General features: G+C 41.2%; 2 protein-coding genes and 2 long non-coding RNA genes across 5 annotated transcripts in view; 2 read left to right on the top strand and 2 right to left on the bottom strand.

The window, feature by feature from the left end:
- Nucleotides 1-579, top strand: part of LOC144710241 (CEN-like protein 4) — a 1,625-nt gene extending 1,046 nt beyond the window's left edge. The window contains exon 4 of the mRNA XM_078583950.1: nt 173-579. Within this exon, the coding sequence (XP_078440076.1) occupies nt 173-393 (221 nt within the window). The 3' untranslated portion in view covers nt 394-579. The remainder of the gene's footprint in view (nt 1-172) is intronic.
- Nucleotides 580-4,121: 3,542 nt separating this feature from the next.
- Nucleotides 4,122-6,785, bottom strand: LOC144710606 (uncharacterized). 2 transcript variants are annotated; one of them, XR_013583351.1, is made up of 4 exons: nt 5,859-6,785; nt 5,694-5,767; nt 4,352-4,441; nt 4,122-4,258 (listed from the first exon to the last, which is right to left on the bottom strand). It is a non-coding gene; the product is annotated as an uncharacterized LOC144710606 (long non-coding RNA). The 2 variants fall into 2 exon arrangements; XR_013583350.1 differs by lacking the exons at nt 4,122-4,258; nt 4,352-4,441 and having other exon boundaries at nt 5,177-5,767.
- Nucleotides 6,786-37,731: 30,946 nt separating this feature from the next.
- LOC144710452 (cytochrome P450 78A9-like) lies at nt 37,732-39,749 on the bottom strand. Its single transcript, XM_078584225.1, has 2 exons — nt 38,705-39,749; nt 37,732-38,565 (listed from the first exon to the last, which is right to left on the bottom strand). Exons 1-2 carry the CDS (start codon nt 39,686-39,688, stop codon nt 37,930-37,932), a joined length of 1,620 nt encoding a protein of 539 aa, XP_078440351.1. The 5' UTR covers nt 39,689-39,749; the 3' UTR covers nt 37,732-37,929.
- An 11,946-nt stretch (nt 39,750-51,695) lies between these two features.
- Nucleotides 51,696-53,508, top strand: LOC144710690 (uncharacterized). The gene is made up of 2 exons (XR_013583372.1): nt 51,696-52,718; nt 52,790-53,508. It is a non-coding gene; the product is annotated as an uncharacterized LOC144710690 (long non-coding RNA).
- The last annotated feature ends 18,581 nt before the right edge of the window (nt 53,509-72,089 follow it).

Here is a 72,089-nt window from a genome sequence, read left to right as displayed (position 1 = left end):
GTCTTAGTTTTTCCAAGAGTAGGAGCCCGCTGGGCATAAGAATCATTCTAAACTGTTTCAAAATCATTTGAGATGCTATTTTGTCCTCTCATCGACATTGTTATTACTTCGTCTGGAAACGTAAAATTTAAGACTATGATTCATCCTCTCCTTGTCTTCATCCTTGGAGCAGGAACAGAGATAGTAAGCTACGAGGCTCCTCGGCCTAACATTGGCATCCACAGGTTTGTCTTTGTTTTGTTCATGCAAAGGGGTCGACAAACCATCATTCCACCGGACTCCAGGGACCGCTTCAGCACAAGGAAGTTTTCCCAGGAGAATGACCTTGGATCGCCAGTAGCCGTTCTTTATTTCAATGCCCGCCGCGAAAACGCCCCAAGAAGAAGAAGATAAAATGCAACTGGAACGTGATTCAGGTGCAGTACTTGATGGAGATAATGGGGTTACGTTTGTGGCGAATGTAATGGTTACCACTCCTTGGATAATTACGAACCAGAAGTTACTTCCATGTCGACGCCCTGTAAAAGTATTCATTTCCTAGTGCGTATAATGTGTAGTGTTGCAGATTATTCGGTATCATTTGATCCGTATGAAGTGGGTCACCAATCAAACGTTGGAAGTAAGGCAGGTTATTAATGTACATAGGCTGTATATCCTAGTTAAACAGGTTTAAGAAACGGATGTCGCATATAATTGGAGCCCAAGGAATCATGGAAGGTGGAACTTGTCTATGAGCCCCCATTACGCTTGAAGACTCGTTCAAGATCCTTATTGTCGAATGAAAAAAAGACAATTTCTCAAAATCAATATTATTCAACCGATTCAGCCATGTCCCCTATCTTCTGTCACTTAACGAATTCATTCTTACAAATAACTATCACACAGTAATGACAGATAAATCCGTCCGCGTAATGCAATCGAAATGGAAGTGATAAGGTAGTCCGAGGTTGAGTATGGGCTGAGTTTCATAGTAATCAGCAAAAGTTAGAAGACTGCAAACGATAACGTTATTTCGGAAAACACAGCCAGAGACTGTTACATCCCTAACTATGATGTCAGATTTCACTCCTTCCAAATGCTTTGGAACAACCTGAAAACGTCAGGGTATCTTCTCGAATAATCTGCCTACTCATCACAAAAATTTGAACTTGGCACAAGTGCCGATGAGTCCTGCAGATTATCTTTTTTAACAATCGTTTGGATGATGTACCTGTTATATGGAGCAGCTTCTTGTTCACCAACAGTTCGAGCCTGAAGATGACGTCAACCCTACGGTACAAGAGTCGCTCCCCTTGTATGATAAAAAACGACATTTACTCTTATCTTTTCCAAGTCAGCTTTTGTCGTTTGTGGCTAATCGTTTTTCACAGAAGTATAAATAATTATCGTTGACACCGACGACAAGGAGAACCGCAACCTACGTACTATCAATGATTATCAACCTATTTGGCTTCTCCGCCAGAAAATCTAATACGCATGAGTTACAGTGACGCAAGAAGCAGACGGAATGAGCGGATAGTATTCAATACTTAACAAGTGTAGACACATTATTCAACACTTAACGAGTGTAAACGCATTATTCCACACTTAAGAAGTGTAAACACATTATTCAACACTGAACGAGCGTAAACTCATTATTCAAGACTTAACAAGTGCACCACAAATCTTGACCTTATTTTCCCCAAAGTAGGAAGGTGGAGGCACTATTTTTAATCCGGTTGCTCCTTTTATCATTACATTTTTTGCTAAAAATGGATGGCTACAGTTTCTGTTTGATCTTATTAGACAGGGATGTCTAATGCAAGTGGGGCAGATAAGACAAACACGTTTAGCATTGCAGTATCTGCGCCGTAAGAAAAGACGGTAACAATGACCCTTCAAGACGCTGTGGGCTCAGTTTCTTAGCTGCTCGCTGCGTCGGCAGAGTCGCAAGATCACCTCCTCCTCGCCGTCGAAGTCCACATTGCAACCTCCGTCTTGGCCTTAGAAACGCACATCGCCAGCTTCCCATTGGCCGTGAAAACACAAACTGACACTCTTTAATGGCGATCCCCCAAGGAAACTTCGCTTTCAAACACACGCCACTTCTCAGCTGGCAGCTCTGCCGACCGTCAGTGCTACCTCTCTTTAGATTCATGTACTACAGGCAACGTGATGTACTATCGCTGCTCCTCGCTCTTTCCCTTTTGCGGACCCGCTTCAGAAAACAATACAAGATATTTGTTCGTGTGTTGTTTTGTCAGTTTCGTCGAAGCCCACGGCAATGAGTGATGAAAATTCGGCATTTTACTAAGTTTTCTAGTGGTTATGTGGATCTAACTTGTCAGTTTTGTCGTCCCATCGCTCAATAGGTCTTCTTTCTTCATCTCATTTTCCTCATCTAGATCACTTTAACGCTTGTTTAATGGCTTCACCTTCCAATCTGTACAAGTCCTGCTGCGTGTCATATTTGTTTGTGATTTTATCTTTTACTCTCGCATTGTAACCGCCAGATATTTGGCTCTTTTGAGAACGTCGGTCAGCCATCCAATAAAAGACACCTTTAACTACTCAGAGTTACGATGAAAGAGTGAAACAACTGTCTGAGAGAACGTAGAAGGAGACACCCATTATGGTAGGGAAATGCTGGACCACGGGTTGGAATGTTAAAACGTAGAAGACATGTACAAAAGGATTAGTGGATTCAGCATGGAGATTTGTCAGAGCAACTGTTGTAAGACCTTGCATGTGGGTAATATCTGTTCTTTGTGAAGGAAGTTGAATTCGACATCTTCGGAATCTGAAAGGGGATTGCTTGGTTCTACGCCTGTTAGATTAAAGCTCTCAATCCTCCAATTATTGCAAAACACCAGTCGTTACCTCACAGGGCACCCTTGTTTATTATTGAGAAAAAAACAAGGTGTTTCAATTCCGAACTCACACTCATTTTCCGTTGGCGATATTTTAGTGTCCCCCATCTGATCGTACTCTCATGATCAGCATTTAACCGTACAAATAAATTTTAAAAATAATGCGGTGAACCTGAAGAAAGCATAAGGATCTCTTGCATTGTTTTCTGAAGGATGCATTAATTGAATAATAGAAGAGCTTGGACACAACTTATATTTTAAGCGATGTACAAATCAAATTAAGAGAACATAGCTAAGTTCATTGTAATCTTGCTCTCGGGGGACATCGTTTTGAGTGAACAAGTAGTTATTTTAGTGTATCGGGGTATCTCATAGAAAACCATACATCTGACTCCGGCACTGGCTCCTATCGTCTTTAGTCTATCATGAATTTCCATAGCATTGTATTTAAGATAGACTTAGTTACTTCACATATTAATTAATCCCCAAACATAATGAAGTACTTATTCCCCATGTTGGCACAATGGTCGCTTTATTTAGGAATGAAATGCTAACTCGAATGTATAAAAATACATAGCTTTGTCCATGTTGGAAATTGCAACTAAAAATGACCCATATTTAAAAGTGACATACAACTAATGAAAGAGATGAAAGTCACAGTTTTAAACAATTTAACGCGTATACACAATAAAGATTATTGCATGTAAATAACACAGTAAAATGAATTTGGGAACCTAGGAGGAAAAGAAAAAAATATTGTATAGTTCATATCTTCAACTCGTACAGTATATCTTTCTTTTCTTTCGTTGTTATTCTATTTGCCCTAAATTAAGTAAACTTAATTAATCAACTGAATAGTCAAAAGGTGCGTGATGGGCCCTGCAAATTCAAAATTGTTAACCAATATTTATCCAAAGGACACAGCAAATAATGACGCTTGGGTAAACAAAAATACAGTCGAAAGGTCAATTCTTCTCTAGAGAATAACAGATAATGCTCGGAAGTTTCATTCATTTCAGACTTAGAGCAGCTTTTCATCTCCCTGAGTGCACTCGATAAAATATCAAGGATTGATCGGGAAATTATGAATAGCAACATTATTTAGCATCTGGCTCACTCCATAATAAACTCTCATGGTCTGTAAATCTTACTCTACGTAATATATCCAAGGCAATTAATCAGTGTAAAGCTTTTGTCTTGGTATCGCATTATGCTAAAGTCTGAAAGTCATTGAGTTGAGATTCCATATCATTACAAGAGGATAAACATTCCTGCATAAATGGACAAAATAACTCTTATGAATCGACTCCCAGAATTCATGGAGAAAGTTCTCAGCAGTGGCGCAGATTTTTTTCTCTTGATTCCCATTGTTAGCGACGTTATAGAGATCCGAATGGAGGCAGCATTTACTAAAAATAACACAATGGTAAAACCATAGAGTGCATGTGAGAGCTATAGAGAAACGTAGAGTGGACATAACGAGGCAGTCATAATTAAGGTACCGTGTATTTTAGAGGTTGACGGTCCCAATTTTTAACAAGAACCCAAAGCTTGTATTTAAGTATTGTCCAGTCCCCGTCCAGTCATGTTGACTAGTCAATATCAGGGTCAAAGAAGAAAAGTAAAAAACTGGCATGGACGAGGAAGAAAAAAATGAACAGTAATATAAGATGAAAGGAAGAACAAAAGAAGAAGAAAGGAAGAAAAAAATGAGTAAAAAATTTAAAAATAAAATAAAAGAATAATAACAGAAAAAGATGAAGGGAAGATGACAATAATAAGAAGAAACCACTAATAAAGGAAAACGACAACAAAAAATAGAAGAATACAAAAAGAAAAAGATAAGAATAAGACAATAATAAGATAATAATAAGATATAAATGAGAGAAGAAGATAATAAATATAAAATAATAAGAAAATAATAGGAGACGATAAAAAGAGTAGAAAAGAGAAAAGAATGAAGAAGAAAAGAAAAGCAGAAGAAGGAAGATCAAAAGAAAAATAGAAGAAGACAAAACGGAAGACCATGAAGGAGTGTGGGAGTGGGAGTACAGCAAGAGAGGAGGGGTGGCAAGCAAGAAACGGGAAAGGGGGGGATCGGCTGTTAGTGAGTACGAGAGGGATCAATCTGTCTCTATGTATAATAAAAATAAAGGTAGCATTAGGAAACCCCAAGTAGTAATCATTATTTGAGTTATGATAGTTCCATAGGCTTTAATATGTAACAAAGCTAAAAATTACAATGCCACCACCTTCACTTATCTCGAACTTTTTATTAGTCAAACTGTATTTCTTGGTCAATATTCTATTTTGGCTGAATAATGATATTATAGAAAATGAAACCTTTTTTATTACAAATAACAAACTTCACTAATACTTGTTGATGTCAGACGTCGTCTAGGACATCATCCGGTCGACACCGAGTATGATGGCTCGGTGCCGATAAGTGATGATGGTATCGAACATTGACCGCTTTGTTGTCCGATGGATGCAACCCTAATGGGTCGATGTAACTACGATGCAAATATGAATGTCCAACGTGTCATATGTGCAGGCTCTGACCCGAGGGAGGCGCCAAGCTCTGAGCTTGAACGGGGTCACCAGGTGACGGCAACGGTGGCCTCTTGAACCTCGTCGGCGCGACATAGGCATCTACAACTAAACGGAATTTATCCGTTGGGCTCGCACGTAACGGACATACTCGTCTGTCCAGATAAGACACTCACAGAGTCGGAATTTTCTCTCAATTTGCCTCTCTCACCTATCTAGCCCGAGCGCGGTGGAGTCGAGATGAGAATATACTGCAAACGGTGATTAAACGAGCGTCGGGAGAGGATAGCATACCTCATCGGCATGGCTCACGGTGCAAAATTTCATCGACGTCGGCGGCAATTCGGAGCGAGTGGAGCAGAGAGATACTGAAGAGAAGACGACAGCTCAACAATGAGCACGGGTAATGATGCCGGAGCTATAGGTAAAAGATGCAGAAGAAAGGTCGACATGCAGGACCTCGTCGAGCACTAGGTCGTCTCCAGCACCCAGGCTCGGATTGGGGCCGGCTCGGGCAGATCCTGGGGTAGGCACCACATTGCCGAGGGACAGGCCAAGTTAGCGTAACACCAGAGAATTGCACCACGCAGGGGGCAACCAAGTGTTCGTGGCGGCTCGGCAACTCGATGACAGCTTTTGGAGCACTCGAGATGATCAGCTTGTCCCACGAAGGCGGGCCGGTAGCAAACAGATCTTACGGCCACTCGACGACCGGCTCGAATCGGTTTGGGAGATCTGTCACCAGGACTCCACGCAGGCGTGACGGTCGTTGCTTGTGAAAGAGAATGGCGTTAGGTCACGCGGCCGGTGAGTTGATCGCGACAACCAAGTTGACCCCGTTGTTCTCTGACTTGGAGCGAGAGAAATCCGTTATTTCGTCTACCAGACCATAGAGTGAGCAATCTGTGGCACCGGGGATCTGAATGGAGGGATCAAGCACCAACAAACGCCGGGATTTTGTGGCAATTTTCAACGCCCAAATTTAGCGGCACGGGCGGCTTATTGCCGAGATCATCGCCACAAATTTGGGGGAATGTCACCAAGTTTGATTCCTCGCGGAGTATCACCGAGTTGAGGAAATTTAGCAGTCAGAGTAGTCACCTATTCCGCCGGAGTCGGTCGCGATTGTGCCTTGGCGGCGAATTTCACCGTCGGCCGCCAGCACCAATCCAATGGCAGACAGGCGTTTCTGAGGCAATAAGTGTAGTCTGGGGAGGGAGTGGCAAACCATGCAATTCAGGAAGGGCAAATGCCTCCTCGTTGCCCCTCTCACCTCGGATTCTCCCTGTCTTCTACTCTGTCGATCCTCTCCTCCCTCTTCTGTTTTCTTCTTTAAATGAGGAAGGGAGACCAGAAAATAACAACGACGATGTCTTTCTTTCTTGTTCTTCTTGGTCCGTGGGGCTAGGGCGTCCCCCTCTTCCCTTATAACGGGGGAAGAGGTCAAACGATGCCGCCCCCCCCCTTAGTGGATCAAAGGGGAGAGAAGAAAGGGTCCATTAAGGGGACCTTTATATAATAGGCCCCCTCATTACAAAATAAAAAGGAAAAATAAAGAGATAAAAAAGAAGAAAAGAAAATAGAAAGGACTTGGGCACAAGGGAGGGGTTCCAAATTGGCTATGGATCCCTCCTCGTGATGATGATGAAGGACGTAGGCACGCGTTGTGGATGCAACTAAAACACAACGACGAGACGAGGAAAGCACAAAACACGAGAAAGAACGAAGGAAACAAAATGTGATAAAGCGAGCAATTTCACCCGTTCTTCAAGGATGGTAGCATGCGACGCAGACAACGTCGTCGACGATCTTTGATGGCGTGCGCCATCAATCCTCCCGGGGCAGAAGAACTCGGCTCTGTCGAGTTCGGGTAGCTGGCGGCGGCGTTTGACGAGGGCCTGGTCATTGCTGGCGTAGGTCGCGCTTCGTGGTGAGCGGGCTTCCGCACCTGCACATAAGAGCCTTCCCGGTACCTTGTTCTGTGCATTGTTAATTATCCCAAGCAGTATATGATCGACTGACTTGTGCCAATTGGGCGAGAGCACCGGGGAAGTGGTCGCAGCAAACTCGCTCACATTGATGGGGCTTAGAAAGGTTAGGGTGGAGGAGAGAGAAGGGGCTCGGTACGGGATCTGGCCCGCCACGTTAGACGTGGAGCAGGTCCCCCACGAAGGAGGGACTTCGGCGACGTAGGCGTATCCGCCAACTCGTCGGAGGGTCGAGAATGGGCCGCCACTACAAACATGTAGCGTTGTGGCCGGCTCGGGAGAATAGCTCTCCGACCCTCAATGACACTCAGTTTCCCACGTCGGACACCTGGAGTTGGCTCACGAGTCGACAGCCTACTTGTACTGTGCATGCCTATATGAAGATCTATAATGATGTTCATGATGCAGCGACAAAACATGCTAGGCAAATGAATAATGATGACCTACTAAGGGTGGTAGGGTATGGAGTCGTTGAGAGACTTGGCCGTTAGCAATCTCGGGTGTGCTCAACTTGGTGGCGTGGGCCTCCGGGGAGACAAGCACATGCTTGGCGCGTGGGGTAGGGCATCGACAATTGGCCGTTACCTTACCGATTGTACGGTGGTCGCAACGCCTCCGCCGCTCACAATCCTGGCCGTGGAAGAGCGGGTGGTCGGCACCGGGTCGAGGAAAATCCTCAACAAAGCCGACAAGGATGCTGCGTGTCTGCGCTGGGAAAATGGCACGGGTAGCCGGGCTGGCGACGTGGCTGGTCAGACGACTAGCGCGAGCGGCTCTAGTAGCTGGACGAGCAGCTCTGGTGGTGCTATACGTAGTGCGGGTCTCCTGACTGGTGGCGCAGGCTGTCCGGCAAGCGGCGCGATCGATCAGGCACGAGGACACGTCGTCGTCTTCGTATCTTGGTTCTCTAGGGGCGTGGGATAGCGGACAATCGTTAGCCCGACCGTCTTGGTCGGGGCACTCTTCGCTACGGGCTTTGTGGTGCAAGGATACCACGTGACCCGTCGTCCCTTATGCAAGAACAAACACGTGTTCACTCTGCTGGCTATGGCGACGTCATGATCATTGATCTAGGGACAACCCAAGATGATACTTCCTACTTTCATAGGAAGGACGTCACATCGAATGGTTTCATCGTACATCCTCATGTTCAACGAGACGTGGCATTCTTGCTTCACCAGTAGTGGCGAAGCGTCAACCCATAGCACATCGAATGGCATATGATGAGGCATGGTCGCTAACCCTAGTCGGGATACCATCGCGTCCGATATGGCATTGACACAACTTCCATTATCCACCGTCAACTTACACGCTTTGTCGTTGATCCAGAAAAATGTGCAAAAGACTGATGTTTGTAGCGTCGTGTCGGCCATCGGGGCTGTCCTCTGCGGGACAAGCACAGGATTAACCTGCTAGGTAGCGCCAGGTGGGACAGACGTCCCACTAGTGCTTGGGCAGTCAGCGACGATGCCAGCAAGTCGCTGAGCGCTAGGGCGTGGAGCGGGTGCCGGTGTCGTACCGACATCCACTATCTGGATGTACCCGACCCGATGATTGGGCAATTCGTACCCGTTCGCGGTCTCCTCGTCTACACGATAGTCATCATCGGGTAACGGATCCAGTTCTCCATTCGGGTCTCGCTGGGCCTCTCTCGTATCGATTAGGAGAGCCAAGGATGAACATTAGCTAGCTTAGTGCCCTTTCCCTTGGCACTTGAAGCACGTAAGTGGTGCTTGACCGACGGTGGTGTTGTGGGCTAGAGTGTCGCTCGTGACGGCCCGAGCATGTGGGGTAGAACCCACTGAGGTGGTGGGGGCGATTCCTTGGCCCATGGTGGTCTTGGAAGCCCGAATGGTAGCGGGCGGTGCGGTGTGAGCGGGGGTAGCTCGAGGCGCAGCGTGAGTGGCGAAGGCCTCGTCACCCGGATGCTCCATATGCTCCACCAAGTGGTATGCTTGGTCGACCTCGGCAGGATTACACTTAAGAACCTCACTGCGTACGATCCGCCAAAGCCCGTAGGCAAACAAACTAATGATGATTCGCGGGTCCTCCATGAATCGACACTGCATCCGGCACTCTTTGAATGCGTTGATATATTCTGTCACGGAGAGTCGACCTTGTCTAAGGTTGAGACACGTGAGGAAAAACAACATCTGCTATTACCACGGCACGTACTTACTCCTAAAATTCAGCGCCATTTCTGCCCAAGACATGATGGGCCATCCTCGTCTCTCGGCGGTGACATGCTCATTCTCCTAGAAGATCTTGGCATGTCCGCCAAGTCTTGTCTCCGCATATTCGACGCACAAGTCATCATCCATGTTGTACCACCGGAAGTAGGAGTTCATGATGGAAATATATGTGGACGGCAAGCCAATCACACATTCCACATCTCGTTCCATGTTCATTAATAGAACATATTCATTATAGTACACATGCGATGCGTATAATGAAGTCCATGAATACATGATCAGACTTAGTGAATTATGGTGAGATCGTAATATGGAGATCACTAGTCTTTAAGCAAGTGTTCTAAACATTCCTATTCGAAGGATACGCGAGAAGGACATCGAAGTATCCGGATAGAATAGCACTATCTCGCCTCACTCATATGATGAGTATGGCCGGTCCTGTAGCCATTAGTGTGGCCACACTAAATATAGATAGTGGGTGCTCTTTAGTGGAAAGAGTTCACTGAATTGATCCGTATGAATCCCTGAATGGTATTATACCGAACTGTCAATCAGGTTGATTCACGTCACGGTTGTGTAAGTGGTCCTTAGACCTAAGACACCAAAGACGTCTTGTGGATGGACGGTTGTACTTTGGCTATGGCCGACGAGTCTCTAATCATGGGATTCTAAACGCTCTTAGTTCGGGTACATCAAGAAGTTCACGAAGACGATTGAGTGGTCAACATGGGATCGTCCACCCTCGGTATAAGAGGTGACAGTTTAAGGAAGATGATGCGATGAAGTCCTTGGCCAAGGTAGTAAAATATCGGAGAAGAGTTCATCGATTATTTCCGAATGCATCAGTACTAACTCGGATGATCGATTAGGGTTTGACAGTTGACCGTACCCTAAGTCATCCAAGGAGCATCTAGTGGATGAGGGATTATACATAAACGGTAACCGATGACGAACAGGTTTCATGAGTGAGTCGATGCACACTCCTTTGTATCCTCTAGGACACGAGGTGTAGCTTGGCATCCCACGTGTCGGAGTCTCGACCTATCGATTGGGTTAAATCGATCCGACATTAATTAATCTATGTGATGATATAGTTAATTAATTTGGAAGGCTAATAAAGGTTATTAGGCCGCCGGAGTTGTTAACTAGACTGATACATGGGCCTAGAGGGTCACACGCAAATGGTCTTTTGGACGTCGGAAGATATACTTAAGTTTTGGGGGTTTTTATGAAAAATACCCACTTAGTATAAATTGGGGAAGGCCCTGAAAAAAATTCACCCACGCCAGAATTGTTCAGGGGCCTTTCCCCTTCTTCTCCACTCTCCCCACACCCGCTCTCCATCCCTGATGTGATTGGGACGACGTAAGGACATCGACGGAGAAAGAATGGGGCTCGTCAACGAAAAGGAGGAGATCTGACATGCCGAGGACTGCGTGGATACGTCTAGAGGCTGCACACTTGAGCAGCTTAACTCGTCTCGCTCTAAGATCGAAGAAATCACAGATGAGATTCATGCAAAGGTACCTCGTTTCAATGATTTTGTTGATGTCGTTACAATTTTGCAAAAGTCTTCCATTGCATATCGTTTTGTTTTGTTTTCCATGTCAAGGCCTATACAACCTAACAGTTCATGGTCGACTCCCAGTCGATGAACTCCTTGGGTTTTCTCGACCCCTCAAAGATGGCGATGTCGGCACGCACGCTCTTCTGAATCTGAGCGCGGTGCTCCTCTCGTCGGCGTTCATCATTGTTCGGGCACCATTCGAGCGTCGGGTGATCCTTGTGACACGGGTCGACGCATCATTGAGGCGGGGTTGGGTCACGGTCGTGGTCATCCCAGTGTCGGGGATGACCATCGCGTGGTGTGCGGATGTCGGGCATTGTGCGTGGCGGGTACCAGGGAACCTCGTTAGGTTATTGGTACCGGCGGTGGTGGGCCCGGACGTAATCGTCTTAGCGGGCTAGTGGATCAACATCATGTCTACGATCGTGGGGCTTGACGTTATCGTCACGGCAGGTCGGTAGCTTAGTGTCATACTCAGGATCAAAGTGCTGGACGTACTCGTCCAGGTGGGCCAGTCGGTCGGCCTCATATCCTCGACCGTGGCGCCGGACATGTTTGTCTTGACGGGCTGGTGGGTCGTCTCAGCGGGCCAGTAGGTCGGCCTCAGGTCTTCAGTCAAATGGCCGGACATATTTGTCTCGGCAGACCGGTAAGTCAGACTTGTACCAATGGTCAGAGTCGTCACATGGGTATCATCTATTCCCGTCACGGACATCCTGTGGATCGCGTGGGGGGTGTCGGGCGGGGCGCCGATCTCGAAGCTCCTCGTCTGACCTCCGGCCGTGCTCCTCATACTCGTCATCGTCGTAGGGTCTCCTTGGACGATCCAGGTGTTGTGCGACCTACGGCGGGTCGCGGGCTCGATCTTGAACCACGGACGCCGATACGGCGTCAGGTACTGGAGGTGGTGGGTGCGCGAGCATGTGCTCCATGCACTCGACGAAGGCCGCCATGGTGTGGAGATATGCCCCTCGCTCCTCGGACGGGTCCTCCCGGGGTCGGGCTGTCGGCGCGGTCTTCTTCGTCCGCATGCGCCTGCTGCGGCGGCCCGCTGTGAAGCCTCATTGGCGGGAGCTTTCTCGTGCGGGCGACGACTCATCATTGCCCCATCCTCGTTGTCACTAGGTGACGAGAGACCTAGTGACCGCGTGGAACTATGTGGGGATCGCCGGTGTCCCTGGTGGGCTCGGGTCTGCCCACGAGGGCCGAGCGATCCGGCAGCACCCACATCGGTGGATGTAGTCTGTGCGGGCTCCGTAGGTAGCTGTGTTGGGCCGCCTAAAGGCGTCGTTGAACGGGATTTTGAGAGGGCCGTGGGGTGCCCTCTCTCATCGGATGACGATTCCATTTGTCGCAGGGAGGTCGAACCTCTGTGTTGCGCCCTCGTGCTCGATTGTGTCTCGATGGCCATGTCCCTAAGGTACCTAGATGGTTTCCGAAAAGATGATGCGATGCAAAAATGATGGCTAAGCAGAGTTGGAGATGTGCTGTGAGCGTCCACAACCTGGCTCTAATACCAATTTGATGTCAGACGTCATCTTAGGACGTCGTCCGGTCAACACCGAGTATGATGGCTCAGTGCTGATAAAGGGTAGTGGTATCGAATGCTGACAGTGTCATCGTCAGATTGAGAAACCCTAACAGGTTGATGTAACTACGATGTGAAGATGAGTGAATGCCCTATGTGTCGTACGTGCAGGCTCTAACTCAAGGGGCACCAAGCTCTAAGCTTGGATGGGATCGCCTAGTGGATTCAGTCGGGTCGGTTGACCGGGTCAAGTGGATCAACGGTTACAGCACGACCGGTCAGTTCGCGAGTCTGACGAACTGGTCGGGCGGTCACGACGGAGTTCCACCGACGGATGGCCAAATCAACAGGCCGATGTGAACTCGTGCAAAGTCAAAGGCGGGGAAAAAGTCTCCAAAGGCTGCTCTGGTTGTCGTCCTCTGGTCCGTAATGGAGGCAAGGGTTTTCAGCCTCCGCCAATCAGAACATGAGCAGTCGGCGGTGAGTCGCTGCCAATTTTGGCCAATAGAGGTGCTTCCGGTTGATCAAGGCCCGAACCACGGCGTTGTTCTCCATAGGGTCGATTGGGGAAGGGAGAGAGCTCCTAGATCCGTCATCGCAGTCCTTCACTGTTGCTTGAAATGGCCGGTTCTTGCAGCAGTAGCACCCGCCGTGCGCAATATCTCTCCCACAGTCACCTTGAACAGAAGGCAAAGAATCTCACCAGAGTGAGAATTCAGCTCCCTGCCTGGCTCGATCGTCCTCCTCTCCCCTTCCTCTCTCAAATCTCTTCGCTATGGAAGGGAGACCCGAAATGCAACATGAATTCCTTTCTTTATGTACTTCCTGGTCTGCCTTGTTTAGGGCGCCCCCTCTTCCCTTATAAAGGGGGGAGGTCAAATGGGCCCTAAACGGGTCAACAGGGGGGGAGGGGGGGGGAGAAGGGGTCCATTAGGGGGCCCTTATATAAATGGGCCCCTAAGAACATATTAAGGGGAAATAAAAATGAAAAGAAAAGAAAAAGAAGAAGCAAGGGCACAAGGGAGGGGGTCCAAAAATGACTAAGAGTCCGTCCCCGTGTTGACGACGAAGAATGTACAGACACGTCACGAATGCGACGAAAACACAACGACGAGACGGGAAAACACAAAACACGAGAGAAAGAACAATGAAAACGAAAAGCAATAAGCGAGCATTTATCACCCAATCTTCGACGATCATTGATGGCGTGCACCATCAGTTATGGATACTTATTATATATAAATATACTTTCTTTTTTATTTTAAGTAAAAATAAATTGAAGTAAGATATTGGGCCAAATACACTTTTACATAAATAAATTGATGCTACAAACTTACCAAGAAATTTCCTAAGTCATTAAATATTTATTTTTAATGATTTTTTTTTTAACTCCCTTGAACTTTTATTTTATAAAATAAAACTCATGTCTCTAGATTTCAAATTTTAAATATTTCTTGATTTTGTGGGCTTATTGGATCAATGACTAAGGTTATGGATTGAGATCAGTTTATCCGAATATAGAAGTAAGATATTGGGCCAAAGACCTTTGACTTGTTTAGTAGATTGACATATGAGTGAGCTGGTCAGCATAGGTGGAATCAACAAAGCCGACCACCTGCTCACTCCTGCTCTGCAACACAAAAAGTTACACTGTTTTCACACTTAGGCATATATTCTGGTACAATGCCACAAGTTTGCAAGCTGATCCTAAGTAATCATTGTTGTTCATTGGAAAACCTGATTTGGTACCTTGGACCACCTGCTCACTCCTGCCAATAGTAATAAACTATCTCATCTAAATCACTTCATTTTAAATCTTAAGCCTGAAATACCAAGACCATGTGAAAATAAGGCTTTAAATTATACATCACACCTCACATGTGAGATGAATGCCAAAAAAATCAGTAGAAACTGTGGGAATGGGAAAAAATGTTACCAGATTATGTTGCTGACACGATTTCTAGGACAAATTGCAACCAAGCCATTTGATCATACTTGGAGAGCAGTTCCACTTCATTTAAAAGTAAACATAGTTTGCATCTCTTTTAACACTTAACATAATCAAATTTATTTATAAGCACTGAAAAAATATATTTGCAGTCAGTGCGTGATATTATTTCTCATAACGTTTAGATCCATATCAATTGCCTAAATGAAGAATAGAGGAAGAAACCAGAGCATGTAGTAAAGTGTTTTATAACTACAATAATTTAAACAAAATTTAGTATCAAATGATGATTTCGATGACTTCTCAATCATTAAGGTTACTATCTGGCTCAAAAGAACCTAATTAGTAATTTTTAGATAAGCAACATAATAATTTACTTCTTGTCATTCCTAGCTTATTCGCTTCCCAGATTGAAATAGGTTTATTTGGTTTGTTAGGCACTCATGAATTATTACGTTCTTGATTTATCCAACATATCTGCATTAAAAATACAACGTTGCCTTATTCACAAATAACATTGTATTGAAAGTAAAGTTTCATTAAGCTATTAAACACTCATAAACTAGTGCTACGATAAAAGCTTGAAGCCAATTGCTGAGTCTGGAATCACAATAATCTGGGGGGGGGGGGAGGGTTTCACACAAGTAGGTGCACAAAAGTACTTTGTAGCACAATAATCTCCATTTTATAGGTTCTATAGACCAATGACCTCTGATTCATTTGGAAGAAAAGAAGGACAGAAATATCGGAAATTAAAAGGAAGAACTGCTATTGGAGCTGACTAACATGTGTATATGTACGTACCATCCCATTATGGACTGGAAAACCACTTCCAAAATCATTGTCAAGATTTTAGGCAGATCAGCTAACTTGCCTAAACTTCCTATGCTATTAGCATCATATTTTTGGAAGTCCTCACACATGTTTCTCTCTCTTTCTTGAGAATGTTTTACTCCATACATTATTCCTTCTGAATCTTTAACTCCATTAAATTACTAAAGTTTTTTTTCTCTGTCGCCTTAGCTCCTACATTTTGCCTGAATCTTCAGATGAATTGAATATGTAACATTTACACTCAGATGAATTTCTTCTCTTATGTGCTTCTTTACTTCAGGTATCAAGCCATGGCTTATCTACCAAGCTTTAAAAGGGACACTGCCTTTTGATAATATGATGGATAAGCTTGGTTATTCCATCCAAATTTTTCTACTTCATCATCCAGACTTTGAATTATCTGTTCCGCGTGTTAATCTTAAATGAGAAAGCGTCATAGAGCTGGAATTTCTTTGATGAGTTTTAAAGATTCAGCTTGACTGGGTTTGTTAACTTCATTTCATTATTTATGAACCTATCTTCTTCCAATCTAATCTATTATGTTGGTAACTAATCTAATCTAGTCTTTTTATTGATTTTTTAAATCTCAAGGGTTCAGCATGAGTGGAAATTTATGATAGGAAAGGCATAACAATTTCAGTTATTGACTTGGATTTATGTTATTTGTTTTTATTTAATTTATGAATGATTTTCTTTCTTGTTTGATCTCTTGCAAATGAACTTTCTTATGTGGGTGATTCCTTTCTTGTTTTATTTTTTGATCCTTTGCTAAGGGACGCTTGCGTGTTCTATAATTACCCCTAACCATTAAAGCTTCCAACTCTCATCCCAATCCCTATTCATGATAATAGGGTAATATATGCATCTATTGGCCTCAGATATTGGTCAGCTGGGTATCCAATGTGAGGCATGAGACATGGAATGTCGCCTTATTGGCTAACCGAGTAGATGGCTCATTTAAAAGTTAGTACTTAAGTATCAGAATCATGTTCATTGACTTATTTTGCTCCCTTTTTCTTTGCACTTAAAGCATGCCAGAAGTCACATGTTTTTTTCCATTTTCTCCCAAGCATCACCACCTCTTTGTTTGTATATTGATATGTCACACCATCTACACATAAACTCTCACTTGAAGCTGTGCATCAGACCTCCTTAAGTCAGTCTTTCAGAATGTTTTCAATTTTTCCCATAAAACCTGAAATGTCAAGATGGTCTGAAAATGGGATATCTAACAATTTCAATTGAAATTCTACTTTAGGAGTAATTGGAAGATAAAGGATGTGCTTTACGGAGTTAGAAAAGTTTAATCATTTAGTTCTAGAATAACTCTTGCTCCTTGATTCACGCCTCAGAACATTGTTTTTAGAGGGATGAGGGCCCCTTCTTTCTTTAATATCTCCGATTCCCCATTGAAAGGGCCAAGGTTCAGTTTTGTTCCGCAATAAAGAGCAAAAGATGAGATTTGTAGTTGGTTCATTCCTTCCAAATGCAAGAAAGAGACATGGATTTCATGCACAATATTTTCGTGGGTCACGTGAATAGATTAATTTGGAACACAAAATGAACCAGCCATGAAAAATCCTAAATTTGTCAATGAGTCACCTTCTTACCATCAATCTCTTTGAACTTAAATAAATGCGCTCCTATTTTCCTATCTTTGAAAGGAAAATATACAAATTAACTAATTAATTTTTTAAATATTAAATTCCATATAAAAATGAAAATTCTTTTTATTAAAATTAACATAATATTTGTATAAAAATGATTATAATTTAAGAATTACATGAAGAGATGGAAACAAAACATTCTAATTATATTTAAAAATTGTTAAGTTATTCTTAAATGAGTGACACCAATCTAAAAGCATTCTATGCATAATCATAGTGTGTCACATATAGTGAAATATATTCTCAGGTCGTAAGAGTTAAGTATTAATATAAGTATGAGATTAGTTTAATTTTCTATTTTATCACATCAGTTGTAAGAGTTGAATACATAGAAATACAATTTATATATATTATGCATTAACTTATATAAAATTTAAGCATATCTTCTTCAAGCATTATAAAACTTAAAATATCACATATATTTCATAATGTAGGTTTGTTTCTATTTTATATCATCATAATTCACTAATATATATATATATATATATATATATATATATATATATATATATATATATATATATATATATATATATATATATATATATATATATATATGCATGAATAAAACTTATTCGTCTCAACATAAATGGTATTCATATAAAGATTGTGACCCATTTCTTCATGTTATTTTACATTAATGTCCCGTCAATAATTATAGTCTCTAAATTGTGAGTCCTACAACTTGAGAAAATAAATCAATATAGTATTATAATTGCATTATCATTTACATTTGATCTCCTGATTGATAAAATAAGTTATATATGAAAACAATAAAATTACAAATCACGAAAAAATTGAAATAAAAAACTATTTTTGATCTCAGTCATCTTTTGTACCTTTTCTAATGCATGGATTGGAGGTGTTTGCCTTACTACCCTTTTGCATAATCACCAATCAATAGTTTTGTTTTGATACAAATTTTATGAAGGACAGCTATGTGGATATGGACAGGATGTCATAAAAATAGACCATTATGATATCACCAATGATTAGTTTTTCTCTTATGCCACTTAAAATTAAGGACAATTATGTTGACATGGTGACCTATGGTAGGCCAAAAAAATCTACTGTTATTAAATACCCTTATGATTATCTGAATCTCAGGATATTAGTAATGGAAAAGTCCCTCCCATTAGTCGAGCATGCGGGTATTGTCTGTAAGTAACATAGTGCTTACTATGCCCCAGATTCAATGAATGGTGAGTCTGATTTGGCTAGGATATGCTGATATCTCAAGTTTTGATATCAGTCCATGAAACAAGTGAAACTCATGAGGAACTAGATCCCATGCCACCCTTCCATCAAGAATCTTACTATATATATTACTGTTGTGAGCTCTAACATGGAATGACCTCTCTACTGCATCCCAACTACATTTTGTGTTCCAACTAGATTATGAACCACACAGTTTCCAAGTGCCTGGCCACAATCGACAAGCCACCTATGCACTTTCTATGCAATTTTTCTCACCCACGTCATGCACAAGCTTCTGTTGGTCTCTGTCACTCATTAAATTGGGGTATGTGATATTTTTTAAATTGAATTAGAATTAATATGACCCAATAAGCAGGGGCTCTATGCAATTATATATCTGGATGAGATTGGTTCAAATGTCTTAATAAAACTAATGTAATTTTTACGCTCATAAATGTAATGATATTCATTGAAGATATAAACACATCATACTAGTTTATTAATCTATGGACATGCATATGAATATAATTGTACGTTATTAAGCTATCATTTATGGAGGCCAATTGCATATGTTATTAATTGTATGTGAATTTGTTTTTTTAATTTATGGGATCAAGACATTTCTAAATATGTATGGTTATTAATGTAATATGTATATCTTATGTCTATCTTATTTTTAATGTTGGGATCTGTCAAAATACACTAAATATTATCTAGTTTGTTCTACTCCTTTAGATAGAGGCCAGGTCCTTGGGCCATAACATTATTGGCTTTTCTTCCTGGAATCCCATCACCCAAAGAGACTTTAGATAGTCATACCAGGGTGATTTAAAAGACTTTTATTTTCTTGATTGTGTTACTCCAAGACACTATAGGCTGAGATATGTTTAACATTCATGTGTATTATGTTCATCGTTAAGAAATTGTGCAAAGGTTCTCCAAATCAAACAAAATGTCCTTGCCCTGGTTTGTGCCAACATTCTTCATGTGTTGATGTACAAGATGAGACAGAAATGAGGCTTAAATATGTTTTCTAAGGCTTTTGGTTTATGCAACAAAATTTCTAATTTTCTATACGAGCATAGGATGAGTAAGGGTCGAACCCGCAGGGAGCACACATTCAATAAGTCAATTTTAGGTTTAATTTCTACGCTTTTGTATTTTTAATATTCATTTTATTGATTTAAACTTAATTCATTATACAAAACTGGTGAAAATTAAATTAAAATAGTCGTATAATTATTTTAATATAGGTTTCCTAATTAATCTAATTTATTGAATAGTTTTGAGAACTTCAACATAACTTATAATAAAAACCTAATGAATTCCAATTCAAGCATCTTAGCCGGTACTTTCGGAGTGTTGGGTGATGGTGGAGGCATATTGATGTGAGTAAAGTTGAACCGGTGAAAGATGTACTGTGCTTGTTGCAATGAATATGGGGTCAAAGACAAATTGATGCACGATGGAATTGGGGCAAACAATGCTTTTTAACCGTCGCCAAAAGTAACAGAGATGAAGGCTGATTGATACACATTGACTAGTGGCGCTGTCTGAGGTAGTGTGCAGGATAGGAGTGTGCCGGTTAGGAGTGTGCGGGATAGGGAAAAAATAGGCTATTGGTGACAATAACCATGGAAAAAGATGAAGACATGAATGGGAAAAAGACGAAGGTCACGCTTACTTCGTCGTCATGTGCCTAACGGGCCGAGTGATGTTTTTTCTTCATGTATCTCACCCCTTTAACCCTACACTATTGGAGTACAAGAATAGAAAAAAAAGATATGGATGAAAAAATCATTACACTATATCTAATTTGGAACAAAATCTGACAGTGCGTTATTTATAGGGACCAGGGGTTATATTTACTAATAAAATATAGTGGATGTATAGAGGATAGAAAGATAAAACTACACTCAAAATGTGAGCTAAGAACTCCTTCCAGATTGGAAGATATCATAGCTAGAATTTGGTGTAATACAAGCCATCTGACTTCCTCTTTCCTCTTATTGTTCCAAAGGATTGCAGTGTAGGAGGCACTACGATGAGCAGAAAGTTGGCTAATTGATTAAATTTATATAAAATAAATTCCAAATTATATTTAATAACTTATAAATTTATTTTTGTATGAATATAGCATAAGAAATTTCACACAAATACTAGAAAATTTAGAGAAGTTAAAATATCATTTTCAAAACATAATTGATAATCATAAAATTAAGGTTTGTAACTTGTGGTTGGTATTATTAATAAAAATATAAACGTCTACTCACTTTGTAATATTAGCTAGTGATGAGTATGGATTGTCGGCACATGGAACAATGACCAGCTATTTAATATCCTTAATATGGTGCTTTTTAAGATGAGAAGAGATACTTACTAATCATGAAATCCAGAGAAAATATGATGAGAGATAGTGATATTAAGTTGGGGAAAGTAATTAGTATACAGTGGTAATTTGGGTTTGAGAAGATCAAGCGAATGCGTAAATGAAATAACGATGATGCGAAGAGTGATAGAAACAAGATAGAGAACAAGTCAAAAATGAAAATTGACGATTAACTTAAGACAATGAAATGAAGGTGGTAAAATGTGATTTGGAGAATGTATGGAGGTGCTGTCAAGGAGACATATGGTAGAGAAAGATACCGTAGATCCTTACGTTTTGCCAGGATGATGATAATTTGTGAATGCAGGTAAGCTCCTCCTCTTCTGTGTTGCTTCTTCCCACTCACCTAGGACACCAAGAACACATGTGATGGATCTAAAAGACTCACTATCTTTCAATCATCCCACATGAGTAGAAATAAAATTTAAGGATGATTTTGACAGTGATCCACGCCTCTATTTATAAATCAGAGGGTATGGATGGAAAGATGGGGTGACGATGAATTATCCCAGAAAATTTCAAATTAATTGAGCCTTCGGATCTTCAGATATTTGGCTTACAAGTTGCAGCAATCCTAGCCATCCATTTTTTCTCTCTCCTTATCATCAGCGGTGATGTCTCCTCTGTTTCCATTTTCACTTAAGTAGTCCAATTTTTAGATAATTAATAACTGGCTTCATCAACTCGTCTGCACGGTTCTATGCTTCGAGAACCCCATGTGTAACTGCATGAGAAAAATACAAAAATTGACTTTAAATTTTTTAAAAAAATATTTGGGACTTGGCGGCGCATCGCCATGTCTCGACGTCATAATATTCCCCTTTTTCCTTGAAAGTCATGTGCCAGCCTGCCACTCTTGTCAGAAAAAGGGGATTCCCTCATTATTGCTTATCATGACATGCATTTTGCATGCTACGCCAGCATTTCCTTCCTTTTTTAACCATATGCGACTGCACACATGCTCACCACTGGGCAACTTTTGACTTCACTTTTCCCTTATTTTATTATTTCTTTTTCTTGGTTCACAAATCGTATTAAATACTATTTATATCTTGCCTTCTCTTTAATGGTTAATGTTAGCTCCTGCGTAAAAGTAAACATTGTGTCAGACGATGATTGATGCTTTATGTCATCATGATACACGATGGTGTAATTTTGCCTTTCGTAATGATTATCACAATTGGTCATCAGGGATACTCGTGATTGGTTTCCATTTGATGAATTGAATGGTGACATGTGGCAGGTGCATATTCAAGCCAAAAAATAGATTAGTATATAATTATCAAATAAAGAATAATTCTTAAAAGTATATTTAAACTTAGAAAATTCATATTCCTCTGAATATTAGTTCACAAGTTTTTCAAAAAATATATTACAAATCCTAAATTTAAGTTCTTTAAGAATGTGATGTCAGAAAAATCCATAAAAATACAGTGAAATCCGCAGAAATCTGAACATCATTCTAAAAATATGTTTAATCATTTAAAGATTGATATCACACATTTGACGTTTTTTAGGTGTAAACAAGTGTAAACATACCATAAATAACTCAATAACTTGTGCGTGATCAATGACAACCTTTTTAAACAATGTAAATAAATATAAAATATATAAATAAAATATTTTATCCACGAAGTTAATCTCAGAAAATTATGCTAAAATACCATAAAAACAAGATGAAATGGAAAATCATTCAAATAGCGCAATAATCCCATTTAATCAGTAATAACATGCATTTCTGATCATTAATTAAAAATGTACACAAAAGATACATCAAACTATTACGAAAAATAACATAATATTTATGATTATCAGTATGACATTGCACACTTAATGTTTTGAATATGGATCACCCTTAGAAGATATTAGTATACGGAAAACAAATTACGCGAATGAAAATAAATCCCTAAGGGCCACTGTTCCCCATCAACGACGCTAGTTCATAATATCACGTTTCTCACTGTAGTGATTCTCGGTATGAGAAGAGATAAATATGAGAATAGAATATGCGAGATAGTGATATTGAGCAAATATAAGTAGAATTACGTGAAGTGTTACGAGATTAAGGTGGATGGTAAAACAGATACTATAGTGATTGAATGCGCGAATGGTATGATGATAAAGATAGAGACGAGATAATGGGGACGTAAGTTAGTGAAATGATAAATGAAAAGTCGATAAAAAAACTATAATTATGATAATGATGATGTCGGGAGAGAAACAGCATAAGGCAAAGACACTTACCTTAGATCATTAAGTTTCACCATGATCACGGTGATTTGCGGGTGCCGGTAAGCTCCCCCTCTTTCTTATGCTTCTTCCCACACACCCAAGACACCAAAAACACACTTGATAGATCTCAAAACTCACTATCTTTCAATTTTCCCACACAAGTAGGAAGCAAGTTCAAGATGAATTTCACAATGATCCACTAAATCAAAGGGTATGCATGGAAAGAAGAGGAGAAGATGAAGCAATGCTGAAATTTTCATCTCAGTCGGAGTTTTACATCAAAAGTTATGGCCGTGTGAAGTTGTGTCTATCCTAGCCCTTGATTTCCTTGTCTCCCCTCGTCGGCCTCTTCATTTTCTGTGCCCATTAAGAAGTCAAAGCGCTTGAGATTCTGCGGTTTTCATATTCCACGCGGGTGCTTTTCATATTCCGTGCCAGTGTACCTGGAAAAAGGACAAAGAAAAAGAAAGGAAAAAATTAAAATAAACTGTTTTTTTGAGGATGATGTGGCGGTGTGTCAACGAAACCAAAATACATTAAAAATCATATAAAATAAAATAAAATCCCAAAAATATGTATAAATATATATTTTGACTTAGAAAATTCATATCTTTAAAAATTTATCGTCAAAGAATTCCAGAAAATCATATACCGTCTCAAAAATTATATTATTTTAAAATCTATCATTAGAAAAATCCCATAAATGTAGAAAATTTAGAAAATTATTATAAAAATAGATTTAATCATTTTAAGCTTGATAACATGCAAATATGAGTGAGTTAATGCAAATATAGATGTAAATATGATCATATTAAAGCGCTAAACACGCATGTTATCACATAACAGATCCATGATGTATCAACTCCTCTTGTCAGACATATTGAGATGTTTGAGAGTGCATCCTCTTGACAGATACAATGATGACGAACATGTTGAGTTGACTTTATCGTAATGATTCTTGTTATCTATCCATGGTCATTGTTTCATCATCATAATTGCACCAAGAGTGGAAGGATGTTAGGAAACGAATGAAAAGAATGATGGCCACTCATATACCTAGAACGATGGTAATAAATTTAAGTTCAATCAGTAAATTAATAAAAACAAAATTTTCACATAAATCAATCTTCCTAGTGGTTAGTATGGGCTGTCTCCATAGTCAACAATGATTAGGGATATAGTGTTCTTTAAGTGGTGATCAAAGAGACATTAGAAGTGACATGTATATAACAGTGAGGTAATGGAAACGTCAAGGTAAGGATATGATAATAAAGATTTAATAAAAACAAGATGAAGATTAATGTTTGTAATTTATAATAGAGTGTGTCGTTGATTTGGTGTAAATATGTGGGTAAGATGGATGAAGAAGTGAATGACTGATGATTGGAAGAGAAGATAAATAAAGTGGACAAGGTGAAGAAAGAGGTAATTATGGTGTAAGTTCTAAGTGATGTCGAGATGACAAGGTGAGATGGAGATGATGGAATAATAGAGATATTATAAATAATATATGAAGGATGAATGGATGTACCAAATTAATGTGATGTAGACAATAAAATATTAGGCATGCCTGGTCAATAGGATAAATATTTTCTCACATTCTTAGAACTATTTTGTCATTATTTTTAGTAGTTTCTGTGTATTAAACAAGACTTAATTTATATGAAATTCTCTTATTCTGAATGGGATATGAGCAATAAAAGTTTGCTTATCCATACCTGATCATAATGGAGTAGATTCTTACTCTTTGCTTGTAAGGAGAGAGAGACAGAGAAATAGAGAAAGAAATAGAGAGACAGACAAATACATAGAAATTGGTTGAGAATGAGAGAGAAAAAAGAGAAACATACATAAAATTTTAAAAAAGAAATATACAGAAAGAGAGAGAGAGAGAGAGAGAGAGAGAGAAAATAAAATAGAAAGAGACATAGAGAGAGAAAAAGAAAGAGAGTGAGAGAGTGAAAGTTTCGCTCCTCAAAAAGGATCAAGCCATCACGTATCATCATAGCCTTGGGTGCTGTGTAAGTCTAAATTCCATAGAAATGCAAGAAAGCAAAAGTGATACTCTTTGTGTGACCTCAGAGGATACCACCTCCACCGGTTGGATCGAGGTTTCCTTTAGCCGCCTCATCCACATTGCACCTGAGAGAGGCCATAGGCAATGGGTGCCAACAGATAATCTGCAGCCGAGTGGTAATGCGGGTCAAAGCCACAGTGATTCCCCAGGTGTGGAGTATATTGCATGTATGTGGTGAGCAGTGGGCAAAGGGCGGTACAAAGTGATGTGTTCTCCATAGTCATTGCTAGATGCGTCACATGGCATCTAGTGCAATCCTTGTAGACCCTGCAAAATGAGAAGAATTTTGCCCTTCCCATATCTCTCATAGTAAGTAAGATATGCTGATGTGTAAATAAGCGCTAGGCTTAGAGTGTGCTGACAAGATAAAAATCTTGTCAAAACACTCTAATGGCGTTAGAGTAGTATGGGGACAGAAAATCAGACGCCAGTAGTAATTAAATTGGCGCCACCATTCAATAGCAATCTGACTAAGCAAGAAGCGGTGTTCCATAGTCTCAACCCGAGGAGAAACGAGGCAATAATAGCAGCATGAACTATTGTAATGACCAATACAGTTCACCTGATCCTATGTAGGGAGGCCACGGTGAATGAATCTCCAGCAAAAAAGGAGATACGAGTAATAATCGCCGGGTGCCATATCCGTCAACGCCAAGTCTGTGCAGGGAATCTCTTTCGGAAGTGATTCCAAGAGGGCCGGTAGGAGAAATTCCCATCAAGCCTGAGTGTCCAAATAAGGCGATCAGGGGAGCCTCCTATTGTAGTAGCCATATCATCCAGTAAGGAGTCGAACAGAAATCCATGTTGCTCCCATAGGAGTCTCATGTTCTGGATTAGCTCCCATAGGAGTCACAGTGGATATCTCTAGCCAATGACGCTGCCAAGTATGCCACATTATAGCCTTTGAAGATCATATCGGTCATGTTCATCCACTAGATACAATAGAGAGTCGCACACTAACTCACTGTCTACTTTCGAATGAGACACCAAGGAATTTTAATCATGATACAGGTGATAGGTTCCCAATTTCATCCCTATTTCTCCTCAAGTGATTCATCACACTATTTGGGAGGTGCTAGATCCCTTAGCATTCATCATCTAAGATGGCATTGGCTTCAAGATTTAAGAAGAAATTGTGTATATGCACATGAAGGAGTGTGTTATGCAGCACATTGTTTGAATTAAGTTCTCTACGCAATTGATCAATCATGTTTATAAATTATGTTTGTCAAAAAAAAAATAGTAGGAATAGAGAGAACCCGATATTTAAGTTCCTGGATTTTAAAATGACTTTGGCTTCTTCATGATTGGCTTGGTCGACTCCACATGATGTGTCCTTATGGGTTCGCCTTCTTGGAATTTTATTAGAATCAAGAAAGTTCTAACAATAAATAAAATATATTTAAAAACTTAGAAACTATTCAAGATACTAGACTGGGTTGTCTCCCAACAAGAACTGGTTATTAGTCTTCAGTCACACTTTATAGAATTTTATAAAAGAAATTCTATGCCCATGTTTGTAACTGTACTTCAAGGTTAACCTTAGAAATCCCTTGACTTCTAAACATTATGATTTCAATATCAGTGGAAAGTCAACGTGCTTTTAGTCCTCGGAATGATGTTCAAGAAATTCAGAAGTCCTCGTTCTAAAAATGATATCCAATGTACTTCAAAGACTCAAGCCAATCTTCTGAATTACAATCCTCAAATACTTCCTCTGAAATTGGCTTCTCATCAACTTCAAAATGAGGAGAATTGAAACACATGTTCTCTCCTCTAAATGTACGATTATCAAATGTGCATTCTTCTTCATTTAAAATTATCATGGAGGCCTTGTCAGCATCCCCATAAATGAGAGGCTCAACTACCATATCAAATCCTACATCTTCCCCATATAAATTTTATAATGTAACACAAGAGAAGTCTGAATGTGTGTCATCTCCTCTATATGTAGGATCATCTAACTCATATGTAACTTCCTTTTTATCACTTACAATCATGGGGTATTGGGGGAAGCAAATTGTGCACTAATTTTTAATTGTCATTGTAATTTTAATAAAAGTATAACTCACTCAACTATACAGTTAGATTAAGATTGTCTCCACAGGGGCTTGCCTTTAGATATAGCTTTAATAATTGAGCTGTTAGTTAGTATGATATAATAATAATACTAAAGATAATGAATATAAGAAAAAAATGTAATTATTTTAATAAGAGAACTATAGAAAAGAGAATATAAGATATTCTCACCTTGGCCAACACGACATCAAAATGATGATGGCATGCGACGCGGATAAAGATGAGACATCCAAAATAGTCGAAAGGTAGGCATCATCATGCATATCGAGTGTAATGTTGGATGATATGTAAGCATTTTATGACGGTGGATGGTCCTACCATAAGGCTGCTCTTTGAGGCATTCACGAACTGACCTAAGGCTCTATCATACACTATAAGTACACTGATAAGCCCCCTTAATCAAATTTTTAGAGCCATTAAGGAAAAGGATAGCATCATTTGGTAATAGAGAGTGCAAGATGATCAGGCAACCCTTTTCAAAAAATATGGTTGGATGAGATCTCATGTGATCGCTCATGTGAGTGATCGGTTAAAGGCCTCTTCCATAAACATGAATATGATGGGTGAGATAGGGTGACTTTGCCGTAGACCACACGTGGCAATTAACAAACGAGTGGTATTTCGATCCACCAACAAAGAGAAATGATGCTCTGTCATACAAGCATCCACATGATCAATGAATGCATTAATAAAACCAAAGCATCACAACACTTTGGTAACGAAAGTCCATTCAACATGATGATGTTCTAACTCAGAATATGAGTGTCCAATGGCTGTGCTAACTTGTGAACTCTCATGATACTGTCATGGATCTGTTGGCCCTTGACAAGACCACACTTCTCAGGAGAGATGAGTCTATCAAAGGCTGTCCCGAGTCAGTTAGTAATGAATTTCGATCTAACCATGTAGCACTCAATATAAAGACTGATAGAATGAAAGTCTCAACAAGAAACAATATTATCCACTTTTGGGATATGCACAAGGAAAATAGATTTTCAGCTTCTAGGAAAGACTTTACGTGTGAAGACCTTCATGATAGTTTTCACTAAGCCTATGCCTATTATACCAGAACAAGTTATGTAGAACTCATCATAAGTCCAATCAGGCCCTTGGGCATTGTTTCTACTAAAGGAGAAGATCACCTCCTTGATCTATGCGCAAGTAGGAAGGGTTGTATGGTGTTTTCTTGGTCAGTGACCAGGTGAGGGATAGAGGAGAGTATATCCTCCGTCACCTAAGTCTGTTGGGAGGTAAGAAGGGAACAAAAGTAGGTTACACCAGCTGTCTCCAATCGTCGCCAACTATTCTTGATCTTGGTTATATGTCCCTAATAGGGTCATATAATTAGGTCAACCTCTATGGAAAATCATGGCATGAAAGAAACCTGTATTTCTATAAACCTGTCCAAGCCATTGGATATGTGACGTCTAGAGATAGAAAATCTCCTCTCGACGCATGTCATCCTCAAGTTGCTTGCTAATCCTAATTTTTTGCTCTCAAGCTGCATTGGTCCAAGTTCCCCAAAGTCAGCGCTCAATTAATGCAAGCTCCATCTTAAGCGTCTCCAACTGTATGTGCACATCCCTGAATGCATGTCTATTCCACCATTTCTGCTGGAGTTTGATATCTCTTAATCGATAACTGAAGTTCTCCATGTCTAGTGGTGTCGCACAAAGCTGCAAAAAGCTTCATGCTAGGCCACATGGCTTGGAACTGAAAAGTAGGTCTAGGGACTCTAGCACTCATGTTCGAGAGAAGAAAGATCAGTTAGTGATCAGAATAATATCATGTAGAAGCATGATGATAATAGAGCATTGCATTAGGGCAATGTTATTTTTAAAACAATGGTCAAGCCCGTTGTACATATGACCATCTACCTGACGCTTCATTACACCATGTCCAAATCTCGCCCATTGTAGGTATACGGGCAAGATATTTAATACTCTTCTTCAGAAATTTAGGGGTAGTGAATAACTAGAGAATGAAAGTTGTTTAGAAGGCTCTAACAAAGGGAAAGAGAAATATAGACAATGGAAGAACTATTTGTAGGTTTTAAATATAAAGTAAGATAAATATGGTGAAGCAACACTAGCTAAGATACTATTCTTAGGGGACTATATGTTATGTATTATTATTTATTTTAAGTCATCTTTAGTTTGTACGAAGGGTAACATAGATGGATATAATGAAGTATGATTATTTTGGTAGGTATATGGATAGGGACTTCTATTTTTTGTAAGGTATAAGATGAAGAAGAGAGTGCAAATGGGGATAAAAATTAGGAAATGGGAAATATTCTAATTAATTATATGTATATTAATGAGGTAGATATATATTGAAAATACCTTACAAGAGTTTAACATTAATAGAGATAGGGGCTGCATAGATTTTATTTAGTTTTAAAAGGGTTTGATTAATCAGATTGAGAGAGAGAAAACAATAGAAGATGTGAGAATGATTAAGAGGGGAATAATTTATTTATTTTGTGTTTATGGGTATTTTATAACTATTGAAATAAGGTTTATATCAGTAGTTATATTGAATAAGTACTTTTTTAGTATTTTTAGTAGGGTAAAATTGAGAAATTTCTGAGTAATACTTGGTACGTTGTAACAGTTTATGACAATGCATCAATGACACTTCAAACCCTAAATTTTCAGATCCAATATAACTTCAAATTGAATTAAAATTTATAGAATCAGAGATTTTCATAGAACCATTTTCATCCAGATTGAGTTAAAATGATACTAGATGTTCCATGATTTGATCAACAAGGGATGGGGGCACAAATTTCCGCCACTAACCTTTGGATGTGATTTTCCATTCTCTTGTTCTCACTGCTGTTACAGATTTTTGGTCACCTACACCCTCCTTTGTGCAATTCAGAAATTCCCAAAATTCATTTGAGGCTGTCATGATCTGAGATTAGCTGAGATACTCCAAAAGGGTTGATGTACCACAAATCATGCATGCAAATCAAGATTTTAAGGGTTTATGAAGTCAAATAATGAAATGAACATGCATTTTTATGTAAAATTCGATTTGTATGCAATTCTTCATTCATTGTGTAAAATGTCATATTTTTAATGGGTTTTTGTTTTTCTAAACTATAGTATGAAATTTTTTGATTAAGTAGAAAGAAAATAAATAAATAAAATATTAATAAAATAAAATTAATAATATAAAATTAATAATCAAAATAATGATATATTAAATAAAAAAAGAGGGCTCCTAAGGAGCCGTCGAGGCGCAGCCAAGGCCGCACCGCAAGCGCCACCCACAACCACAACAAAGGCTGCAGCCGCAAGCGTAGCCAAGGCTGGCTCCTCAAAGTGACCCCAAGGAAAGAGCAGCCGCGTCCAAGGTAAGTCCATGTATTTTAAATAAAATTGTCATGGATTTTGAACTTTACATACCGTTTCCGTTTTCCAGAAAAGGCGATTTGGGATAAGTATACAACACCGCTTTTCAAAGGATTGGGCCGGGTCCATAGATGCACAAGAATGTGATCACGGTCCATCGGCCCGCGATCATAAGAAAAATAGACACAACATCAGGCTGGGCTTCGAACCAACCTGGCCCAAAGCCTGTATCGAATCGGGCTTTTCTTAAACATGACGACATAATCTTGACCGTTGATCTTCTTTTTGAAGATCGAACGGTCAAGATAAGCTACTTAAATGTTTTCATGTTTTTCTTTTATGTGAGGCAACAACTCAGCGAGGAGCACCAACTTGGAAGAATGAAATGTGAACACCTGGACGGTTGACGCTGACGTGGTGCGGTTGACGGAGCAGGGGTCTACCAAAATTAAAAGGATCCACAGTTACAATTTAATCATAGTCATTGAACCCCCAACGCATGATCTAACGGATCAGGGGCATCAATGACTTTTCTTTGTTCCCCTCTGCCATCTCCGTCATTGGAACAGTTATTCCAACGACGAAAAGGCAGATTTCCGTCGATTAGTCGCCGGAGATGGTGGCGGAGAAGTTCCATATTGGTCAGGAAGGTTTGTATACCATTCCTGACCTATAAAAAGCTCTTTAAATGACCTTTAACGTATCTTTCAGCGCCGAATTTGAATTGCCTATTTGAGATAAAAATAACAACGGAGGGGAAGATCCTCTGTCTTCTTCTTGTTTCTCCTTGGTCTCTAGGTCAACGGTGGGGACAGAGCTGTGGCCTGAAGGGAGATTAGTAAGAGAGAAGAGTGGAAGACAGAGAACAAGAATTCTTATCTGAAGGACAATGTAGTCGGAACGGGGTCTGAAGTTGTCGGCGACTCTGAGCTGCTGCAGAAATCCAGTAAGTAATTTGATTTTTCTTATTAGAAGTTTAAATGATTATAGCATACTCACCGATTCCCTCAATCCATTCCCTCAAAATTAAATTAAATCAATTTTGAGCAAAAGCCAATCTATAAAAAATCTATTTTAGGTATTTCTTCAAACATTTAGTGTTCCTATTTTCTAAACAATCTTTAAACAAGAAATTTAAATATTTTCAACCCAATTAAAAATCTCTAAAAAATACAATAAAATCTAGGAAGATATACATCCTATTTTATATACACTTTAAGATAAAATACCTTTAAAAGATCACTTTCCCTCCTTATAAATATCCATTTAAATCCAATTTCCTCTCTTAGGCATTTTAACAAACACTTTGTCTTCGATATTTGAAGCTTAAAATTCCTCTACCAAATGATTTTTAAAAATTATTAAAAAATATTCTAAAATCACCAATCCACTTATATTATATATGTAAAATTTGAGGTCAAAATAAATTCTTCGATGGGACTTCCTTTGTAAAATCTCTTCTCTATATATCCTTTGACTCATTAGTTAAATTTTACTCTAAGAGCCATTCCTGTGGAGACGACCTTAATCAACATTATTCATCTCTCAGTAAGTTAACAAATAAAATAAAAAAATTGATCGAAGCGAAAATGACAACGTCACAAAATTACACCCCATTTTTGCCGTCGTCAAGGGTTTCCATCATGCTTCTCCTGGCTGGCTTGAGTTTTTCTCTTGAAAACCCTTGGTTATTCTTACAAATTTTTTTTCCCTTTTTTAGATTTAGTTTCAGCCCAGAAAATGCACAATTAACCTTGCTACAAAATTAAATACACTAAAAGTGATAATCTTGAATCATAGTTCCAATGAGAATTTATGGGCCTCTAAATTATGTAAACATTATGTTTAAAAATGTTTTTTTAATAAAATGGACCAATTAATTCATGTAATGAGAATTCATCTCAAAATGAAGAAAGTTTCAACTACAAATTCAATAGTGGGCTTAAGGTGTCTAAGTTTTCATGCCTCTTTTGTGGTTCATCATATACCGCTACCCAAGATATGGCGACAAAGCCTCACGGGAGTGTCATATCCAATTGGACGGCACTTAGGACATCCTAATATATCACCTGTACAAACCTTTCACACCCATGAATGCAAATACATATAGATGTCAAATCTTATTTTCAGGGGAAGTATATAATTCTGTTCAGTGTGCTGATATTTTCTGATTGACTCATTCATTCTTATTACCTCGATATATCCTGACAACATTGTCTTCCACATCTGATCATTCTCAAACATGGTATTGAACCTCTCCTGTTGGAGCCTGAAGAAGCATCCTCTAATGATGCCCTTGTTCCGTGACCAAAATGGCGAAGAACGAGATTGCCGTAATGAGTGATCACACAAACTACTTCAAGTCGTATTCCCCCTGTGAAACTGAAGATCTCTTGCTTGTGCCATGCTTAATGTTTATTCTATGCTCAGGCTAAAATATACACAAAAAGTCCATCATCAAACTCAAGATAAGTGTTTAATCCCTGTTTTCAGATCCTAAGAATTCATGGTAGAAGGACATGGCCATCATGAGCATGTGGGCTAAGAATCGTACTATTTAAAACATTGTTAGTTGTTAGGATCCTTAGGATATACCGTACACAAATGAACTTTGAAGTTCATTATGGTACAAAGTCTTGGGAAAAAATATCACACATTTTTTGTACCATAGTGAAAAGTCATACTAATACAGACTTTTTTAATGCCATTGTTGGCATGCAATGGACAAGAGGAAAACAGGTTTATGTTTGGTGATGATGACGAAGGTGAAGATCTGCTACCCATCCCAAATCAAACCTAAGATGGAGCATAGCAACAAACAGAATTCAAACCAGGGCCAAGGTCAACACACTCAAGGTCGTAGTCGTCAGAAGTTAACAAGTCAAAATAAAAAAATAAGGAAGAACTAGCCCTAAATGTCAAATGTGCTCTCATATTGATCATCGAGCCAATGTATGTTAAGATCAATTTGGTGTAAGATCTAGACGCAACATCCCATATCCAACAGGAACAAGTCACTTGAATGGAGCATGAGTGCAAACATGCTTTTTATTACCCTAATCTACTTTCAATCTATCTACACCAGCAAAACTACATTGGTATATAGATAACAGAGCCACTCATTTTGTCACTATAAACTTGCAACTTTTAAGATAAGCTACACCTTACAAAGGATCAGACACACTGTTCATCGTCGATGGGTCAAGTTTGTACATTTCATTTGCAGGTAGTTTCATTCCAACAAAATGATATCATCCTTGTTTAAATAATATCTTACATGTTCCAAAAATTACCAAAAATCTTTCATCTCTTAAAAAGCTCACTATTGATAGTAATGTAAGTCTTGTATTTCATTCTCATACTTGCTTAATCAAGGACCCTCGGCGACATACCTCTCAAGGGTGACTTCCACAACAACATATACCACATGCCGTTATCATCTCTGGCCACAATTGTTTCAAGCGATATCAGCACCTGAGTAATGGCACCAACACTTTGGCCAGCATGTTGTGCAGATTTTGAAAATTATTATCAATATTTTTGGATTTCCTTTAATAGATTTATGTCGACCCTATGCCTACAAGACATGCTCTATGTCTAAGGCAAAACAGTTACTATACTCTCAATCTAATCATATTAACTGTAAAACTAGTGGAGCTTATCCACTCACCTCTTTAGGGACCATCTCCTATAATATCTCACCTGCGTTTCTCAAGTGACGTGATGTACAAGAATTGAGGTTAAATAAGTTATTTTTAAGGCTCTGATTTATGCAACAATATTCAGTAAAATTTCATTAGAATAGGGTAAGGGTCGAGTCAACAAAGAGCAAGTAATGAGGGACTAAATTGCTAGCCAACATATAATTAAAAATTGTTTTTAGGGCACCTTTTAATTTTCTTTTATTAAGTATTTAATAAACAGGAAAATCAATTAAATAATTGAAAACAAGTCAAAAATATTTCTAATAAATTAATAAGTATTTATTTTATTTTATATAATTTCTAATAATTAAATGTGAAATTTGAAAATTTTGGAGGCTTTTTAGGGCAAGAAATAAGCTTTAACATTAACGAGAACATTTGGCCGCAATTTGAGGGCAACTGCACTCTTCCGGGTGGAAGAATTGGGCACTAACGGGTAGTAGACTGAAAATGATGTAACTTTTGTTACATCAGGAACTTTTCAGTGCCGTTTGGTGTATTGGAAAGATTGAAATCAAGGCTATCCACTCGAATTTTTACCTAGAGAAAAAGTTGAGAAAGTTCAAATCAAACATTTTGGAGATCACACGAACTTTAGTGTCACTTCCACCAAGGGTCAAGTGATGTTCTTTCAAACTCTTGATCACCCTTGAACTCTCTCTCCCACACTCTTATAGAAAAAGTATGGATGAAAGAAATATGATGTACTAGGCATCCAATAAATAGAAGAGGAGAGAATAAATAGAAGTGCCCTAACTCTCCCAGCCATTGGACTTAACTTAAAGGGTCTAGAGGGCTAGGATTTCTTAATTTCCAGCCTAGACCCATGTTTCCCCCTACCACGATTTGAAAACAGTCCTTTTAAATTGAAATTGTGGGTTACTTCCACAGTTCTTACCTTTAGTTGACCCAGTCCTTAATGAGGTTTGAATGTGCTTCTAAAGTGGGCTTCCAAAGTGGGCTTCTTATGTATTGAACCTCTTCTTATTATATATGAAATGGCTTAGATTTCTCCTTTTCTCCCATTTTTATCCCAAATTCACCATTTTATTTACCCAACTCCAGTATTTTCAAATAAAACTCGAAGAAGATGTGAGAAAACCATTTGACTCTAAAGAGTCAAAGTGGGGTTTGTATCAAAGATCAATAGAAAATATATAAAATTAGATCTTAGGAAAATAAATCAGAAATTTCTTGGTTTATACTTAATTGGTATAATGCTAGAGAAAATCTAAAAATATGTGGTAAAAACAAGTATAAAAATATAATATCATTGATCAAGTTTAATGTTATCATTATATAACTTCCATTGACACTTTTAGCAAATAAACCTATATATATCCTCTAAAAAAGAAGAGTGGCCTCCTTAACACCTTCATAAAGCTTCAAAGTTTAATTAAACCTCGATTCAACTACTCAATTTGAGCCATCCCCTCTAACGAGGATGGGAATACCAATCAGTCAACCATACTTTGGGGCATACAAACCATCATCTCTGTTCTTAGCTCCAAGTTTGACATTACATACCTTGGTACTGCACATTAATTGTTGGGCGTCAACCTCAATGCTCCAGAACAAGTACTCTTTTCCAAAAAATCAATTTGGTAATAACGCACTTGATGTCCTAGGATGTGAGGTTCATGAAGACGAAGAGATATTCATGCAATGAAAATGTGAAAGTCAAGGGTGGGGTGGGGGGGGGGGGGGGGGGTTGGCTTCAACCCTGTCAGGTACTTCCCATTTGTTGCTGCTACCTTGTAGCAAAGATTCTCAACCTCTTGGGTTCTACTTCATGGAGAAAAACACTTGGATTCTGCTTCATGCAGACCCTTTCTTAAATAGACTTTGTTTATGAGAGGTACATCAACACATTTAATGTGAAACATAAAAAACGTTATCCTTCTAGATGTTTCACAAACATATATTCTTCTAGATACTTCCACAGCAGGCAATACATCAATAGGGATGAGATTTGTAGAAACAAAAGTAAATAACACAATAGATGAAGCTTGTTCACACAGAGATTAGATTAAGCTGGAGGATTCTGCCATGTCAGATAGAGACTGTCTGGACGTCAAGTACATGTAAAAAAGGAAAGTCAGAAAGAAATGCATGTAGATGCATCAATGTGAAGAAGTTGTAGACTAGATTCACCAAAGGGAGTAACCAACAAGAAGATACACAGTGTTGCCTCCTCCCAAAAGCCTTTTTGCAAGATGCTATGTAGTCCCCAACTCTTCTCCAACTCTCCAAGTATCTAAGCTTGAATCCTCCAAGGTTGTTCTCAAGATGCTCTTAAGAATTCCTTCTTGGAATCCTCCAGAATTCCCACAGAATTCATCCTCCAAGATGAGGAAGACACCTCCTTTTACAGAGCGCCTTGGAAGCTTCTAGAAACCTCCCTCTCTAGAAGTTTTCCACAACTTCCTAGTGATGGATATTATGTGTCCATCAAACCAGATAGAGAGAGGGATAGAGAGAGAGAGGGGAAGAGAGCAAGAAAAAGACAGAGAGAGAGCAAGAGAAAGACAGAGTGAGAGGGAAAGAAAAAAAAGCAATCGAAAGATAGAGAGAGAGGGAGAGAAAAAGAGAGCAATCAAAAGATAGAGATAGAGAGAGAGAGAGAGGGGAAGATGTTGAAAATCTTGAATCTTGAAGATAGAAGAGAAGGAAAGAAGAGATGATAGAAGAGGAACAAGAAGAATAGCAGAAGATCGTTGTATTCCCTCAAGATTAAAGTGTAACATCGGATGAGTATTTATAATACATATAGAGAAGTTTAAAAATAGAAATATTTCTGTTTGTGTGTATATCTGTTGTAATGGTTTACAACGGATATATAACGTTTAAAATATAGTTTAATCTGGACCGTTATAACAAAGTGGGTGCACCGTTCACTGCCGTTGATTGATGCTGTAGACCTCTTTCTATAGCATGCATATTTGATCTAATCTGAACCGTTATAACAAAGTAGGTGCACCGATCACTGCCGTTGATCCGTAGACCCATTAGTTATAACGGATATATCTATGATTTAATCCTAACCATTATAACTATCTGATGATGAATCCTAGCCGTCTATATTGAATCTTATTCTATATTTAAACTTATATTGAATCCTATTTTGTAGTATCTAACGAGTACATGATATATGTTGATTTTACTACTAATCTTGCTTAAGTCCTAACAGGAGGTCGCCGAGTTTGCTTCGCTGACTCAATCCTTAACAGAAGAGAGCAAGCGAAAGATAGAGAAAGAGGGAGAGAGAGAGAGAGCAAGAGAAAGACAGAGAGAGGGAGAGAGAAAGAGAGCAATGGAAAGACAGAGCGAAAGGGAGGGAAAGGCAGAAGAAGAGAGCAAGCGAGAGACAGAGAGAGAGAGAGAGAGAGAGAGAGAGAGAGAGCAATGGAAAGCCAGAGCGAGCGGGAGAAAGAGAGCAATGGAAAGGCAGAGCGAGAGGGAGGGAAAGGTAGAGGAAGAGAGCAATGGAAAGAAGAGAGAGAGGAAGAGAGCAAGCCAAAAAGAGAGAGAGAGAGAGAGAGAGAGATGGGGAAATGGGCGTGCCGCGTACAACAGAACAACGGTTGATTCCGAAAGGTAATTACTGAAGCACACCAGGGCGTCCAAGCATCAGAAGAGCCCGGAAGCCGAAAAGAAACAGCGCTGAGTTGAAAAGAGGGTCGAAAACAGGAAAGAATCATACAGAGATAGGCAGAGAGGTCGTCGTCGTCGTCGTCGTCAAGGGCGCTCGATCTTTGAGCGCTGGCTAGTCCCTTCGGCGGCGCAGGTTGACGCTGACGGGAACGGCCATCTCGCAAGAGAGCCGCAGGACTTCCGAGAGGTCAACGCCCGCCTCCGCCCCCTCCTCCGTTGACCGCGGCAGCCACTCGAACTCGTGCAGCAGCGCGGCCAGCCAGAAGCCCACCGTCGCCATGCCCATCGCCTTCCCCGGGCAGCTCCGCCGGCCCGACCCGAACGGCGCCAGCCGCAGATCCGACCCGAACAGCGACCCGAACTCCGCCGCCCCGCCGCCCGCCCCGAACCGCTCGGGGCGGAACTCCTCCGGCTCCGGCCACAAGCGCGGGTCGCGCGCGATTGCCCACATGTTGACCATGGCGGTGGTCCCCGCGGGGACCACCCACCCGCCGACGTCGGCGTCCGACGTGGCGAGGCGGGCCCACGAGAGCAGCGGGCCCGGGGGGTGCAGCCGGATGGCCTCCTTGATCACGGCTCCGAGGTAGGGCAAGGCGCAGACGTCGGCCTCCCGGACCGGCCTGGACCGGCCCACGACCCGGTCTAGCTCTGCGTGGACCTTCTCCTGCACCTCGCGGTGCAGCACGAGCCGCGCCAGCGTCCACTCGATCACCACCGCCACCGTGTCCGTCCCACGGAAGACCATCTCCTGAAAGTATACATATATATATTCGTCAGTATTCGTCCAAATACTTAAAACCCAAGACTTTACTACTATCATAATATTACTTTGCATTTTTGGGAGATTTTTTTTTTTGTGTGTGTGAATTGGTTCCTCTTTTTCTTACCCAGAGAACGGCGATCATCTCGGCGTCGGAGAGACCGTCGGCACCGCCCTGGAGCGAGAGCAGGACGTCCACAAAGTCCTCGCCCCGGCTCGCGCGGCCGCTCCTGCGGTGCTCGTCGATGATCTCGCCGACGAAGCGATTCACGCGGGGGACGAGCCTGGAACAGCGCCGGCGGATGCCCTGCAGATCGAACGGGGCGAGAGAGGGGAGATGGTCCGAGTAGCAGAGCTGGCCGAGGAGGTCGTACCCCTCTTCCACCAAGAAGAGGAGCTCTCTCGCGCCGTCCTCCTCGGAGGATGCCAGCCCGTAGCGCCGCCCGAAGACGGAACCCATGATGTTGTTCAAGGCCGCGCGCTTCAGGACCCCGCGGACGGCGATGGCGCCGGCGCTCTCCCGCCCGCGCGGCCGCAGCGCCGCCGCCATCTCGCGCGCAATGCTCTCGCGGCGGTGGGCCGCGGCGGCGATCTGGCGCGGGCAGAAGAGGTGCGCGGAGGAGATGCGCCGGAGCATGCGCCAGTACGCGCCGTAGGGCGCGAACCCTATCGCGCGGTGGAACATGAGCCCGTAGGCCGACTCCTTCACGGGCCGGTCCGCGAAGGCGGCGCTGTTCAAGATCTCCTTGGCCACGTCCGGGTCCGCCGTGACCACCAGCCTCGTCTCGCCCAGGCTGACGGCCATGAGCCGGCGCGCGCCGATCCGGTCCGCCGCGGCCGCGAGCCGGCGGTGGGCGAGCCCGCGCAGAAGACTCAGGCTGCCCACGACGGGGAGCCCCCGGGGCCCCGGAATGGCCTTGGATTGGCCTCTTCTTACGAGGAGCTTCCCCCAGGCCGGTCCCCCCGGGAAGGACCAGTGCAAGAGAGTGCAGAAGAGCCAGGTCAGGAGAAAGAGGAGGCCGAGCAGGGCGAGAGACGTCTGAGAAGCAGCGCACTTCGCCGCTAGAGATAGCGGGAGTATCCACCAGTTCTCCTCTCCGACGACCCCCATTGGCAAAAACAAAGAAACTAGAGAAGGCCGAGGCGAGTGAAGGAGCGAAGGCTGTTGGTGCATTTTTATAGCCGGTGCATAAAATAGATAGGTTTATGATATTACCGTGGTGCACGTTATACCAGATGTCGTTTAACGACATGGAATCAAGCATCTATCTTTACCGAAGAAGTGGCACCGGTTCTGGGACCTCCAAGTGCACGCCGCTTATTCGCTCGGAAAATAAAATTGTCGATTACCGAACTTAGGAAATCATATTTTATTTCTCCCCTCCGTGATTGGCCGGAAGGAAGGCCACCGTCCAGTTGTCTCTCTTGGCCATCGTCTTGCTTTAGAAGGCGATGCATGCCAACAGCCAGTGGAGTCCTCGACCGTCGAAAAACTCTCCAACTAGGTAATAACAGTCGGCTCTTAATTCATTTTACGCCTTAAACGTTGCCTTTGCATGCCCGCAAGAATCCCAAGTATGAGTTTAACCATTTAATGCTAACATCGAAGCACTTGTAAGAATGTTTTTCGGCGTCATAATATACATGAATTTTCCGGTCTAGCGAGATGACTTCATTTGATAAGCTTTGAAAGTGGGAATCTTATTGTGGTTTTCGAAAGTCTCCATCGAAGTTCCTCCTTATGGCTTGAACAGCTTCAGGGAGGGACTTGGGTTTTCTCCTTATATGTCAAACGAGCTGCGGTCTGCTTTCTTTGTAGTGTAAGTATCAAGTTGCTCAGATTGCTCCATGTACTCCATTGAAAGCTCATTCAACATCGTCCTTTACCCTTTCGGGACATGGCAGTTATCAAGATTCGATTGGAGATCTATATTTGTGGGGCTCTATCCCACCCACCGCATTATTCGTTTCTCACGACTGCACGTTCAATATGCTTTTTCTTACCTTTTTTACGTAAATCCTTGTCCGTAAGCTCCTCTGGCGTCATATTATGATGGAGTTGAGAGCGAGGCTCTGAAAGGTACAACAATAGTCATGTTTCAAGCAATTTTGACGAAGAACGAATCAGTTTGAACGGATGGGTATCGAACGGATATGCTATGCAGAAGATGAACCGTATGTCCTTGTTGATTAATTAGCTTTCTGGCATATAAGTATTGCTAACGGTGACAGAAAGCTGTTTATCAAAGCTTCAAAGACGGGGGTGCAAGAGCTCAGTAGTTTTCTCTGACGCTAGATTCGAAGATAAGGATGAAGGCCAGCGCAAAGAAAAGGTTCGTTTTGTTTCATATCACTCAGGATCCAGCGACCGGTGGACTCCAAGACATAGTGTAATGGCAGTCGACGTCTACCAATCAATCGCAGGAACGTTTCAGCTCCTATATCGTCGTCTATCTTTTGAAATATTTTATAGAAATTGACAACAGCGTGATGGAGCCTGTCTGCATTTAAAGACAAAACGCGCATTTATTCGTCCAATTGGAAGAGCGACAATAAGTTGAAGCAGCAGAAGGCCGTACAATATGAAATATTATAATGATAGCACCAAAGTGGTGTTCTCCTGTCCCCATGCCAAGAGTGGAGGGTAATAATGAGGACGCATGATGAACCTTGTATCAAAAGATTGAAAGATCGGTTGCCAAAATACTCTGTTGTCAGTACCTGTTGCCATAGTATCTGTTGACGGTTATTTCAATGCTCGAACTAAAGATTGTAATTTATATTTTAAATAGTTTTCCATATGTTATGTTTAGTATAATGTTAAATGACCTAATTACGAATACAACTAATATAGTAAGTATGTAGGTCATATGAACCAGAACATTGAAAAGACAACATATAGCAAGTTTTTTTAAGTGTATTTCACATGATACGAAACACATATTTAACTATTTCAACAAGGTAAAAACGCAAATATGGTCTTAAAACAACATCCAAATCGCCTATGGATTTCTCAGCAATTTCTTCAATTCCTAGAGAATTGAAAAAATCAATAATGATGGATATTGGGATCAAACCTCAATGTAAAGAGGAGAGAATAGGCAAAAGTAAGAAAATTATTTTCAAGATGATGGATCTCTATGATCGAAGGCTGTGAAAGATAATAACTTTGATCATTCTATCAACCTTGGATCTACAGGTATGTCCTTATGATTTCATTATATTTTATAGTCTTTGTCTTGGACATTTTTACTTATTTTCATGCAAACTGATTGGACAAATAGGGACACATTTGTACTATATAATTTGTTTTAACTAACACTTTGCCAAAGGCATAACTATGCATCCTCAAAACAGGGCCACAAAGAGGAAAAATGGAATGTAAACATGCGAAAAAGTGAAACTTTTCCACATATTATATAATTAATTTACTCATGAATTCTCTACGAGCATACAAATATTAATTTAAAAAAATATTAATTGTAATATGATATTTTATCACCTTGTGTTTTCAAAAACAAATTTATAGGTGTATAACATTATGGTCTTATTTTAAGACACTAACATATTAAAATTCATGCATTCATTTTATCACTTGAGGGTTATATGTTGTCTACAAGATGTCATTCGTATACATATTTCCTTATATGTGATGAAAAAGTCCACGCTTCATTCCACATATTATATAAATCTTCCAACCTTCATGAATTTAACATGATTATGACAATGAATATAACAAAAAATATGATAAGTAAAAATTAATGATTGCTAGAAAGAAGGGAAAAAAGTATGCCAAGTGGTTGTGGTTAGAAGGAGCGGCCAAACAGCAAAGTATTCATAGCCGCATCTGCGGGCAATAAGGTAGCACCGAAGGTGGCAACTACGGCCACGTGTAAAGGTAATCATACCCGCTGCAGGGCGCCAAGGAGATACATCATTGACCAGGTTATGCACCCATGGGCCATATCAGTAACAAGCAAAAAAGCAGAAAAGGAGAGTGGGCTTGTGGCCAAACTAGCCCATAGCCAGTTTCAAAGGGAGCTTCTTTTAAACAACTGGATTTAATCTTGACCAGGTTATGCGCGCATGGGAAAAAGGTTAACTTCATTTTGAGTAGTATTTCTATGTTTGAGTAGTATACTCTTTGCCTTTTCTACTTTTTGTGGCATACAAACTAATACAATAGCCGAGGCTATGGCGATTCGTTATGGTCTACTCCTCTGTGAGGAACGAAACCTTCACAATATCGTCGTGGAATCAGACTCACAAATATTAGTTGATATGCTTCGTCTAGGTACATGCTCCCATTGGCGACTCCGCCGTGCGTGGAAAAACATCATGAGGTGTCGTTCTCGCATAGCCTGCTTTCGTCACTAGATGCGAGAAGGCAACCAGACAGCAGATGCCCTCGCCAACCACACGGTACATGCACGAACCCCCTCCTCTCTCTTTCATTCTTGGCAGGCGCTCCCTCCCACAGCTAGAGGCTGCTATTGTTTCGATCATCTTGGCATGTCCACCCTCCGCACACGGCGCATCCTCGTGATGCCAGGCCCGCGGGATTAGAGGATTGCGTGGAATGCTAGAGCTAGAGGCGTGGACAGCGCCCGCCTCGACTAGAGCCTTCACCACGAACTTCCTCGATCCCACTTGACGAAGGAGAGGACACCTCCCACACTACATCGTCATCGCGGGGCGGCTCTAGTGGGACGACGACGAGCACACTTCCCCGAGTGCCTGTGAGGTATCACTTATGTATCTTTTATTTTCCTCAAATATGGGCGTGGGCGAGTGGGATCCGAGTGTAATTGGGATATTTATACTCGCTACACGCCTATAAACATTGACAAACACTTCACTTTATAAATAAAAATCCCCTGGGTGGCGTCCAGGGCACGGATGGATCAGTCTGCGGGCACAACCCCTGGGGTTGGCCATACCCGGCACCATGTTTTTTGCCAATTATATATAAAAAAAAACATTAATATAGGGCTGCTCGTTCTTGTTTTCTTACATTTGGGATAGCTTTACCTGCCCATTAAAAGAAGTATAGCCCAGGACATATTAGTAACAAACAAAGAGCAGAAGAGGAGAGCTGGCTTGTAGCTGAACTAGCCCATAGCCTGTTTCAAAGCAAGCTTCTTTTAAACAATTGGATTTAATCTTGACCCTCAGTTTTCTTCAAGAAGATCTAACGATGAATTTCAATTCCCATTTTTTTATAATATCTCTTTCTCTCTATTTTAGGTGATGACTTAGTTGCGAGTGCTGACGTAGAAAAATGAAGAAGGGCCAGCTGGAGATAAAAGCTGATTGGACCTTGATAATTAGAACACGACCACCTAAATTAAGCGGGTCCACAGCCACGATTTAACCATAGCTATTGAACCCTCTAATATAGGCAGCTAACGGGCTAAGGAAAATCTCATCTTCTTCTACCCCTGGCCATCTTCTCCCTTGTTAGTGACCCAATTCCAGCGATGAGAAGGCAAATCTCCACCCAATCACCATCCGTAAACTGCACAGAATAATCCCATATCATCAATGAAGATGATGCCGGACGTCGTCGATGGCGTCGTCGGACAGGTAATTCGCTAAGGTGAATGTAACTACGTGATGCGAAGAAGCTCTAGATGGTTATATGTGCAGGTCCGACTAGTGGGAATTCGTCGAGTTTCAAGCTCTGGGGCGGGCAACTGATGACAGTGATGGTGACCTTCTGACCATTGTTAGAGTAACGATGGTGGCTGTGGCATCGAACGGAATAATTCTCTAGGGCTCACACATAACGGATGGGCTCGGCGCGTGCCTAGGGAAACACTCAATTCATATTTTCTCGATGTAATTCTCTCACCTAAACTAGCCCGAGCACGGTGGAATGCAGTAAAAAATATACTGAAGGAGGTAATGTAATGGACAAGTTGGGGCAGTGTACCTCGTCGATGGTGTAGCTCATCATCGGGATCTTCGTCAGTGCGAGTACCGGTGCAGGCTGATGCAATGAGAGATGTGGCTAGGCTCGATTGACGGCACTGATGCGGCACACGAGTATGAAAATAAGAGAAGTGGCGGGAGAGTGTCGGGTTGCGTCAATTACGGCGTAGGACTCACAGCGACCGGAAGGCACTAGGTGATCAGCGACATGCGATGCACGTTGTTCAGCAAGTCCGTTGTTCGGCACAATTGACTGGAAATGTCGTTGGCATTCTGGGGCTTGCTTGTTGTGTTAACAAGTTGGCACACAGAGCGACAATGATGCCACACACACCGAGGTGGACAGTACATAGGTGGTCGTGCGCTGTCTCTGATGGCCGATCATCCCAGCCAAGAGAACAAGTGATTTTGAACTGCGGAACTTTCCATTCAATGCACGGGACTAGAATCGTGCAGATGTCTCAAATGTGTCCACCGATAAGAACACAAAGGTCAGGTTCGGGATGATTCGCCCAAACAAAAGTTCACCGATGGGTGGTCGACGAGAGGACTGGTCTGTGAGGTTAACACAGTCAGCAGAATCAAAGCAGCATCACCAGAAAGTAAAGTTCACTGTCTTGGGACCACGCGGTTGTAGAGACCCGTAGCGGGAGAGAGGGCTCAAGGCATTGATACCCTCCCTCACACCTTTCGGACGAGTTCGTCACAAGGGCACAACAGAATCCCTAGGCACCATGCAGATCACGCGGGGATGACCTTGCCGTGGAGATGATGCACTCAATCTTCTGTACCATGACATATGCCGTCAGAGCAGGCAAAACCCTGGGGCAAAGATGTGTGTTGATCGTTTACCGCACTGGTATCCAATTCGATGACGGTGCGACTTGCAACAGGGTATTGCGTGCACGGCGATCGAACCAATTACCTTCTGGCATGGGGGATGGGAATATTTTGAGTACTGCTGGCTCAAAATCACACTAATACTCTGGAAGTGCAATCTGGTGAGATTAGTGGGCACATGGTTCCGACCATATGATCCTCTTCCCCTTGATCTTCAATTGTCCAACTTTTCTTCTTGTTGCCATTAGTTCCTTCTCCTACGTGAGATCTGAAACTGAAAGTGTAGCTTCCACAAACAAAGACAGATCTGAAAAACAATCGTGTCCAGCATGGCCTTATATAGGGCCATGATGGACCCTTACACAGTTCACATAATGGGCCCAATAAGGGACCCCTTTTACAACTTTTAAAATAAAAAAAACATGGAGAAATCTAAAAAAATTTGAAATAAAACAGCTGATAAAATGCGATGATACGGACGTGTCACGATGAGTACAGTGCACTCGTTGTGATGAACACAAAACCGAAAATAGACAAACAAAAACAGAAAATTAAACGCGAACACGTGCACGAACGTGCTCTACGCGGAATATTTAAACCCGGGCATCTTCATGGATGCTTTGGCGTGCTGGTCGGGCTGGACATGGACCGGCGGTGATGCATGGACAGCGAAAATGGCTCTGATGACATTTTGTCGATGTTGTTTGGGTGCGCTCCATCAGAAGGTTCTTGGAGCATTTCTGACATACGAAGCCTGAATTTTCCTATCCGGAATGGCTCTTTTCTCATCAAGTTGAAATTTGAATGTTGAAACTTAAATGGGGGATGATCCTAATTTCTCTTTTCATTTTCTCTTGATTCTTTTGGTTAGTGGTGATGACAAGGCTGTGACCTGAAAGAGGTATCTGGAAAAATGATAGAAGAACATAATATTGAGTGACAAACCTGGAGGACTACACCACCAATGTGTTGAGGTCTGAAGTTGATGACGACCATCCCAAACAACACTGAGTTCTGATAAGTCACGAGTTATATTCATATATCTCATACATGATTGAAAAAAAAAAGAACATAAAAACATATTAACTAAATATCATATAAAGAAATATTTTTCCTTCAAGCATTTCATTGAACCATTGGAGTAAATCTTATTTACAAACTGATTTTATGCATTTATTTTTGCATTTTTTTTATAAAAAATTCACCTTAAGTAACTAAATCTTATTTTTTTTATGCCATAGAATATATAAAATTCACCTTAAGTATCTAATCAAGGGATAATTTTATTATACCAAGATAAAATAAACAAGATAAAGTTTTTTTTATAAAAATCTACATAAATACTCTCTTTCAATTGGATAGTTCTACAAACACCTTGTGGGCTCTTTATTGTTCTTCAAATTTGGCTTTATTTTATTTTTTCTCAGCTAATCTTAATCCCACCAACTACCTCTTTATATTCCACTTAACCATCTTCAGATAAATCTTCCCACATTTCCTCTATGGAATTTAAATAAATAATAAGAATAAAATTTTCTATTAGCATTGTTACCTTATAATCCCTTATCCTGGTCTTTTAGCTCATTTTATCCAATTCTATCTCTAAGAGACAATCACTAACGAGAAGACCTTACTCTGCGCTATACTTCTTTGAGTGAGTTTAAAATTTGATAAAACTGAAAATAATAACAATGACTTTAACACATATAAATTTTCTGACTGAATTATAAACATACATTTATAGTTGGAGAGAATTATGCACCTATTCTTATATCATTGCAAATAATTCACCAAGTGGCTAACTTGTTGACCAAATTGCAGCACCAATTACAGTGAATGCATCAATATGAATAGAATATTAATAGCACGAGCATTCAGTCATGTTATACATGCTTGAAAAGTCTAGAATACATCAATATTAAGTTATTTGATCATCGTTGCCATAAGACAAATATCTTTTTAATGATTAGAAAAGCACCATGCACCCATTTTCTTTAATGCTCCCAAGTGGTTCTGTTTGGCTCCACAAATCTGATACACAAAACAACATAATGTTACACACTTATTCTAAAACCTAAAGATTAAAGTAAAAGTTGTTGGTGTTTACAGATAAAATTCCGAGTTATATTTCAGGTTTTTTCATGTTAGGGTCCTCAGCCAGATGGTGCGTAGCCAAAAGTTTTTTACCAATGGTCTGCTAGGTGTTCACGTAAGGTATCATTATACCCAAGAGGGCACAATGATTACCAAAACCTCCATACATACAATTTAAATATACTCTCGAACTTAATAAAGAGGTGATCTGATGTCTGGCATTACTTTAAGTAAGCCACACGGTTGATTGTTTGTTATCCGAATGATAGAACCAAGAGATGGTGAAAGAATAAAAAAGGAGCAGTAAAACATAGATTTAGTCTTTATCTTTTCTAACATTGACGTTCAAATGATGGAATTTTATTTCATTTAGTTTCCCTGTATATACATATTTTAACCTGATTCGGGGACCTAATGTCTTGCCCTTTAAGCTCCTTTGGAATAAACAGACGCCAAACAGTCACTGGCAATTGATATTTGAGTGCTTAAAGAAACATTCCATGTACATCTATGTATTCTCTATTCAGAAAATCTATTGGAGATATATGTTTGGACAATTTTTCACCTTATCTGTTTCATGCGCATTTTGTTCAACTCGTACTCTCTTTGTGATTGCACCAAGCCCTTAAAGATCTTGACCATCAACTTGTTTTCCAGGGTAAGGTCTTTGTTAATCTGGTTAAGGTCTTTGTTCCAAATGATCTATATGAACATTAAAATAAAGTATAAGATTAGTTGATGAGGTTAAAATAAAATTTATTAAAACAGTTTATACCATTCAATTTCATAAAAATACCCAGATATCTAACTATTATTTATTTTGGAAATTATTGGGTAACGTTTGTATAAGTATTGCAAAATTTTCAACTATAACATTCAGTATTTAAATCATTTATTTTATGAAAATATATTGTTTACATATAACCTCATAATAGTTACAGATACTGAATATTCATTTTTGAGAAATATTATTTCTTAAGCAAACCATTTTATCATGAATTACCAATTATTATGTCAATTTCATATTTTATATCAACTAAAATAAAATTTTTAACTCATTTGGATGTTATTTTATACCAATTGTTATGTTAAAATTTTTAACTCTACAATAAAATTATTAATGATTCATAATTTTTGAAACTGAAGAAAACTCAAAATTCTTCGATTTCAAAAATTATGAATCATTAATAAGTGAAATTTTATATCCTTTGGAAGTTGGTGTTAAATTACATGTCACTTCTTATTTTTAAAGATTCAAAAATAATGATGTGAAATAAGGGCAACCTAATTTTTTAGAATCATTGAATGAGCTAAAGTTTTCAGAAGTAATATTTAAGTAAGATATCTGAGATGCTAAATAGACACCAATTCATATTTGTGAGATTAGTCATTAAGTCGATTGAACTTTATTTTGGGCAATATACGGAAAGGTTTATTTAATATATGACAGCTACTGGTTAACATTTGTGTCAGCATGGACTGTGTGATGAACTAAATTTAGGCTAAAATTACTTCGTTGTTGATTTTGAGTTTAATCAATGAAAGTTAGACTATAACACTCGTGTAGACAAGGGCTGAGTGATGAATTGAAATTTAGGGCTAAAATTACTTTGTTGTTGATTTTGAGTGTCATCAATGAAAGTTAGTGTTGAACATTGGTCTAGTCAAGGGATGAATGATTTACGAAAATTTAGGGTTAAAATTAGCTTGTTGTTGGTTTCGAGTTTAATTAATGAAAGTTATGGACAGATACTCTTGTAATATTTCTAGATATCAGATGAGTAGGGACATCTTCATGTGGAATGTAGCGTAGGGATTTTAAGGTCTCTGTGATAGTGATGTGGGTAGGATGAGAAGGAACACATATAATAGGAGGTAGTGATGTGATGAAAATGGAGAGAGGAGATGGGTGTTACTGATTATTTCATGAGAGTATAACAACCAATAAGATGACAACGAAGCAGGATGACATAAGTAACATAGAGAAAGGTGTGAGGTGAAGATATCAGATATAGGAAGGGAGATGGAAAGGAGAGGAAGATAGTTATTTAGGGTTTATGATTCAGATGTAAAAAAGAGCAAGGTATATGATAGTGCTGTTGTAATGAGGATGAATTATAATGGCATAGTATAGTGGAGGTGACTAAATGGAGAGTTCAGCAGTGATGTGTGCGTTGTATATTACCTAATGTGAGGCAATAGACTAACATTAGATCCTATCTCCCCCATGATCAAGGTGATTTCTTAGTGCAGATCAGCCTCCCAACTTCTCAATTGACATTCTTCAAACCCTCATGACATCAAAAACCTTGATGGATACTCCGGAACCTCACTAGGAGAAAGTGAGTTCAAAGATTTATTTTTTTATTGATAGATAGAGAATAGAAAGATGATATGCTCTCAAAACTTCAGCTTGATTCAAAATTTGGGTTGTTACATACTAAGCCTAGAAATCGGACAATTCCTAGTCCTGGATTCAAACTGAAAATTGCTCTCTCCTTGTCCTTGTCACTACAACCATGCCACTTATAGGGTTTTTTCTTTGACTCAGCACTGAATCCAATGTTTTCTTCATTCATGATAATAATAATAGTAATAATAGAAATGTCAGCAGGCTCCAACACAACATGTGTTTTGTCAAGTATCAATAAATATTGTACAGACCAGCACCACACATATGTGTGTGCCACGTGTATGTGATAAGTCCAAATTTGGGTCTTTAATGTGTCAGGTCAATCCAGACTTAACCAACAATATTTATGAAACTTTTCCAGTTAAATACTTTATAATGGATATAGGGCAAGTATGGGCAATCCACAGAGAGGCATAAATCTTAATTCTGACCTTAAGGTTGGAATGAAGGAAATGAATCTAAAAGTGAGAAATATAATTTCGGGGGTTATTTGAATTTCTATTTAATTTATATAATTTTGTATGATTTAAATTGAAACAGAAATACTAATGAAACCATTAAAAATATTTTACACTAATTTTCCCTAATTCTATTTAACACCAGAAATTGAAACTAAATAGTTTCAAATTTTCTAGATTAAAATTCATACCAATAATGACTACAAATATGATAATTAGAGTATTTTAAGGATTTTTAAACTTAAAATCACTAGAAATTATTATATTAATTTTCATCATTTTTTATTTTTTAACACTTTTTAAAATACTAATAAAAGTAATGAAAATTTAAATTGGTTCGGGGGGGTTCGTGGCCCTTCTGGACAGTCAGAAATTTGGCTAAGTCCTGAAAGGGGGCACCCTTCTGCTCAGCCGACATGCTGCTATGCTGGCTTGTGACTAGCAGGTGGAAAGTGCTCCCGTTGCCCAAGTGCTGACACACACTAACGCATGACAGTGACAGCGATTGGGAAAATGTGAATCCAAACTATTAAAAATGATTTTTTTACTGTGATTTATTTGAGAGACACAATGGAGAGATGATGGAAGATCTAGATAGTTTTAAGAACTGGTTTCAAGAGAAAAATGGTCAAAATGAAGAGATAGAGACCGAAAGTAAAAAATGATGTAGTGGGAGTTAGAAGTGGAATTTAAATGTAAAAATGGGGAGACTTCTTATGAAGTTTTGGGGGAAAAAATTAGGGGTTTATATGAAGGTTTAGAGAGGGAAACTGTTGATTCTATACTGGGAAAGTAAGGAAAATAAATTCTTAGAGTGAGAAAGTGACGGATTTAAAGGGGGAATGGATAGCTAAAGAACAGGAAAATGTAATTCTAAGTTCCTATTGACTAAATGCAAGCCTATTGAGCCCTCAATGCTTCCTTTCAAGTCTGGATCCTTATATTTTTCCAGGATCAGGCATTTTCCAGTGCAAACAAGAGAATAATGAAAACTTCAACAAACATCATCAAGCAGGTTGAACAACCTGGATTCTAAAAATGCCTTTTCCTGCTGGCGAGCCACTTGCTAGAGCATGTCCAGAATAAGCAGCCAACTTGCTACATCAAGCAGTTTCTTTCTTTTGTAACGTGTTTGAAAGCCCAATAAGCAGGTGATGGCTCACGCCATCAAGGATCGTCAACGGCATCATCCGCTCTGCGCGCCCTCTATGTTGAAGACTGGGTGAAGTTACTCGAGTTATCATTTCTATTTTTCATCGCTCTCTCTCGTTTTTTTGCATTTTCCCCTTTCACATCGTCGTGTTTTGCTGTGTTCGTGATTCATCCCGTACGTCATTCATCGTCGTCATCATGGGGAGGAGCCCCTAGTCTGTGTCGTTTCCCCTTATTCCCTATTTGGCTTTCTTTCTCTTTGTTTTGTAATGGGGGGAGTCCATTTACTCAAGGGCCCCCAATGGACATCTCCTTTGTTGGCCCATTTAGGGGCCCATTCCTTTCCCTTTATAAGTGATGAGATTGGCGCCATAAACACTTAGACCAGGAGTTATTGAGTGTTTCTTTTTAACATCTTGGACTCACCCCTCCATCGAGAGAAATCAACAAGGGGAAGAGAAGAGGAGCACGTCGAAGCTACCAGAGAAGGAGCTCGTTCGAAGGGGATGGGGCAACGAATTCTCGATCAGTCCCCTTCTCCCCCCCCCCCCCCCCCTTCTTCCTCCTGCCCATCCGGTTCTCCCTTCTCGTGGAGAGAATTCCCGTCCAATATTCACGGTTGCAGCGACCGTTCTGCCGCAAATTTCCCGTCAACAAATCGGCCGCCGCGTCCCCTTCTTCTGGCCGCATCACACGAGATCGGGACTCCTGTTGCTGTGTTGACAACAAACAAGGGAATTTCCAAAACTTGGGAACCTCTCCTCTGGATCGTGGGCCTCAACGAGGTCGAGTTTACCGTTCTTGTTGCTGCCCATCCGTAAAACGCCGACGCCATCCGCCTATGTCTTTGGCAGAATCGACACCCCCCCCCCTCTCTTTGGGGGTATTTATGGGATCAATTCAAATCTGATTGCCCTCTAGTGTCCAGGTTCTTCCCCATCCACCGGGAGAACCGGTCGCTGCGGAAAGATCCCGGCAATTGGGAACTTCTTACACGTGTTGCCGTTGTTCCCCTGCTGGGAACGTGAGAGGCTCCCAACTTTGTTGCTGTCTCTCTCAAGAGCCTCTCCGCAGCCCAAGTAGTACCTTCGGCACAGAAGAATACCCACTGATCAACTCCCCCTGGAAGCAGACAAGAAGGATCTGTGTATTGCGTCGAATTTCCAGATGGAGCCGACAATATTTGGTTAAAGATCACCGTGGAGCCGCCAACGGCCGGTGCACGCTACTGGAATCTGTCTGCACTGCAGGTGACTGAATTATTTCTGCTCGCACCGGCTATGACTCGTCCAGATTGCTCACTCTACGTCGATTCGGGCAGAGACGACAGAGTCGCTCGAGCCGGTTACCAACGTTGGCCGCTTTTCCATCTCCTCTCCTCCGACCTTTCCGTATAGCTCCAGCATTGCCACAGCTCGTTGAGCTGCCACACCCGACATCGACAAAATCCTACACTACGAGTCACGCCGACGAGGTACGCCATCCTCTCCCGGTGCTCGTTTATTTACCTTTTGCAGTATAATTTTGATTCTACTCCAAAGCCTAGGTAGGTGAGAGAGATAAATTGAGAGAAGCTACGAATTTTTGAGTGTCTTACCGATACGGATGAGTACGCCCGTTACGTGCGAGCCCTATGGATAGATTTGAGAGGCCACCGTCGAGGTTTGAGAGGCCACCGTCTCCGTCACCCTGCGACCCTGTCCCAGCTTGGAGCTCGGCGCCTTCCTAGAGTTGGAGCATGCACGTACGATACGTAGCACATTCATCACATCGTAGTTACATCGACCCATTAGGATTTTGATCCTTCGAACGATGACACCGTCGACGTTCCGTACCATCATCTTGTATCGGCACCGTGCCATCATACTCGGTGTGGACCGGAGGACGTCTTGAGACGAAGTCCTACATCAGCATGTCAGGTCATGGTCGTAACCCCTCTGATTGGTCTTTAGAGGCCCACAACACCATTATATCATTTCAGCCCATTTGTAGAATCATTGAGCTCCCAAAAATTCTCAAACTCCTTAAGGGTTGTATCTTCTCCTTCCTGTAAATTTCGGTACATGTGGAATTATAAAATATTAACGCATAAATATTAGGTTAATTCAAACAATAACATGATAAATTCCAGATTAATAATATCAAAATCATATAAAATGTATGCAAATAACTCTGCATTTATCATGTTATCATTATGGATGACAATTACCTTTTTCGGGCACATGGACTTGTGTTCCTCACTAAATTTTCTAAGGGACGAAAATAAAATAATATTTCAACGACCATCATCCATACAAGTAAAGCATTTACTATAAATTAAGTCACACCTTTTAATGATTGGGCCATATCATCTCTACAATTGAAAAAAGAAAACCCATTTGTAATCATTAGCATGTATGTCACCTGTAAATTGTGATGCCATAGTGGCACTTTTGGAAATCGTCAGTGACTAAATCGTGGTGGAAAAAGCTATTTGTTGCTTACCAACAGTTGAAATAATTGCAACTGGTGATATCAATTAACCCCAGAATTTCATTACTTGATTAATATAAATGAAATATATGTTCACAAAATACATATATATATATATGTTTTCAGACTTAGATAGGTCATATCTTTTTAAATATAGTGTTAACGAATACATGAAAATCATATCAAATCAAAATTTTCACAAAATATATAACAGTCCTGAAAAATTTTCAAAATATTAAATATTAAAACGTTCAAAATATTTTTCTTCTGAATGTAATGTTACAAAATATATAATGATGCATTTATATTCTCAAAAACTTTTCATTGTTCCAAACGTTATTTAATCAGATGTGCTTAATTACATCCATTTATAACTAATAGATGTAAATACATATCTAAAAAATTGTTGCATTAACCTACAACAATGGCTTAATATTGAGTCATCAATGAACTCAAAAAACAGAGAATCTTATTTATACAGGCCTATTATGAAGGAAAGTAAGTAATAGATTGTATTAACTTACCTAACGGAAAACATACTAGAGTTGGTCACTGTTGTGGGGCTGAGCTGCTCCCACTCCCTATGGGCAACTCATAACGATGGAGTTTGAGATCCTGCTTATACAATATTGAAGGATCTTTATATGATTATTCCATGGGGATATGTAACTATATCGGGATGATACCTTATGTGCAATGCTGAAATTTCACACACATAATTTTCCTCTAGACCTCAAGGAGGACAAGGAACCTCATAGGGATGGTTGGCATGCCATGTTTCTCTAGATGATGACACAAACTCTTCTTGAGGTAGATTGGTGAGCACCTCAGTTGTTCGGTTCCTTGTGGGATTTCCTCTCTCATGTCTAGTTCTGCCTCCACACACCAGAGGCATTCATGCTGATCCTGAGCATTATTCTTGTAGAGTTGTCCACTTTTTTCAGTTGGATCAGAAGGGTTATAATGTAATAGCCTATATCTATCATCACCCAAATGATATGTAGTCTCCATTAACTACTGAAAGCTATGGGAAAATGGATACATAGCTAACATATGGCAAGGTTGTCATTAAATACAAATACAGTCTAACATAATAGAGAGATACATTAAGTTATACCTTATGATAAAAATTTCATTTTACTTGATAGTAAACGGATAGATTGAGTTTGGTATTCTTTCCATAGAGGAAGACAAAAGTAATTTCATTCTGATTTAATTGATTCAAAAAATTTATTTTCAACGGGATAAAAAAATAAGGGACTTGTTTTCATATTTGATAAAATAGAAAAATGTAAATTACACCATATGTTGTATTCTTCTGAAAATACAAGGTTAAGTTATTAAAGTAGTTTCTGCTAAGTTTTATGAAGAATAGTAGATCATGACAGGGGTAGTGGTTTCAGAATGGCACATCAGCAGCGGGCTAGGGGCATCATGATGAGGGAGGAGTATTAACAACAGGCCAGGAGAACTGGGCAGTGGTCCGCATTCTGAAGGGGAGTAGGGTGACCGAACACTGTTCTCAATATCTTGATGTTTCTAAGTATTTCTTATAAAATTTAAGCATTACTTTTTAGTAATAATAGACCCGTGATGATTATTTAATTTATTATGTTAATTTTTTATCAAACACGTCAGGGATTCCAATAGAGATTTCTCATTTCTTTTTTATTGTCCATCGAATTGACATAGACAAAAGAAAAACTGAAAAACCCACATTTGACCATGATTCCCATTAGGGAGGTAGTGAGAATATATTGATGGGATGAAAAAGTGAAGGTGAAGTGATGAAACAGACATGTTTAAAGTAAATACATGGAGGAAGAGTTTAGAAGTAAATAAATGAAAAATATAAGGTACATGAAAATAAAGGTGACACATTGATAAAATGCTACACATTTTAAGGTTATTCTGAGAACCACTTTGTTGATTTTATCCTCATTTTATGGTGAATTTACAATTCATGCATTAATTAGACCACCTTGTCAAAATTACACATTATATTATAAGTTTTACATAATTTACAAGTCCAACTATTTTTGAGCCAGATAGGTGCAGTAGCGCTCAAGCGAACTAGTGATTGTCGAGCGTCGACTTGCATGCACAAGTGGCATAATGTATTTGAACATTATGAGTAAGCCATCGAGCCCCATAGAATCCCATAAATAGATGGCCCACAAATAGAAGGTGCACATCAGATTAGTCGCCTAGTAAAGATTGTGGAGCACATGCATATATGTGGGAAAGATGGTCAATTAAACTGAACCTGCAAAGTTGAAATGGGATTTCCATTGTTATAATTCATTCGAAATATTGTGATCAGAGTACTTCCTAGAATTTTTCTCTCAGCTCCACGTGGGGATGGGTGAAAAAAAAAGAATCATGACCCAAGAGGATGGATCTTAAAAAAAAAAGATAAAATGATGAATGCGTTTTAAGTTGACTCAACTCAAAGCCCTCCTCCTGACAAGCTAAATTATAAATCATGGTTCAATCTCAACCTCTGATATTTGCACGAAGATCAAATGGACTGATTTACATCCAAATTTTGCTTTATTTTCTTTTTCTTTTAGGCTCTTGATTGGCCACAGTTGTTGATGATGATGTTGAGGTTACAAATGAATAAGGAAGGTAAAAGGATGCTGAGGAGGCTAAAAGAGGTGATGATGTTGCATAGGTGTTGACCTCTCTTATATGATCCAATAGTTATAAAGGCCTCTTGTTGGGTTCTATAGGCCTTGATATGGATAAACACATGGATGCCATGTAACGGAAGACTAAAACCAGAACCGCGATGACATCAATATTTGAGTTCCATGATTAGAGGCTCGTAAGTCATAGTCCAAATGTAATCGTCCACTTACCAGATGTCTTTCATGACTTGAATCAACCTGACCGACGTTTAGGTATAATGCCATTCACTGATTCGTATGGATCAATTCACTCAACGCTTTCTCCAAAGAGCACCCACTATATGTCCTTAGTGTCGCCAAACTAAAAGCCATAGGATCAGCTATACTTCTGGTTTAAGTAGGATCAGCTAGTGCCATTCTATCCAGATAATTTGGTGTGTGTCTTGCCTATCCATCGGATAGGAATATTTTGAATACATGTTTAAAGACTAGTGATCATTGTATTATGATTTTATCATAATTAACTAAGTCATTTCACTTATTCATCAACTTCATTATAAACATCACATGGAATAATAATAAATCCAAATATTTTATGCAATGAACTTAAATAAACATGTTAGTGTGATTGGCTTGACGACCATATAATACCCATCATTTATAAATAGGCATAATTGGTAAAATACCCCTTTTGACATTCCTATTCTTTTTTCTTTCCATTTTTCCTCTTTCTTTGTAATCTTCAACTTATTTCTTTGTAAGGCTTTTGAGATCCCAATGGGGCAGGCCAGGTCATCGCTAATCTCCCTCTGATTTCCCTTTTGAAGGCCCACATCACCATTTTCTCCTTTCAATCCCCTTTTGAGAATCACTTAACTCCCAAAATTCTCCAACTCCTTAAGAATAGTATCTTCTCATTCCTTAAGAATTATATCTTCTTATTCCTGTAAATTTTGGCACATTTGGAACTATTAAATTGATGTAACAGTGATGATTCAGATTTTATAGGTAATTAGTGATGAGCTAACTTCACTAATTAGTGTCGTTGAATTATCCAAATTAAAACAACAAAAAATTATAATAACCTTACTAGTATAGGGAGAGTAAGGGTTGATACACAGGGAGCAAGGGTTTTTCCTATTGAATTTATGCTTTAGTTATATTTTGTTTTAATAATTTTTTAGTAGGTTTACTAGATATGAAGATAAAGAACTAATTAAATAAAAATATAAACAAAGAAAGGTAAAATATAATTGTAATATTATAATAATGTTAGTAGGCAGAAAATAATTTTTTTGGGATTTTCTAGGAGTATTTTAAAGCCAAAATAAAATAGGAAATGAAACAGGCAGGCGCTCTGGGCTTGGTCAAAATTTGGCCAAGTCTGGATGCTAAATGGGGAAAGAGGCTTGGTGGAGGAGAGAGAAAAAATGGCCTGCACTAACTTCATTCTAGAATGAGTTTTAGAATGAATTATTGAGCGTGGTTGGATGCGTTGGAACCGTCTGAATATGGGATAGCTGATCCAAGACTAATAAAAAAGGATAAATAAGAAGGTAAACTCTTTGTCATGCCCTCCAAGGCCCAAGGGACTTCTTCTCCTTTCCACCAGCTTCTTCAGCCCTGGATGCTTCCTGCTCAGCCTGGCACTCACTAAGGTGAATGGATCTATGACTCAATTGCACTTAGGCCACCAAACATTACTTTGGATTGAATCACAAGATGAATATTACAATAGAGTGAAGGGGTTTATATAGGGAGAGAGAGCAAATGAGAGCCATTGGATTTTTAATACAATGGATGGCCAGATCTTCTTTTTTGGGTCATGATCCACGTCCATTATGGTCCTCCAATCAGCACTGAGACCTTTTAAATACCCCAAGGATGTTCAAGACTTCTTTTCTTAATTAGCATTAAAGGTGCTATCTTTAAGTCTCCACCCTTGGATGTTTTATGGATTGAATGGCTGGATCTTCTTCTCTGGCTTGGATCCACGTCCAAGGGTGTCCTCCAATCAGCATCCAAGCACCTAAAATGGTCATAAATAATCATGACTGGACCTTACCCCTGCCCTCCTTTCTTTGGCCCAAGATGCCTCTCATAGTGGGCTTAGTGGAGCTTCCTTAGTGGGCCTTTAGAGTAGAGCCAGCTGTCTTGCTTTGGGCCTCCTTTCTTGGCCCAGGGTTGTGGCTGAGCCTGCTCCTTTGGTCCAAATAGCTTTTTATTCATTTAATTATCCCTTTTATTCATGGAAGTTTCACCTAAATCCTGCATCTTCCACATAAACTACGAAGAGAGTGAGATTCATTCAACTTAACTCAATGAGTTAAGTGGGGTTAATCCCACAAATGACAATAATTAACTCCAAATTAGAAAAAGGTGATTTTATTTCATGATTTTTCACAACTTAACATAAATGTTGATAGTTTATACAGATAAAGATAAAGAAGTAGATAAATTAGCTAGAATTGCACATAGATATTACTATCATTTTCGATTCATCAAACAAGATGTGCCAGGATCGAACGACTCATGTGCCACTACACGGAGAGGGCATGTGCCAGGATTGATTGCCGAAGATCCATGACTGTCGGCAAGAGTGACCAATCTGACCTCGAGAATAAAATGCCTTAACATGAGTTTGGTGACTAAGCCTATGACTAAAAAATTCTGGCATCGGAGCACACGATGACAGTACTGACAAAGCTTATAATACTAAAAAAAGGAAGAGCGGGTGTGACCTTCACGGGCGGGAGGAAGGGGACAAATGGTCGAGGCGAGCCAAACTCGATGCTAGCAAACCAGCCGAGAAGCAACCTTAGGGTAGATCTAGGGTGGTGCGCGCTAAGGGCGAGAGTCGGCGTTGGCATGAGCATTGATAGCAGAGCAGTTTCTAGGTCATGACAGCAACCTTGTTTGAGGAAGTGGTGACTGACCGGGGGCAGGTAAGGGCTGAACAAAGATGGGCGGATGTTGCACAGGTCGCGGCAGCAGCCGTGCTCATTTAGCTCAACGAGGGCTGTCATTAGTTGAGGCCTCCTAGCGGGGACAAGCGTCGGTGACACTTAGGCTTGGCAGAGGTTAAGGGGCATGGATCAAAGGGTGGCCAGGCACAGCAGCCTAGGGCGACTCGCGCTTCACTAGCAGCAGTAGCCAATGGCACCATCAGGCTTCCCTATAGGGTGACCGCGGGGTGACCAATGGTCGTGGGTGGCAACATAGGGCATCATTGGGCTGCCTGTCGAAAGCAGCTGCAAGGTGACCAATGGTCGCGAATGAGAATGGTTTGGGTGCTGACAGATAGCCTAACGAGGAGGCTGCGGGGTGAGCAAATGGTCATCGATGATGGCAGACCAGGGTGACGGTGGGCTGCTTGATGGGACGGCCACAAGCGACCTAACGGTCGTGGAGGACGATAGTCGAAGGCGCCAACGGGCTGCATGATGGGCGACCTAGCATTTGCAAAGGATGGCGGACAGGAGAGTTGACGGGGCTGCGCAACGGGCAACCATAGTCGACCAAGATGTGGTAGACAATGGCGGACGAGGTGTCGATGGGACTGCCCAAGGCAAGGTGATGACATGACGCAACGCCACACCTGTGGCGGATCGTGACAATGACCAAGCATGGTAGCACTCAACAAGATGAGATGCTACAAATCTCCTACTCTGAGGCGACGCTTGGCGATGGCGACAGTGGTGGCCACGGCTGTTCTTTAGGCAGCAGCAACTACTACGACGGCAGTGAATTTGGCAATGGCACGGGCAGTGACGATAAGGACTTCTACCAATGAACTAGGATATGCGGCAGATGGTCTTCCTGCAATGTCAGCTAAGCCGAAGGTGGTGAACCTGGTGAAGGTGTGGGCGGTGGTGATCGTAAAATAATTGTCTATGAAGGAGAAGGGCAAGAACCCCAAAGAGAGAAGACAACAAATTTTTTTCATCAATGGAATTCCTTGTGTTTCTTCGGGTATATCTTCCCTAATATAGGGTAGGGAGGGCTGCCCTAATGGGCCCAATTAGGGAAAGGCCCAAAGTGGAGTACTTCCCCTGATGGGCCAAACAAAATTGAAAAAGTGCAGAAAAGATGTGGAGAGCCCAAAACAGGGGGGCCCTCGATAAAATCAATAAAGAAAATAAAGGTGCAGAAAAAAAAGGAGCTCTTTAGGCGTGTCGCCAAGCTGGATACTTGAAGCTCGGGTCCTTTGTGTCAGCTCATGCTCCACGACGCGCATGCTGACGAGCTCAAACTTGATCTTCCAAATCGTCCATCAAAAATCATTAGTAGTCAAACTACTTCACTTTGGACAACTCAAGGAGGATGGTTAAAAATAATTATAATGTGCAAAAATTGAATTCATAGGTAATGCATAAATATTTACTTAATTAAAATAATAATACGATAAATTCTGAATTAATGATACCAAAATCATTTAAAATGTATCTAAATGCACATGCATTTGTCATGCTATCACGCAGTTAAAAACTTTATTCGCATTAAAATCATTCAATAAAAATTATATTGTGAATATAAAAGAAAAATTCATTTGAATCGTGTTATAATATTTGTGGATTATTTGGGAGTCTTCAAAATTTTCTGACATCATATTCGCAAAGAAATAAATTATCACAGTTTAATGCCATCATGCCTCTTGTCTAACATGCCTTTGATGATTTTATTTACTATGGTGAAACATACCAAGCATTAAATATGTGCACTTATTGTCATGGTTTAAATGCCCTAATGAGCGAATCACTGCTATAATCATAATATTGTAAGTGTACTGAGACACGTGAAAAATGACTAAAATTTTCTAATTATAATCATAACAATTGTGATGAAACATGTCGACATACAAGAGCATACAATAGATCTGGAATAAAGTTGCTTCCTTGTATACGATTGAATTTCATTTTAGATTTGTTTACTTTCTCAAGCATTATATGATCAGCCATCATTTTTTAGAGCTGAATTATATATTTTAACCATCTTCTTACACCATTTAGCTTTACTCCATGCATAGTTTCTCTGATTGTGATGTGAAACAAGCCATCTATGATCAATGTGATGCAGTTGATATGTTTTTACGTCATTCCCATAATTAGTTGTGGTGAGTCAAGTGTACTCATAATTACTATATTCGGCAACACTTTCTAACTTCAACTTTGGGATAATCTTGATCCTAAGGGATTTGAGTTGCCTACTGATTGTCACGTGACAGGCATGTAAATTGACATTCATTAGGAGTTTTGAGAAGTCAAAAAGATGAGGTATGCATTTTATGTTAAATTCCACTTTTATGAAAATATTTGTTCATTATGTAAAACGGCACATTTTTAATAGGTTTTTGCGTTGATAAGCATAGTATGAAATTTGATGGTTAAATAAAAATAAAATAAAAGAATTAAAAATTAGAGAAGAAAAAGAATATTAATAATGTAAACACAATAAATTAAAAAAGGGGACCTCATACGCTATGGCGCAAGCCAAGCCGGGCGCACCGCACGCGCCACCCGTGGCCGTAGGTGGCACGCGCAGAGCACGCCCAGCCCAAGGCCGCGCCTCAAAGTAGTCCAAACAACCTCACAATCAGCGCCCAAGGTAAGTATGCGTTTTATAATTCAGTAGAGGAAGAATAACAAACATTATATACCACTTAAAGTTTTTAAAACAAGCAATATGGGATTGCAAAATCCTGTATCATAGGTGTGAGCGAGTCAGGCCAGAGATTCCAAGGGATAGATCATGGCCCATCGGGAAGCGATCTAAAGAAAATGAACTAAAACTTTGAACGGGCTTCGAGCTGACCCGGCCCGAAGCCCGTATCGAAATGGGCCTACTTAAATAAAACAATATAATATTGACGGCCGATCATCTTTCTATTTTATTTCTTTCATTTCAGGTCGATAGCTCATCCAAAAACACTACCGTGGACAAATCAGATGAGAACACACGGGCAACCGAAGTTGACGTGGAGCCGCTGACGAAGCAGGGTCTACAAGAAGTAAAGGGGTCCACGGCTACAACTTAATCGTAGCCATTGGACACTGTAATGCGAAATCCAACGGTCAGAACGATCGTCGATCATCTTCCTCATCCACCCGCCATCTCTGTCGCCGACGGCGTCACTCCGGCGAGGAGAAGGTGGATTTCCGCCGATTGATCGCCAGAGACGTCACCTGAATAATCCCATACCGGTCAGGAAGGTCATCCGACCATTCCTGACCTATACAACGATGTAAATCACTGAAAGAAAAGATCTTTCGCTGCTGAACTCAGAGCTATAAAACATCACATCTTTTTGCACGGCGGAGCACCAATTTTCCCTCTTCTCTCTTTCTTGTTCTCTCGGTCTTCGGTGGTGACAGCTCCGTTACCTGAAGGGAAACTGAAGGAGGAAGAAACTCAAAGGAAGATCAACGTTCTTACCTGAAGGAAGACACAGCTGGAACAGAGGTCTGAAGCCGTCAGCGACCTCCGTCCTCCGCCAAATCCGGTAAGAATGATATTTTAATTTCTAGCTCAATCAATAGATCATTTAGTGTTAAGAAAGGTTGAGGAGTTAGCCTCAATCAACTTCTCAAAATCGAAGAAATCAAATTCAATTTAGAGAAGAAGAATTAAAAAAATATAAAAACGTTCTGTGATTCATTTCTTCGATTACATTGTGTGCAATCTTTAAATCAATTTTTCTAAAAATCAATTTAACTAATTTTAACACGATCACAAACATCAAAAGGATTACCCAAAAATCACGGAATGTATACTTCTTAGTATACATCATATTCTGATAAAGCTCATTAAAAAGGTATCTCTCATACCATATAAAAAGAAATCACAACAATTTTAAATCTCATCTTAGGCATTTAAACAAGCACCTAGCGGTGTTTGTTAACTCTCTTGCTCAATAGTTGAATTCGACTCTAACTGCCAATCCCTGCGGAGACGACCTTGCTCATCTCTATACGCTTTTGAGTAAGTTTACATTTACAAGTTTTTATTTGATCAAAGCGAACATAACGACGACAAATTAAACCCTGTTTTTGCTTCATCACCTACATAAAAAATTTGCCTCAATCTCAATATTGGGTTTCTTAGGTGTAAACGTAAATCATTTAATTAACATAGTGTGCTTGGATGTTGGTTTCGCAGTTTACTATGACTTTGAATTCAAATTCATACCAAATATGTTTGGGAAAACTGATCTAGAGAGAGAGATATGCAGCTGAAACATAAACCTAGAGAGAGACATGCCAATTTCAACGGGGCTGACCCTTATCCTTGGTGGAAACTGGCTGGTCTGATTCAGCAAGCAGACGCCGGAGTTGCTTGTCCTCCAAGTGTTGGTACAAACAACACCAGAAAGACGAGTGTAGGAAGCTCACAGCGAGACAAGCACGGCACTTGTCCCACTCGGCGACACACTCCTCCTTGTGCCATTGCCCCTTTGAGAACTTCTCTGAGTACCATCTACGACCACGGAAGGGCATATCAGACGAGCAATTGAGGAATTGGGTAGAGAGAGAAAGAAGAGAGAGATAATAGAGGACCGATTGAAGCAGTCGTGGTATTCTACGCAGAGCTGGGAGCAAGGAGGAGCGTGGGAGGCTTTGTTCTTCACGCCCATGCCCGGAAGAAAGCAATAGAGAGAGAGAGAGAGGGAAGATCGCCCACTGAAGACAAAAAGGTACTTGTTACTCTCTCGTCTGGTCTGGAGAAGGAATTAGTTTAATCCATGAATCTCTGTTCGAAGATTTTTCATTTTCAGTATTTCTACCTAGGGTTTGACGGCCTGTCATCATCCAGTCATGTTTTTTTTTTAAAATAAACTCTTTCAGGCATGGAAGAAGAGTGATGGCGAGGACACCAACATCTCATCGACGAACGCGTCACCACGGTCAATCGGAGTGAACACGCATGCTTTGGACCACGGTCAACCGGAGTCAACCGAAGTCAACCTGCCACAGTCTACCAGAGTCAACCCTAAAGCCGACACGCCACAACCACCAACTTGCACGTCTCCACCCGCGCACGCCTCTACGCGTGTCATGACACGATGCCAAAGGGAGATCCACAACTGCCCTTTGGCTTGACACGATGCACGTCTTTATTTTCTCGTCTTTACTTTCTCGTCAGTTTCTCTTTTCTCCAAGGCCTATATAAAGGCCATCGTTTTCAAGAAACTCTTAGACAATCATAATTCAAGAATCGAGTTTTTGTTTAACTGTTCTTGGAGGATTGCCCAGCCTCCCTTATCCTCTACCTTCAAACCCTATTGATGGCGAGGACGCCAATGCATCAGCCTGGGACACGTCACCGCAGGCAGTCGGGGTCAACACAGACGTTACGGATCCAAAGATGAAGTCAACAGAAGTCAACCCACCTCGGTCAACAGGAGTCAACGAAGAAGTCAACACGCCACAACCGTCGTCCGCCACATCACCACCCGCGCACGTCTCCACGCGCGTCATGACACGACGCCAAAGGCAGATCCACAACTGCCCTTTGGCGTGACGTGATGCACGTTTTCCCTTGCATCTTATTTTCTAGTTATTTTCTCTTTCCTCCAAGGCCTATATAAGCTCATTTGTTTCAAGAACTCATTAGGCAATCATAATTCAAGAATTGAGTTTTCTTTCTAACTCTTCTTGGAGGATTGCCCTACCCCTCATCTTGCCCTAACCTTCCCGCCGCCGCCGCTGCCGTCGTCATCACCGCTGCCGCCGCCGCCGCCATCGCTGCCGCTGCCGCCGCCGTCATCACCGCTGCGCAGCCGCGTCACACGCCGCGACCGCGACGCCACCACGCGCCATCCTCGCGCGGCGCCGTGCGCTGCGTCGCGCGGGCGCTGCGCGCCGCCGGGCGGCGCTGCGCGCCAAGGCTGCGCTTCCGCCAAGACTCGCGCGCGCAGAGCGCTCCGCGCTCGCACTCCGGGCGCTGCGCGCTCAAGCGCTCCGCGCGCTCGCGCTCGCGCTGCTCGTTGCCCGCGGCGCTCCGCGCACTTCGCGCGCGCCGCGCTGCTGGAGTTCGCCGCGCCCACCCGGCGCCCCGCTTCATAACGCCAACCAGGGCCGACAACGCCCGAGCGCCTGCCGGTATCACGCCGCTTTCGCCGCCACGAGCAGAATTACCTGCAGCCTCTACACGCACTACGGTGCTGAGGTATACCTGAACCCCGTGGTGTCGACGTGTTCTCCGCTCAGTATTTTCTCGGAAGTTTCCACCGCCGTCAGAATTAGACTTGGGTTTCCTCTTCTTCTCCTTTCTCGAGTGTTTCTTCGCGACGTGAATTGAGGTATTGATTTCGGTGCTTAGGCATCGTCGCGGTGGGGAAGACAGTACTCCGCCTCGATAAGGGTCGGAGCTGCACCACCAGATTTCATCGGTTTTAAGTCCGAGAATCGACCGTGATTTCTGTGGATTGTTTTATCCCTTACCCATTCCTACCCATAGCCTCGTCATCCGCCCTAAATCGTCCATCCCATAGTCGTCCTACGTCACCTATCCTCCGCCGTCGTCGCCGCCGTCGCCGCCGCCATCGCCGCCGTCATGTCGACGGTCACCGCCTCTTCCCTCTCTTCCATTTCTTTCTCCCTCTTCCCTCTCTTCCATTTCCCTCTCTCTCTCGTTCTCGCCCTCAAGGGTTGCCCCAGACCTCCCCTATGGTCGCCCTACCAGGCCGCCGTCCTTGGCCGCTCAAGGCCGCCCCCGTGACCACCCCTTGCCCGCACTCCAAGGCCGACCAGGGGCCACCCATCCAGGTCGCCCAAGGGCCGCCCTCTCAGGCCACCCAAGGGCGCCCTAGGCCACCCGCTTGGCCGCTCTCACGGGCCGCCCAGGGGCCGCCCAGCCAGACCGCCAGGTCCGCCCAGGGCCGCCCCGCCAGGGTCGCCCCAGGCCGCCCCGTGACCGCCCCTTGGCCACCCTCCTTGGCCGCCCGTGATTGCCCCTTAGCCACCCTCCTTGGCCGCCCAAGGCCGCCCTTGGTCGCACTCCCAGGCCGCCCAGGGGCCGCCCACCCAGGTCGCCCAAGGGCGCCCTAGGCTGCCCCCTTGGTTGCCGTCACAGGCCGCCCAAGGGCCGCCCCAACCAGGCCGATCAGGTCCGCCTAGGGCCGCCCCTGCCAGGGCCGCCCAATGCACGTCCTAAGCCGTCGCCCAGAGCGTCCCCGGCCGACGGTCGTAGTCGACGCCGTCCGACGTTTCGGGCCGCGTGCGCTCCGTCGCCGTCCACCGTCGTCACCGCCGTCGCCACCGCCATCACCGCCGTCATGTCGACGGTCACCACGTCTTCCCTCTCTTCCATTTCTTTCTCCCTCTTCCCTCTCCACCATTTCCCTCTCTCTCGTTCTCGCCCTCAAGGGTCGCCCCGGACCTCCCCTATGGTCGTCGTACCAGGCCGCCGTCCTTGGCCGCTCAAGGCCGCCCCCGTGACCACCCCTTGGTCGCACTCCCAGGCCGCCCAAGGGCCGCTCACCCAGGTCGCCCAAGGGCGCCCTAGGCTGCCCCCTTGGTCGCCCTCACAGGCCGCCCAGGGGCCGCCCCAACCAGGCCGATCAGGTCTGCCCAGGGCCGCCCCTGCCAGGGCCACCCCTACCAGGGCCGCCCAATGCACGTCCTAAGCCGTCACCCAGAGCGTCCCAGGCCGACGGTCGTCATCAACGCCGTCCGACGTTTCGGGCCGCGCGCGCTCCGGGTGCGCTCCGCCGCACTCTACGCACTCTACTTGACTCTGCGACCACGACATCTACATTTAACCAGGGCCGTTCAGCGCCCGGAACGCCCAGCATCGTCCTCGTCTAGTGGGCCGCTCAACGCCTGGATTCGCCCAGCTTCATCATGATCAGAATTTCCCGCAACCTCTTCACACACTACGGTGCGGAGGTACGCCTGAACTCTTTGGTGTCGAAGTGTTCTTCGTTCAGTGTTTTCTCGAGAAGTTTCCACCGCCATCAGAATTAAATTTGGTTTGAATTTTCTACTTCTTCTCCCTCTTTCTCGAGTGTTTCCTCGCGATGCGAATTCGGGTATTGATTTCAGTGCTTAGGCATCGTCGCGGTGGGGGAAGACAGTACTCCTGCCCTCGAAAGGGTCGGAGCTGCACCACCAAATTTTCATCAGTTTTAAATCCGAATCCGGCCGTGAATTTCTGTGGATTGTTTTATCCCTCACACACCCATCCTACCCTTAGCCCGTACATCCTGTCGTCCCGCCCTTCCTCGCCTACCCCTTAGTCGTCCTACGTCAAAGAGAATAAGGTGAAGATAAAAAAGATTAGAGAAGGCTTTGTTCAAAGGAATTAGTTTAATCCATCAATCTCTGTACGAAGATTTTTCATCTTTAGTATTTCTACCTAGGGTTTTACGCCTTGTCCTCATCGAGCCATGTTTTTTTTTAAAATAAACTCTTTCAGGCATGGAAGACGAGAATAAGATGAAAATAAAAAAGAGAAGAAAAGACTGACACTATTTGTAAGTTACCCTGGTGAATAGAGTACTTTTTGTCTCTTCTTCATCTTATTTCTTCATTGGCGATATTAAGTAACATTTACCTTCCTGAAGTTATTTAATCTTAGGTTATCTAAATTGTTCCATTTTATATTTCAAATGCTGTTTCACTCTTTCATTCATTTTTTGCCTTCAATACTTCAACGTTTCCTACCTCTGATTACTGCCCTAAGTTACTCTTTCAGGTATTTTATCAGAACTATTGATATGGTGCATGCTATCTACCTTCCCTGCCCTCGAATGAAGCACCAGATTTTGCAAATAGAGTATTCATATTCAGGAAGAACTTAGAAATATACTAGTTTTTGTTTATAGGGAATTTTCTCTGAGTTTTTCTTTACAATTTGAAAACGAAAAGGACTTTAATATCATACCAATATTGATGATGAGCTGAGGTAGGCTGAAGGTCTTCGAGTACCCTGAAGATGACTCGCTAGCCTCGTGCAGCGACCATATTCAAAGAGAACCCAGAGAGGAGATCCGAGACCAAGGATATCACAGGACCGTAGACCTTGAAGGTTTGAATGACGAGATATAGTTGGTTAACAAGTAAAGACCTTGAAGGTTATATTTTATCTTGACCCACTCTAGAGATTTAGGGTTTCGGGTTTAGGGTTTAAGGCTTAGGGTTCCTCACCTCGGGGTTATCTTTGATCCTGATCAGTGGGATGGCCAGAAGCTTAAGATTCCTCGGGACCTCAAAACTGTAATTCCTTGGCAATCACACAAGAAAAACCTTTGTGCATTCCTGTAGAGGTAGAAGCGAGCGTCACAAAAGAAACTTGATGTCGATGATTAACCCCGAATTAACTTTATATGATTGGTTAAATGAACGAGTTGAATTACATGGTTTCCTCCCTCTCTTTCTAAGACCCATTCGGGACACCGAACCTTCTTAACCATAAGCTGGGTGTGTAGTTTTAGCATGGAAGTGATTATAGCATTAAAGGGAGAGTTCAAGATTGTCAGCAAAAATAATTGTATTGGATTAAAGACAGGAGTGTATCTTGGATAATTGAGAATTCGAGGAATACAGTCATTAGCAGACTTAGGGTAGTGAGGGAAATAATCAGATACTATTTATATATAGAGATGACACGATTGGGTGGGTATTTAGGGAAGTACGGAAAAAGCCTAGCTTAGCTTTGTTAATTAGCTCAAACATGTGACTAATAAACCAACTTAAGGATAAAAGAGACAGGAGGATATTTTTGGAGTAATTATCAAATATAATTAACTCTAGAATTTATGTGGGGATAGTAATTGATTCTGGAGCATAAAGATATTCCACTCACCTTAGAGATTTGCTCACATGAACAATGAGAATGCACAGACCCATATAAGTCACTCCAACAAAATCCAAGGTACTCTAGGGTCTGAATTTTTAAAGAAAACCGTTTAGTAAATCAAAAGAGTCTGCTTCAAATCCTTTTTCAAAAAAAGAAAAGACGCTTCAGATCAAAGAAGCAAAAACATGGCTCGGCGTTAACCTGATTGTCTTCTTGACCAGTGATACTGAAGGCAAGTTTGCGCAATAGTTTCCTCTTCATTCCCTTGACATCTATATCATTTGCTAAATATTTTAAACTTCGCAATAGAAAGTTGCATGAACAATCTGTATTGATGGATGAATGAAGGAGAAAATACTAACCCGTCTCGGCGGGTCTTAATCTTCCCCCGGGAAGCTGAAAGGAGGAGTTCCTCACGTGTAAGAGGAGAGCATGAGGCTCACCAAAGACCTTAACCTGAATTCATTGTAAGATAAATTGGATAACCCGATAAGATCCAACGCTCCTTGGCTTTCTAAATATTCAATCATAATAATAATAACCATAATACAAGCACAAATTTATTATTCAAGTATGATGGCAGAAATGTTCTCATTAAGCTCCCACTCAATAGAGTGGTGAATTAGAGTTCGGTTGGGCAGACCGGGTAGGTCGAGCGGTTGTGGGTCAGGTGGTCTCATAACACACCTAATTACATATCATTAATACTTTTCAAAAAAATAATATATTAATAATTACTGTGCAACTGCATTGGGAGTCTAACCCAACCCTTTGAACTGTCAGTTGACCAGGCTGGGTAACCCAACCAAACCTATAACTAGTTTTTTACTCTAGTTTGCGGCCAAACCCCGACGTGAATTATGATAGCTGGTTAAGAAAGATAATAACCTTTCAATCAGGCCAGACATGAAGATTTAGATTCCAATGTCAACATGATACATTTCTAGATTCAAATTTGGGTAAGAAAAGCCCCTTCTCAGATTTGAACCTCATGACTTACGCCTTACCATGGCGTTACTCTGCCACTGAGTTAAAAGGGATTAAAACTAACTAAATTATCAGTTTTCCATTATGAGTCTACGGCGAGTACATATACAAATAGATGTATAGGAACCTATGCAGGAACAAGAAGTTATAGATTTCTTGTATATTTATAGATTTAAAACTAAAGGTCTAGAAACATCACATGTGGCAAGTGACGTTTTCCACATTGCTTGATATTCAATAATCTGGAGAAAATTCTGGGCCTTCTTACTTTGAGAAGAGTTTATAGATTTTAAATTTCAAAAATATGTGTTACCTTTTGTTTCCAAGGATCAAATTACATCGGTAAGTCCATATTTTAGTATTATTTCATACTTCCAAAAAAACAAAAATTGCTACAACATTGATCCGATCAGTGCTTGGAAGTAGAGCAGAAACTCTTAATCAAATGACAAAGACAGAGAAAATAAAAATTTCTTCCTCGACTATTAAACAAAGTAAGGAAAAAGCAGAAAAAAATGGGTAAGATGACTTACAAGAAGAACTCCCCCGACCCTAGTTCATGGTCTACGATCCGAACAGCTGCAAAAGCGGAGAAAAAGACGCTAATTAGCAACTGAAAAATCGTTAATACGATGTGACCAAACGGCATACGAAGATGTTCTTCGGCTTGAATCGTCTTCCTTCTCCGCAATTGTTTCACTGGAATCGAAAATGTAATGACTCAGAGAGTGCACATCGACACCCACACCCAGCATTCTCATTCTCAGAAGATCCCAAGATCTAGAGAGAGAGAGATGCAGATGAAACATAAACCTAGAGAGGGACATGCTGATGAAACATAAACCTAGAGTGGTCAACGCAGTCTCGATCTCAGTCAGCTCAAACATTCTCCGTAGCATCTCCTCTCGGGTCAACCCCAGCATTCTGATTCTCAGAAGATCCCAAGATCTAGAGAGAGAGATGCAGATGAAACATAAACCTAGAGAGGGACATGCTGATGAAACATAAACCTAGAGAGGTCAACGCAATCTCGTTCTCAGTCAGCTCAAACACTCTCCGTAGCATCTCCTCTTGGGTCATCCCCAGCATTCTCATTCTCAGAAGATCCCAAGATCTAGAGAGAGAGATGCAGATGAAACATAAACCTAGAGAGAGACATACCGATGAAACATAAGCATAGAGAGGTCAACGCAATCTCGTTCTCAGTCAGCTCAAACGCTCACCGTAGCATCTCCTCTCGGGTCAACCCCAATATTCTCATTTTCAGAAGATCCCAAGATCTAGAGAGAGAGAGATGCAGATGAAACATAAAACTAGAGAGAGACATGCTGATGAAACATAAACCTAGATTGGTCAACGCAGTCTAATTCTCAGTCAGCTCAAACACTCTCCGTGGCATCTCCTTTCAGGTCAACCCCAGCATTCTCATTCTCAGAAGATCTAAAGATCTAGAGAGAGAGAGATGCAGATGAAACATAAAACTAGAGAGAGATATGCCGATAAAACATAAACCTAGAGTGGTCAACACAGTGTCATTCTCAGTCAGCTCAAACACTCTCCGTAGCATCTCCTCTCGGGTCAACCCCAGCATTGTCATTCTCAGAAGATCCCAATATCTTGAGAGAGAGATGGACATAGATGATAAGATGGACAGAGATGATGGTGATATGATAAGATGGACAGAGAGCGAGCTGTATATGGATATACACCAAATTGGGATAATGTCAGTGA

Source organism: Wolffia australiana, chromosome 12 (genome assembly GCF_029677425.1).
Source record: "Wolffia australiana isolate 7733 chromosome 12, ASM2967742v1".
In the NCBI taxonomy this organism is placed as follows: domain Eukaryota; kingdom Viridiplantae; phylum Streptophyta; class Magnoliopsida; order Alismatales; family Araceae; genus Wolffia; species Wolffia australiana.
Note: the sequence above shows the minus strand (reverse complement) of the source record. Positions and strands in the feature narration are given on the sequence as shown.

Coding starts and splice junctions, on each gene's coding strand:
- LOC144710452 (XM_078584225.1), bottom strand. CDS start 39,688: ATGGGGGTCGTCGGAGAGGAGAACTGGTGGATACTCCCGCTATCTCTA. Junction 38,566..38,704: donor AGATGATCGCCGTTCTCTGG/GTAAGAAAAAGA, acceptor GTATACTTTCAG/GAGATGGTCTTCCGTGGGAC.